This window comes from Lactuca virosa, chromosome 7, assembly GCF_052849685.1.
Source record: "Lactuca virosa cultivar CGN04683 chromosome 7, Lactuca_virosa_CGN04683_v6, whole genome shotgun sequence".
Taxonomy (NCBI): Eukaryota; Viridiplantae; Streptophyta; class Magnoliopsida; order Asterales; family Asteraceae; genus Lactuca; species Lactuca virosa.
The window spans coordinates 289,840,463-289,912,551 of record NC_136432.1 but is presented as its reverse complement, the minus strand read 5'-3'; the positions used below and the strand labels follow the sequence as shown (position 1 = coordinate 289,912,551).

Genomic DNA, 72,089 nt, shown 5'->3' with positions numbered 1-72,089 from the left:
AGTCCAAAGCATGTTATCTTTTGAAGAATTAATTTGTACTTTTGAATTCATTTTAACAAATTACTAAGGTATCTGAAAGAAAATTAATTGAATTGTTACTATTTTTAAATGATTAACTTCAATTTTTAATCTTCCAATTTTAACTAATTGATATGCAGTATGATTTTTGTTTTTATAAATTAGTTCGTGTACTTCAGATTTTTTTTTTTTTAAATGTTTTGTGGATTTTTCTAAATCTTTCCATAATTTTTTAAGTAGATCAACTTTATATTTATTATCGTAACTACAATATATTTGAGTTTTATTACTCATAATTTTTATTTTACCATGTGAAAGGTCGTTTAATAGTAAGTGGTTTTTCTTTAAGTAGCTGTTTTTCATTAAGTGGTTCTTCTTTAATAGTTTTTATTTTTAAATATTTTTCAAGTAGAATTTTCTGTTGATTTAAATTTTGTAATAATTCAGGAATTTGTTTTAATACAATTAAACTTTCTACTTCTATAATATTATTTAATTTTTGACTAATTATGTTTAATTTTTCTCCTATTGATTTATCTTCTTCAGGATTAAGACCGATGTTATATATTGTTCCTTGTGGTAAATTTTGCGGTATTTCTATAATCATTTCTTTATCTGGTATACATGGTTTTGTATTTTGATATGATCCTTCAAGTGTTTTATAATATTTTAGAGAATTACTAGATGATTCTGTCATATTCTTAAACTTAATGATCTAATCATTTCTTTAATATCTTCTAGCTTTTCATCGTTATTTTCATTAGATGTTGAAGGCTGACATTCTGAAATAGAAGATCTACCTATTATAGTTGAAAATGGAGGTTCTATAATTGGACTTCTTTTTATTAACGGAGTAGTTATTATTGGTTGAAAATTAGTTTCATTGAATATTCTATTATTAGTCATATTTGGTGATTCAAGGGATAATAAAGGGGTAAATAATTTATCTATATAAATTCTATCTTCTGTTTTAAATGTAATACTATGATGAGAATTTGTTAATGCATAATTTATCTGATATGTAATAGTAAATGGATGATTACCTTTTATCATAAAATTTTGTCTTAATAATTTATATCGTACAGTAATACTATTGCTTAAATTTTTATCTTTAAGACTTAATCCTAATTGAATATTAATATCAAATTTTATTTTTCCTTCAATTAAATTATCTTCTCCTTTTGCAATAATACTTTCTTGGTTATTAACTATACGATCATCTCTGATTTCTAATTCTATTGGTGTATTTAAATTACATACGGTACTTTTTAAAATTATTTGAATAGTTGATATATGAATATAAGCAATTTTTATTCTATCTGTTTCTTTAATATGAGATAATCTATTTCTAATTTGTTGTTTATTTATTATGGGTATAGTAATATTTCCTTGAGTTGATTCTATAGGTATTGCTTGTTCTCCTATAATTTTTCCATAATATATAATATTTTTTCTAGAAAAGAAATTTTTAAATGTGTTATGTCTAAAATTGTGTCTTTCGGATAGTGTGAAATTTGAGTTGATCTTAATCTTCTTCTGTTGAAATAGTTTTCTATTTCTGAATAGCAGAACCCTATCCAAACATATCCAATATAATCATATCATACTCAAACAATCCATCATCAGATCATCCCGACGCATCATTCAGGTATAATTCTCTTAACATATTTTTAATTCCGCCATGTTGTTCAATTTGGTATCAGAGCTAAGTAACGTTCTTATTATTCAATATATCGTTAATAAGAAAATATACATATGCAGCATCATAAACATGATAATGAATAACCATTGTTTTTAAATATTCATATTTAAAAAAAAAGTTATCAACAATTAAAATATTTATCGTAAGAAGATTTAATACTATAAATATGTATCAAGAACAAATTGAAAAACATGGCAGAATTAAAAATATGTTAAGAGAATTATACCTGAATGATGCGTCGTAATGATCTGATGATGGATTATTTGAGTATGATATGATTATATTGGATATGTTTGGATAGGGTTCTGCTATTCAGAAATAGAAAACTATTTCAACAGAAGAAGATTGAGAACAACTCAAATCTATATCACAAATCACTCTGCTTTATTTACTAAGGGCAAGGCCCTTTATATAGGCTTCAAAGAGCCAACTATACACGGAATCTTTACATTATTGCAATCGTATGATTGCAAGATGACAAACTACTTTACATAGGTCTTTATGTCATAATATTATACACTCAATAATTCTTACCGACACTTCTACATAATTAAATAAAGACAAGCTATAATAATTATTCAACAATGTGTCTTCTTTAATAATTCTTTCTTATGTCATGTCTTACATCATTCCTCCCGCCTCCAAAAAGACATGCTTGTATGACGTTAATCTTCCATAAATGGTGTTTCTTCTGTATTTTCTGAACAATTACTGCAATTGTGTCTTGGCGCATGCATAATATGTTTACAAAGTTGTTTTTTTATATTAGCAGGTAATTCGGCCAATTGATGAGAAAACTTTTCGAAAGGTTGTTCGAAGGTTTCAATTGCTTTAATTGCTTCCGGAGTGATATCACTGTCTGTTAAAGAATATATAATGAAGGTTTTACTGGCATAATTTACTCTGATTCTTGACTTTTGATCTTTACCGTTGCCTATGCGTGATGATGCTAAATAAACACCGGCGAGTGCAAAAATTAAATGATTTTGTGTTGGTGATTCACGGGGTAGATCATCTTTTGTTGGTTTTGAGCCGTTGCTTATTCTCATGTTTGCAAAAGTAATACTTGGGACAATTAGTTGAGATTCTTCGTCAAAAATTGGGTAGCTAGAATGCATTTTGATGAATAATCCTCTTTCCTGTTTTGCAAAGCGTATTTTATAATTTCTGATGATAGTTTGCACAGCAGAAGGGAATTCGCTGATGCAGTGTAGATTGGTGCCTTCTAGATAGATGGTGTCGATGAACCCATGAATAAAATAATCCCATAAAGTCATAGGATCTGATAAGTCGGCTAAGAAGACTGCTTTAGGACCTGGTCGTCTGGCTACTGGGTAAAATCCCATCAGAGAATGGACTTCGGTGTATGAGATTAGGTTGTCCCATAATTCGGCAAATTTTTTGGCAGATGGTTTTTTCATTGCTTCTTTTTCTTTGGTTGATAGAATGGATTCAAGGGCAATTTTTGCATTTAATTGGTTAAGAGATCTTGGGATGGATACAGGTTTTTGTGATGTTAGGAGAACTGTTTTTGAACATTCGACGTTATCTTTTATTACTGCTTTGTATGCTTCGTTGTATGCGGCTTCTGCTTCATTTTTTGTTTTGTAACTTTTGTGAATAATATTTTTTCCAAGAATATATGAACTGGCGATTCCCCAATCGTTATATACTCCTTTGTTTTCTCCGTTGAAAATCACGTACCATTTCTTTATATTTTTATGATCTGCTTGAAATGGTGGATATTCTTCTGGATTTTGTGTTATAGTTTGTTTTTCTGACTTGAGCATTGTTTGTGGCTGACTATCATCGGATGAAATTTCTTGAATGTCTTCTTTTGGTTGCTTCGTTGTTGAACTGCTAGCTGCTTCTTCTTTAGGTACTGATTGAGATGATAGAATTTGTATTGTTTGTCGTAGTTGTTCTTTTTCTCGTCTGACTGCTTCGAGTTGTCTGACTAATGATGCTTCTTGATCTTCTTTCTGTTTGAACTGGTGTTTGATTTGTTTCATGATTGCTTCCATTTCGATATATTTGTGGACTGAATGTTTGCGTTTCTTGAGTACCTGAATGATTGCTGAATTTTGTTTGTTTCAAATGATGATATGAGAATTTTCATATCAATATATGCTTTTGGTGATATATTCATATCACTGTATGCTTTTGGTGATATATTCATATCACTGTATGCTTTTGGTGATATATTCATATCACTGTATACTTTATCATTGTTTACTTCAACAATGTATATTCCAGATAGGTTAGATATGAGGTTTCCCTCAAGTTCTAATTCTAATAATACTTTTTTCCATAGGATTATGTACCTGCATCTGAATCAGAATCAGTTGTATATGCATAAATATCTATATCTGAATTTATATCTGAATCTTCTATGGGTTCGTATCCAAGGTCGTATGCAATTTTTAATATATTTGTTTCTTTTTCTTTTTAGTCTTTTTCGGGCATTCATAAGCTTTGTGTCCTTCTTCTTGACATATCCAACATTTACAGTCTTTTTTATTCGATGGGCAATAATTTGTTTTGGATTGATATTTTTGTTTATATTGTTTTCTATTTCGGAAATATTTTCTCTCCCCTTGTTTATAATATTCTTTATATTTGGGTTTATAAGTTTGTTTTTTCCAAATTTTCTTTTTACTTTGTTGTTTTTCTTTACAACCATACTGATTTACTTTATTAGAAAGGATGTCACAACATAAATCTATTTTTGCATCTTGTGTTGTTTTTTGTTCTAAACATTTTTTCTGCATCCATGCTTTTAATATACTTATTCGTGCTCCTAGAGTGTCTGCAATTTTATTTTGTTGTAATGCTTCTTGGAAATCTTTTATTACACTTTGACTTACTGATGATGGTAGTTTTTGATAGAACATATCTAACGCTGCTTTTTTTCTAGTGGGATCTGAATTATAATAATGTTCGGAATATTCGCATATAAATGGTTCTAGATAACACATATTACAAATTCGTAAATTAGTTAGATGCCATAATGATTCTAATTGAAAAGCTTCTTTTGATATTTTATCTTCAATTTGTTTTCCTATGAATTCCTGAATAAGACGGCTTAATACATTTTTAAATGTTTCCATAGCATCAGTGGTGGCTATCATCATTGTTTCGGTTTCATCAAGAGATGAAAGAAAACGATATGCGTTACCTTGTGTTTTATGAATGATATAATTAAGAAAATGTTTTGGGTGTAAATTTCTTAATTCTTCGGTTAACTGAATTTGTACTCCCATTTTAGTACTCCATTCTTGAATTTTTGCTTCAGGATTTTGGTCACAATCAATAAAAAGAATATCTGAATTTGTTGGAAATGTAAATAACTTAGGTATGTATTGAGGAGGTATTTTTTCCCATTTATTTTGTTTATTTTTAACCATTCCTTGTCTATATAAAAAATTTTCTTCTAATGAAGGTGGTCCATAAATATATTGACTTTGATAATCATCTTCAACATATGATTGTTTTCGTTTTAATCCAAAATTGTTTTGTGAATCTCTATATGGATTTGAATAAGGGTTTTCATCATCTGAAGAAAAATCATATATTACTTCTGCATCATTATTATCTGAATTATTTTCTATTTCTATATTATTTTCTTGAGTTTCAAATGGTATTTCTAATGCTGCAAATAATTTAGTCAGTGTTTCTACTTTTTCTTGTAAAGTTTCCATATATAAAATTTTTTTGTTTCTTTTCCTTAGTGAGTAGTTATTATTAATGTTTTTTCTATTTTTTAAACATATTTAACAAATTAATTTTGTTATCTTGTTTTCAAGGTTTTTTATTTGTTCTTGTTTCCAATTGATACTATTATTTATTATATGTATTGCTTCAATATTGGATATACAATTTATTATTGATATGTTAGAATCTATTTTTAAATCTAAAAGAAATTTTTTAGATTGTTTCAATGTTTTACGAAAAAATTTTAATTCTTGTTTATTTGTATTTAGGTTTGAAAAACTCATGATTATAATTTTATAATAATAATAGTTTAGTTTCGTTTTAGATTTAAAGTTATGATTAAAATTTATTTAAAAATAGTAGTGGTAATTATAATAATGTTTAAAAGACATATGTTTTAAAATACAAATAGTTTTGTTTTTAGACGACGTATTTGCTTGTAACGTATTTTAATACTAGTTCTTATGAAATATCTAACATCATGAATATGGTTATTGTTTAAAATTGTGCCTTGATTATTAGGTTTGTAAGAATCCTTGAGATTTTTCTTAGAATTATTTATAGATTCTTGGATTTGCTGTATTCTTAAAATAATATTTCTATTAGGAATACAATTCATCAAAATTTTGTTGGACATAAATATATATTTCAAGCATGAATTTGATTAATTTGATTATTAAGAACGAGTATTATTTTAATAAAAATTTTAAATTTTGTAGAATTAATAGTTAAAACAACTCGAAATGATACTATTATGAAGAAATAAAAGTAATCTAACAATTGAAAATATCTTGAGACATATTTATGGTATTAAATCTTCTTACGATAAATATTTTAATTGTTGATAACTTTTTTAAATATGAATATTTAAAAACAATGGTTATTTATTATCATGTTTATGATGTTTATCATGTTTATGATGCTGCATATGCATATATTCTTATTAACGATAGATTGAATATGCAAACTAATAATAAGAATAATAAGAACGTTACTTAGCTCTGATACCAAATTGAAAAACATGACGGAATTAAAAATATGTTAAGAGAATTATACCTGAATGATGCGTCGTAATGATCTGATGATGGATTATTTGAGTATGATATTATTATATTGGATATGTTTGGATAGGGTTCTGCTATTCAGAAATAGAAAACTATTTCAACAGAAGAAGATTGAGAACAACTCAAATCTATATCACAAATTACTCTGCTTTATTTACTAAGGGCAAGGCCCTTTATATAGGCTTCAAAGAGCCAACTATACACGGAATCTTTACATTATTGCAATCGTATGATTGCAAGATGACAAACTACTTTACATAGGTCTTTATGTCATAATATTATACACTCAATAACTCTTACCGACACTTCTACATAATTAAATAAAGACAAGCTATAATAATTATTCAACAATGTGTCTTCTTTAATAATTCTTTTTTATGTCATGCCTTATGTCATTCCTCCCGCCTCCAACAATCATATAGCGGATACATTAACAAGAGAATGGAAGCCACATCAGCCATGACGAAAGCAAATATTATTTACAAACAGGTCCTTTTGGAGGCGGGAGGAATATTGAAGATATTAAGATATTATTGAGAAGATATTATCAAAGACATACATTATTGAAAATAACGATTATATGAGATTTGTCATTATGTAAAAGTGTCGGTAAGTGTGAAGTATTATTATATATGTGACATAAAGTCTTATGTAAAGTAGTTTGTCTTCTTGCAATCAAACGATTGCAATAATGTAAAGATTCCGTGTGTAAATCATACCAAAAGCATGTCTTTATATAAAAGACATGCTTGTATGACGTTAATCTTCCATCGGATTAATCGTCCTCGACAATAATCTTCTTGTAACTTATATCGCCAAAAACCAAGTAAATACTTGGAATCTGTGCGTAATTCGAATCTGGTTTGGAGTAGCTCAACCTTCCATTTTTTCAATGTTCTGAGACATGCTAGTGTTTCTCGTTCATGGGTGCTGTAATTTTGCTCCGTTTGGGAAAATGTTCCCGATATATACTTGCATAGTTTTTGCTCGTATTTATCTGTTTTTAATACTTCAGATGATACATCTGTATCAATGTATGCTTTTGGTGATATTTTCATATCACTGTATACTTTATCATTGTTTACTTCAGATGATATTTTCATACCAGTGTGTGCTTTATGAATGACGTAAGGCATGACATAAGAAAGAATTATTAAAGAAGACACATTGTTGAATAATTATTATAGCTTGTCTTTATTTAATTATGTAGAAGTGTCGGTAAGAATTATTGAGTGTATAATATTATGATATAAAGACCTATGTAAAGTAGTTTGTCATCTTGCAATCATACGATTGATATAATGTAAAGATTCCGTGTATAGTTGGCTCTTTGAAGCCTATATAAAGGGCCTTGCCCTTAGTAAATAAAGCAGAGTGATTTGTGATATAGATTTGAGTTGTTCTCAATCTTCTTCTGTTGAAATAGTTTTCTATTTCTGAATAGCAGAACCCTATCCAAACATATCCAATATAATCATATCATACTCAAATAATCCATCATCAGATCATTACGACGCATCATTCAGGTATAATTCTCTTAACATATTTTTAATTCCGTCATGTTTTTCAATTTGGTATCAGAGCTAAGTAACGTTCTTATTATTCTTATTATTAGTTTGCATATTCAATCTATCGTTAATAAGAATATATGCATATGCAGCATCATAAACATGATAAACATCATAAACATGATAATAAAAAACCATTGTTTTTAAATATTCATATTTAAAAAAGTTATCAACAATTAAAATATTTATCGTAAGAAGATTTAATACCATAAATATGTCTCAAGATATTTTCAATTGTTAGATTACTTTTATTTCTTCATGATAGTATCATTTCGAGTTGTTTTAACTATTAATTCTACAAAATTTGAAATTTTTATTAAAATAATACTTGTTCTTAATAATCAAATTAATCAAATTCATGCTTGAAATATATATTTATGTCTAACAAAATTTTGATGAATTGTATTCCTAATAGAAATATTATTTTAAGAATACAGCAAATCCAAGAATCTATAAATAATTCTAAGAAAAATCTCAAGGATTCTTACAAACCTAATAATCAAGGCACGATTTTAAACAATAACCATATTCATGATGTTAGATATTTCATAAGAACTAGTATTAAAATCCGTTACAAGCAAATACGTCGTCTAAAAAAAAACTATTTGTATTTTAAAACATATGTCTTTTAAACATTATTATAATTACCACTACTATTTTTAAATAAATTTTAATCATAACTTTAAATCTAAAACGAAACTAAACTATTATTATTATAAAATTATAATCATGAGTTTTTCAAGCCTAAATACAAATAAACAAGAATTAAAATTTTTTCGTAAAACATTGAAACAATCTAAAAAATTTCTTTTAGATTTAAAAATAGATTCTAACATATCAATAATAAATTGTATATCCAATATTGAAGCAATACATATAATAAATAATAGTATCAATTGGAAACAAGAACAAATAAAAAACCTTGAAAACAAGATAACAAAATTAATTTGTTAAATATGTTTAAAAAATAGAAAAAGCATTAATAATAACTACTTCACTAAGGAAAAGAAACAAAAAAAATTTATATATGAAAACTTTACAAGAAAAAGTAGAAACACTGACTAAATTATTTGCAGCATTAGAAATACCATCTGAAACTCAATAATATAGAAATAGAAAATAATTCAGATAATAATAACGCAGAAGTAATATATGATTTTTCTTCAGATGATGAAAACCCTTATTCAAATCCATATAGAGATTCACAAAACAATTTTGGATTAAAACGAAAACAATCATATGTTGAAGATGATTATCAAAGTCAATATATTTATGGACCACCTTCATTAGAAGAAAATTTTTTATATAGACAAGGAATGGTTAAAAATAAACAAAATAAATGGGAAAAAATACCTCCTCAATACATACCTAAGTTATTTACATTTCCAACAAATTCAGATATTCTTTTTATTGATCGTGACCAAAATCCTGAAGCAAAAATTCAAGAATGGAGTAATAAAATGGGAGTACAAATTCAGTTAACCGAAGAATTAAGAAATTTACACCCAAAACATTTTCTTAATTATATCATTCATAAAACACAAGGTAACGCATATCGATTTCTTTCATCTCTTGATGAAACCGAAACAATGATGATAGCCACCACTGATGCTATGGAAACATTTAAAAATGTATTAAGCCGTCTTATTCAGGAATTCATAGGAAAACAAATTGAAGATAAAATATCAAAAGAAGCTTTTCAATTAGAATCATTATGGCATCTAACTAATTTACGAATTTGTAATATGTGTTATCTAGAACCATTTATATGCGAATATTCCGAACATTATTATAATTCAGATCCCACTAGAAAAAAAGCAGCGTTAGATATGTTCTATCAAAAACTACCATCATCAGTAAGCCAAAGTGTAATAAAAGATTTCCAAGAAGCATTACAACAAAATAAAATTGCAGACACTCTAGGAGCACGAATAAGTATATTAAAAGCATGGATGCAGAAAAAATGTTTAGAACAAAAAACAACACAATATGCAAAAATAGATTTATGTTGTGACATCCTTTCTAATAAAGTAAATCAGTATGGTTGTAAAGAAAAACAACAAAGTAAAAAGAAAATTTGGAAAAAACAAACTTATAAACCCAAATATAAAGAATATTATAAACAAGGGGAAAGAAAATATTTCCGAAATAGAAAACAATATAAACAAAAATATCAATCCAAAACAAATTATTGCCCATCGAATAAAAAAGACTGTAAATGTTGGATATGTCAAGAAGAAGGACACAAAGCTTATGAATGCCCGAAAAAGACTAAAAAAGAAAAAGAAACAAATATATTAAAAATTGCATACGACCTTGGATACGAACCCATAGAAGATTCAGATATAAATTCAGATATAGATATTTATGCATATACAACTGATTCTGATTCAGATGCAGGTACATAATCCTATGGAAAAAAGTATTATTAGAATTAGAACTTGAGGGAAACCTCATATCTAACCTATCTGGAATATACATTGTTGAAGTAAACAATGATAAAGTATACAGTGATATGAATATATCACCAAAAGCATACAGTGATATGAATATATCACCAAAAGCATATATTGATATGAAAATTCTCATATCATCGTTTGAAACAAACAAAATTCAGCAATCATTCAGGTACTCAAGAAACGCAAACATTCAGTCCACAAATATATCGAAATGGAAGCAATCATGAAACAAATCAAACACCAGTTCAAACAGAAAGAAGATCAAGAAGCATCATTAGTCAGACAACTCGAAGCAGTCAGACGAGAAAAAGAACAACTACGACAAACAATACAAATTCTATCATCTCAATCAGTACCTAAAGAAGAAGCAGCTAGCAGTTCAACAACGAAGCAACCAAAAGCAGACATTCAAGAAATTTCATCCGATGATAGTCAGCCACAAACAATGCTCAAGTCAGAAAAACAACCTATAACACAAAATCCAGAAGAATATCCACCACTTCAAGCAGATCATAAAAATATAAAGAAATGGTACGTGATTTTCAACGGAGAAAACAAAGGAGTATATAACGATTGGGGAATCGCCAGTTCATATATTCTTGGAAAAAATATTATTCACAAAAGTTACAAAACAAAAAATGAAGCAGAAGCCGCATACAACGAAGCATACAAAGCAGTAATAAAAGATAACGTCGAATGTTCAAAAACAGTTCTCCTAACATCACAAAAACCTATATCCAGTTTTACACCACAAAAACCTGTATCCATCCCAAGATCTCTTAACCAATTAAATGCAAAAATTGCCCTTGAATCCATTCTATCAACCAAAGAAAAAGAAGCCATGAAAAAACCATCTGCCAAAAAATTTGCCGAATTATGGGACAGCCTAATCTCATACACCGAAGTCCATTCTCTGATGGGCTTTTACCCAGTAGCCAGCCGACCAGGTCCTAAAGCAGTCTTCTTAACCGACTTATCAGATCCTATGACTTTATGGGATTATTTTATTCATGGGTTCATCGACACCATCTATCTAGAAGGCACCAATCTACTCTGCATCAGTGAATTCCCTTCTACTGTGCAAACTATCATCAGAAATTATAAAATACGCTTTGCAAAACAGGAAAGAGGATTATTCATCAAAATGCATTCTAGCTACCCAATTTTTGACGAAGAATCTCAACTAATTGTCCCAAGTATTACTTTTGCAAACATGGGAATAAGCAACGGCTCAAAACCAACAAAAGATTATCTACCCCGTGAATCACCAACACAAGATCATTTAATTTTTGCACTCGCCGGTGTTTATTTAGCATCATCACGCATAGGCAACGGTAAAGATCAAAAGTCAAGAATCAGAGTAAATTATGCCAGTAAAACCTTCATTATATATTCTTTAACAGACAGTGATATCACTCCGGAAGCAATTAAAGCAATTGAAACCTTCGAACAACCTTTCGAAAAGTTTTCTCATCAATTGGCCGAATTACCTGCTAATATAAAAAAACAACTTTGTAAACATATTATGCATGCGCCAAGACACAATTGCACTCATTGTTCAGAAAATACAGAAGAAACACCATTTATGGAAGATTAACGTCATACAAGCATGTCTTTTTGGAGGCGGGAGGAATGACGTAAGGCATGACATAAGAAATAATTATTAAAGAAGACACATTGTTGAATAATTATTATAGCTTGTCTTTATTTAATTATGTAGAAGTGTCGGTAAGAATTATTGAGTGTAGAAAACTATTTCAACAGAAATAGAAAACTATTTCAACAGAAGAAGATTGAGAACAAGTCAAATCTATATCACAAATTACTCTGCTTTATTTACTAAGGGCAAGGCCCTTTATATAGGCTTCAAAGAGCCAACTATACACGGAATCTTTACATTATTGCAATCGTATGATTGCAAGATGACAAACTACTTTACATAGGTCTTTATGTCATAATATTATACACTCAATAATTCTTACCGACACTTCTACATAATTAAATAAAGACAAGCTATAATAATTATTCAAGAATGTGTCTTCTTTAATCATTCTTTCTTATGTCATGCCTTACGTCATTCCTCCCGCCTCCAAAAAGACATGCTTGTATGACGTTAATCTTCCATAAATGGTGTTTCTTCTGTATTTTCTGAACAATTACTGCAATTGTGTCTTGGCGCATGCATAATATGTTTACAAAGTTGTTTTTTTATATTAGCAGGTAATTCGGCCAATTGATGAGAAAACTTTTCGAAAGGTTGTTCGAAGGTTTCAATTGCTTTAATTGCTTCCGGAGTGATATCACTGTCTGTTAAAGAATATATAATGAAGGTTTTACTGGCATAATTTACTCTGATTCTTGACTTTTGATCTTTACCGTTGCCTATGCGTGATGATGCTAAATAAACACCGGCGAGTGCAAAAATTAAATGATCTTGTGTTGGTGATTCACGGGGTAGATAATCTTTTGTTGGTTTTGAGCCGTTGCTTATTCCCATGTTTGCAAAAGTAATACTTGGGACAATTAGTTGAGATTCTTCGTCAAAAATTGGGTAGCTAGAATGCATTTTGATGAATAATCCTCTTTCCTGTTTTGCAAAACGTATTTTATAATTTCTGATGATAGTTTGCACAGCAGAAGGGAATTCGCTGAGGCAGTGTAGATTGGTGCCTTCTAGATAGATGGTGTCGATGAACCCATGAATAAAATAATCCCATAAAGTCATAGGATCTGATAAGTCGGCTAAGAAGACTGCTTTAGGACCTGGTCGTCTGGCTACTGGGTAAAAGCCCATCAGAGAATGGACTTCGGTGTATGAGATTAGGCTGTCCCATAATTCGGAAAATTTTTTGGCAGATGGTTTTTTCATGGCTTCTTTTTCTTTGGTTGATAGAATGGATTCAAGGGCAATTTTTGCATTTAATTGGTTAAGAGATCTTGGGATGGATACAGGTTTTTGTGGTGTAAAACTGGATATAGGTTTTTGTGATGTTAGGAGAACTGTTTTTGAACATTCGACGTTATCTTTTATTACTGCTTTGTATGCTTCGTTGTATGCGGCTTCTACTTTATTTTTTGTTTTGTAACTTTTGTGAATAATATTTTTTCCAAGAATATATGAACTGGCGATTCCCCAATCGTTATATACTCCTTTGTTTTCTCCGTTGAAAATCACGTACCATTTCTTTATATTTTTATGATCTGCTTGAAGTGGTGGATATTCTTCTGTATTTTTTGTTATAGGTTGTTTTTCTGACTTGAACATTGTTTGTGGCTGACTATCATCGGATGAAATTTCTTGAATGTCTTCTTTTGGTTGCTTCGTTGTTGAACTGCTAGCTGCTTCTTCTTTAGGTACTGATTGAGATGATAGAATTTGTATTGTTTGTCGTAGTTGTTCTTTTTCTCGTCTGACTGCTTCGAGTTGTCTGACTAATGATGCTTCTTGATCTTCTTTCTGTTTGAACTGGTGTTTGATTTGTTTCATGATTGCTTCCATTTCGATATATTTGTGGACTGAATGTTTGCGTTTCTTGAGTACCTGAATGATTGCTGAATTTTGTTTGTTTCAAATGATGATATGAGAATTTTCATATCAATATATGCTTTTGGTGATATATTCATATCACTGTATGCTTTTGGTGATATATTCATATCACTGTATGCTTTTGGTGATATATTCATATCACTATATACTTTATCATTGTTTACTTCAGCAATGTATATTCTAGATAAGTTAGATATGAGGTTTCCCTCAAGTTCTAATTCTAATAATACTTTTTTCCATAGGATTATGTACCTGCATCTGAATCAGAATCAGTTGTATATGCATAAATATCTATATCTGAATTTATATCTGAATCTTCTATGGGTTCGTATCCAAGGTCGTATGCAATTTTTAATATATTTGTTTCTTTTTCTTTTTTAGTCTTTTTCGGGCATTCATAAGCTTTGTGTCCTTCTTCTTGACATATCCAACATTTACAGTCTTTTTTATTCGATGGGCAATAATTTGTTTTGGATTGATATTTTTGTTTATATTGTTTTCTATTTCGGAAATATTTTCTTTCCCCTTGTTTATAATATTCTTTATATTTGGGTTTATAAGTTTGTTTTTTCCAAATTTTCTTTTTACTTTGTTGTTTTTCTTTACAACCATACTGATTTACTTTATTAGAAAGGATGTCACAACATAAATCTATTTTTGCATATTGTGTTGTTTTTTGTTCTAAACATTTTTTCTGCATCCATGCTTTTAATATACTTATTCGTGCTCCTAGAGTGTCTGCAATTTTATTTTGTTGTAATGCTTCTTGGAAATCTTTTATTACACTTTGACTTACTGATGATGGTAGTTTTTGATAGAACATATCTAACGCTGCTTTTTTTTCTAGTGGGATCTGAATTATAATAATGTTCGGAATATTCGCATATAAATGGTTCTAGATAACACATATTACAAATTCGTAAATTAGTTAGATGCCATAATGATTCTAATTGAAAAGCTTCTTTTGATATTTTATCTTCAATTTGTTTTCCTATGAATTCCTGAATAAGACGGCTTAATACATTTTTAAATGTTTCCATAGCATCAGTGGTGGCTATCATCATTGTTTCGGTTTCATCAAGAGATGAAAGAAAACGATATGCGTTACCTTGTGTTTTATGAATGATATAATTAAGAAAATGTTTTGGGTGTAAATTTCTTAATTCTTCGGTTAACTGAATTTGTACTCCCATTTTATTACTCAATTCTTGAATTTTTGCTTCAGGATTTTGGTCACGATCAATAAAAAGAATATCTGAATTTGTTGGAAATGTAAATAACTTAGGTATGTATTGAGGAGGTATTTTTTCCCATTTATTTTGTTTATTTTTAACCATTCCTTGTCTATATAAAAAATTTTCTTCTAATGAAGGTGGTCCATAAATATATTGACTTTGATAATCATCTTCAACATATGATTGTTTTCGTTTTAATCCAAAATTGTTTTGTGAATCTCTATATGGATTTGAATAAGGGTTTTCATCATCTGAAGAAAAATCATATATTACTTCTGCGTTATTATTATCTGAATTATTTTCTATTTCTATATTATTGAGTTTCAGATGGTATTTCTAATGCTGCAAATAATTTAGTCAGTGTTTCTACTTTTTCTTGTAAAGTTTCCATATATAAATTTTTTTTGTTTCTTTTCCTTAGTGAAGTAGTTATTATTAATGCTTTTTCTATTTTTTAAACATATTTAACAAATTAATTTTGTTATCTTGTTTTCAAGGTTTTTTATTTGTTCTTGTTTCCAATTGATACTATTATTTATTATATGTATTGCTTCAATATTGGATATACAATTTATTATTGATATGTTAGAATCTATTTTTAAATCTAAAAGAAATTTTTTAGATTGTTTCAATGTTTTACGAAAAAATTTTAATTCTTGTTTATTTGTATTTAGGCTTGAAAAACTCATGATTATAATTTTATAATAATAATAGTTTAGTTTCGTTTTAGATTTAAAGTTATGATTAAAATTTATTTAAAAATAGTAGTGGTAATTATAATAATGTTTAAAAGACATATGTTTTAAAATACAAATAGTTTTTTTTAGACGACGTATTTGCTTGTAACGGATTTTAATACTAGTTCTTATGAAATATCTAACATCATGAATATGGTTATTGTTTAAAATCGTGCCTTGATTATTAGGTTTGTAAGAATCCTTGAGATTTTTCTTAGAATTATTTATAGATTCTTGGATTTGCTGTATTCTTAAAATAATATTTCTATTAGGAATACAATTCATCAAAATTTTGTTAGACATAAATATATATTTCAAGCATGAATTTGATTAATTTGATTATTAAGAACGAGTATTATTTTAATAAAAATTTCAAATTTTGTAGAATTAATAGTTAAAACAACTCGAAATGATACTATCATGAAGCAATAAAAGTAATCTAACAATTGAAAATATCTTAGACATATTTATGGTATTAAATCTTCTTACGATAAATATTTTAATTGTTGATAACTTTTTTAAATATGAATATTTAAAAACAATGGTTATTTATTATCATGTTTATGATGTTTATCATGTTTATGATGCTGCATATGCATATATTCTTATTAACGATAGATTGAATATGCAAACTAATAATAAGAATAATAAGAACGTTACTTAGCTCTGATACCAAATTGAAAAACATGACGGAATTAAAAATATGTTAAGAGAATTATACCTGAATGATGCGTCGTAATGATCTGATGATGGATTATTTGAGTATGATATGATTATATTGGATATGTTTGGATAGGGTTCTGCTATTCAGAAATAGAAAACTATTTCAACAAACGATTGCAATAATGGATATGTTTGGATTTCTGAATAGCAAACTATTTCAACAAACTATTTGAGTATGATATGATTATAGTTTTCTATTTCTGAATAGCAGAACCCTATCCAAACATATCCAATATAATCATATCATACTCAAATAATCCATCATCAGATCATTACGACGCATCATTCAGGTATAATTCTCTTAACATATTTTTAATTCCGTCATGTTTTTCAATTTGTGGGTCAAAGTCGGTCAAAATCAGGCCTAATCACAGCTTGGCGGAGCTGGGCGCCCTGATCGGTCAAATACAATCAATAGAATTCAAAAAATTTCAGGGACAAAATCGCCAAACCATTGTTAGGGTTCGTTTCCTCTTACTCATTCCATCTCAGTCGCAATATCAATTTCACTGCTCTCTTTCTCACATCAAAAACGGCGATTTCTTCTTCTTCCAAGCATTCCGTCAACAAGTTTCTCTGGTAAGTCGTTGCCTACCAAAATCGTCGTTGCCTTCCAAGATCGTTGTCGCATTCCTGTCGTCTACAAGATTGCGTTGTTGCTCATTCTCCTTTGACATCCTCCGTTGTCGTTCCTTCCCCTCCGACATCATCTGCTCCTCCGAAATCCCTCCGACATCAGACTTTGTCTTTTGCGAAGGTTAGTTCTTCTTCATTCACAAAAATTATGTACTATTTTACAGTTTAGCGTATTGAAAGGAATCAGATTGATTAACTGGTACCTAATTTATCTAGGAGAATGTGATTTTTACAAGTTATCAGAACTAGTGGATAATGCTGAATGCCGACGCCTTCAACTCGTCTGTTCCTGATGATACCGCCGGCCTATACAAAGTTCCTGATGATACCGAAACCGCAAAGGTAATCATCCAAAATTTAAAATTCCCTGATTAGATCTTGAATTAAGCTTAGCTTTTCACTTGGGTTCTGCTAATTTTTCTTCTTATAGTCAACATCTGTTCATATATAAGTTTCTTTTTTTATTGTTCTTGGTTATAGAAATGAATAAAGTGTGAAAGCTTCTTTGAATTTTTCCATTGTTGATGATTCTTGTTATTAAAGTGTGAAAGCTTCTTTGAATTTTTCCATTTTTGATTGTTCCTTGTTCTGCTAATTTCAGTTAAAGTGATATGAAGTATATACAGAGCCTGCTGATTTGTGATGATATTAGGTGAAGTGATGATAAACTGATATGAATATGGTGTTAATGTGATGATACTCAAATTTTCTATTAAAATGATACGTGAGTGAGTATTTTTAATGTGTTAATGTGATTTTTTAATGTTTTAAACTTATATGAATATGGTGTTAATGTGATGATAGACTCAATATTAGATGAAGTAGACCCCAAAACGGTTGATGAAGCTCTTGCAACTGATGTTAGTCAAGCACCCCGAGAAAGTCCAAAAACGAGGGAACTTTTCGATGAAGATTTCGAGTCCGAGAGTGAGTAGCAAGTGTTAGAAGAAGACGGATATGAGTCGGATGGGGTTCAAATAATAGAAGTATGTGGAGAAGATTAGAAGAAAATTGTTGTGCTTGTTAAACTTATTATTAAACTTTTATGGACTTGTTGGATGATGATTTTGTGTGCTTGTTAAGCTTATTATTAAACATTTATGCTTATTTTGGATGATAAATGGTTGTGCTTGTTAAACTTATTAAGTTGTTATTAAACTTTTATGCTTATTTACTTATATTCTTAGTATTAAAGTTAGATTTATAAAATTTTGAATTATTTTTTCAATAATTAATGGTCCCCGATTAATCATTGGACCCCAGTCCACTGCCTAGCTAACGTCTAGCGTTTTCTGCAACCTTTATATATATATATATATATATATATATATATATATATATATATATATATATATATATATATATATATATATATATATATACTTGTTTCCTTTTTACTTAATGCTAAGAGATGATCTCTAAAAAGATTAAGTGACGCGTAGACAGGGATGTTTACATTAAGTGGCAATTTCATGCATAATGTATCTAAAATTAGGGGTGGTCGCGGTATGGTTTGGTGCGGTTATTGGTCAAAACCTCACCACTAACCGTATATGTGGTTAACCATTTTCAAAACTGCTTGGTACGATTATTTTTGTGGTGCGGTTAGGCGGTTATTTTTGCGGTGCAGTTTTGTTTTTTTTTTTGTGTTTCGGTTATTAAGCGCATGGATTTGATGCGATCATTTTGTGTGGTTTTTAACCACAATTTAGAGTTCAAACGGTTTTAAAAGTTTTAAGCATATTGCTTGTAATAATAATAATAAAAAAAGAATAACGTATTAGACAATTAACTTAAATCACAAACAAGTAATATCTTAAAAATGTGAAATCACTAGTAATCAACAATAAATATTTTAAAACTGTGAAACTTCATCATTTTCCAAAGTTAAATATAACAAAAAACCAAAACTTTTGTCTTCTAGAATTTTATCATTCTTTCATCCATGAAACCTCTTATTTTTAATATTTAATATATTAAGAATTAATAAAAAAAAATTGTATATAATATATGCGGTGCAGTGAGGTTTTTGAAAACTAATAACCGCACCGCACCGCAAATTTGCGGTTTTTGAAAAACAGAAAACCTCACCATCGGTTTTTATTGCGGTTGCGGTTTATGCGGTTAATTTTAGTTGCGGTGCGGTTTTGGCTCACCCTTACCTAAAATGCATTCATCTGACCATGTTTCCCACAAAATAAGGAGAGTTCTCTCTTTATTTATTTTTCATGCTAATGAAAATAATATTAATGGTGACTTGCATGCTATTATTGGTAGTTTTAACCACTTTTCAGAATCAAAATGAGACAATCTCATAGCAAAATAGTCTTTTCTCAATGTAACCATAATTTATTTTATTTAATCTCTAAATCAAATGACTTAAAAAAATTTCATTCCCCGTTTAGTTTGAAAATGTCATTTGTAAAAGTATGATATTATACATTTATATATTACAATAATTATTAAATAAATGATAATGTTGTTATTTTTTGAACTTTAAATATGAGGATAAAATAGTCATTTATTTAGATTTAGTCGGTATATTAGATCCAAAAAAGAAACAATATTTATGTTAACAAGACACTTTATCAGTTAATATATCATTATCAATTCAGTATACTTTATAAATTTAGGACTTAACTAATAAAAAAGAAACATGGATTTAGAGCATTAGAGATTGACCAATTACCAATAAACATAACATCGTGCATATAGTAATCGGGAGATATTTGGTCCATTAAGAGGGAGTTCAATACTTGCAAAGATATGTGTATAGCTTCTTGGATTGCAATGTGTAAGCATTCCATGACAAGAGTGAAGAGAAAATGAGAAAAATGGTCCCCTTACTTCACTCCCTTATGAATATCAAATTTTAGAGTTACAAATCCATTTACAAGAATATATGATCGGATTGATTTTAAACAACCCACGATCAAAGCTCGTCATTTATTTTTAAACCTCATTTGTACCAGCATGGAATCTAAAAAATTCCAAGTTTAATGAATCAAAAGCTTTTTTAAAATTAATTTATAATTTTTTTTATCTAATTGAGGTTTATGAAAAAAAAATCTTTAAAACATCTTTAAAATTAATAAAACCCTAAAAACAAGAATAACCGAAGTAACCTAATTTAAGAAGATTAAAAGCCATTCAAACATGGGCCTACCAAGTTTGATAAAATCTCAATTATGCCGTTCAAAGATATTCAATGGAATCGAAACTCCACTTCTTATTCTTTCCTTAGCTTTGTTTCTTTCTTTTATCATTCCTTGGAATATGTAATCGTATCCTATGATTACACTCACTGTAACCCAAATTAAACTCTATATCATCATAGATGATTATCATTGTCTTATTTTTATTAATTAATTAAACCCAATTAACATGCATGCACCTAAAAGGCTAAAACCTTATGAAAATATGAAATGACAAAAGAAAAAACATATACAATCGAGATGAAGAGAAAATTCTAAAAGGTGTGGTCTTGATGATGAGTGGGTTGATCAGACGACCTCCAATACCTGGCTTTCTCAAATCCGTTTTCAAAATTCTCACAATCGTGAATCGTCTGGTCAATTTGTTCTTGTGTGTTCATGACAAAAGGACCCCACTGAACAACAGGTTCTCCCAGTGGTTCTCCTCCAACCAAAATGAAGCGTAGCCTTTTGGATGATGACTTGTTCCAAACCTGAACGCCATCGCCAGGACCCAGAAGTAGAATATGGTGTGGTGTCGTGGATGATGATTTTGAGGTTCCAATCACACCTTCTCCCTCTAATACGTATACAAACGCATTCCATGATTCGGGTATAGGCTGTTGAAGTTGGGTTCCTGGTTCCATTGTAATATCAAGAAACATTGTGGGTGTTCTTGTATATATTGGCGACTTCATCCCCAAGCTCTCCCCTGCTATAATTCTTACTGTAACTCCATCTTCAGTAGCTTCTGCAATATTCCTACTCGCCATCTCTTGGTACCTTGGCTCAATCCTGCATGTATGCATGTTCAACAAATATATAATTAATTAAGTCAATTTCCACTTAATTATAAGAAATTAATCCCTTTGAATTAATGGTTGCATTGATTGTAGCATTAATCTGTGATGGAAAGTGAAGTCGGATATAATAATAATAATAATAATACATTTTGTTTCTAGAAGAGAGGTTGATCCATAATTGCAAGCCTTTTTGAGTGCCATGAGAAGCAGGCATTTCGGAATGCACAATCCCTCTTCCAGCAGTCATCCATTGTAAGTCACCAACTCCGATGGTCCCTTTGTGTCCCTCAAAGTCTTCATGTGTTACAGCTCCCTGCAATTGCAATTGACCCCCTTAGCTAATCAATTCAACCCCACTAATCACTAAACCCATTTCATGGACAAAATCATCACCATCATCATAAATTATATTATATATATTATCACATTAATTAAAACTTTCTAAAGTCAACTGAACCGCGTTTAAAATTAATCATAAATATTTACCAAGAATAAGACCCTGTAATTAGAGTGGATAACGTGTCCAAATCTTGATTATACAAACCTCAACACCCAAGGTTTAAAAACTTGTTCTTCTGGTTTTAGTTTTTCTTGAGTTCAACTATAATATATAGTGAAAATTTAATAATAGAGATATTTGTGACAAAGCAGGCTTGAATTGGAAGAAGCATCAAGCCCCCGTTAATTAGTTAGTGACGAGAGCACTGAAGAGAAAAGAAAGTGCAGTTTTCAATCCAGCACTAATATTGTAACACAAACACAAATAGCTTGTTTAATTATATAAGAATCTTTTTAACTTGTGTTTGGTGGGTGTAAATGCTAAATAGCATGCATAAAGACATGGTAACTTATACTACATATATATATATATATATATATATATATATATATATATATATATATATATATATATATATATATATATATTCAAAAATTAATGTGTAGAAATATACCTGTAACATGTATGTGACAGTCTCAAAACCTGTTTAGAAGATGGAACACACAGAGGGACAAAGGATGATAAGAATTAATTAATCAACAAAGTTTGGTTATACTTTTATCTATTATAATATTACGTAGATGTGTTTTTGCATGGTTAAGTAATTAATGAGCAAGAAAGAAACAAATAATTAATATTACCTCGATGTGGATGATCAGGAAATCCAGCAGGAGCAGATACTTCAAAATCCAAATAAATTAGAAACATGTTTTATTTTACTCCATATATAAAAAAAGCTGTTATTTCCTTAATATATATATATATATATATATATATATATATATATATATATATATATATATATATATATATATATATATATATATATATATATATATATATATATAGCTTAACCAAACAAAAAGAAGGGGTAAAAAAACAGAGAGCTACCTGAGAATTCATCCAAAACAAGGAAAGGATCGAAGTATTTAAGCTCGAACCTGAAAAGCGAGGGAAATGAAAAAACCCAATAATTAAGAGACAATGAATTAAAGAAATTAAAGAGAAATGAAGGGTTAGAGTAGTGACTGATTAACCTCCCGATGCTCCTTCTGACAACAGCTCCAGCTCCTTCATGTTGAGGCCTCGCAAGAAACTTTCTTACCACGCTGCGGGGATCACTCGACATTATTACTTTATCTTAATTCTCAATTCTCAAATCTTATTTCTTATGTATATTTGGGTGTTTGTGTTTGTGTTTGGGTTTGATAGATATATGTATTTATATACATGCCGCAGGCCACAGCGGAAGGGAGGAGAGAAGGTCTAAGGAATACCGTTGACCGCAGTTTATTAACTTTTTCAAATCTGCTGCGTCTTATTATCATCTTTGAACTACGTCACCTTATCGTCATCACGACGTCGTTTGCAAATTGCATTTAATACTTAAAACCAACCTCCCCTGGACTCCCTTTCATCATAAATACATATCAATATCATATGCAGCAACAATCCTTGATGCGATGCGACTATGAAATGGTTTAAACTTTATAAAAATAAAAATCCTTAAATCTCTAGTATATATCAAAAAAGAAAAACTTGATTTCATCATCTTAAACAATAAATACCCTTGATTGTGTTTCACGTATAGCTTTTCCACGTTTAGATCAATTTGTTGATATCATCTTGATTCAAACACCATTTCTTTCGAACAATACTTACGTGCTCCATAAGCTCTACATAGTTTCCAAACTCTGATTGCATTCGTAACCTAAAATCACATAAACCTTCCACCAAGAATCCTAATCGTCTGTTTAGCATAGCCGCATCACTATATTATCTCTATTAACAACAAAGAATGAAAGATCAAGGCTGAATTTTGGTAAATAGAAGCACAAATGAAAGAGTGAGGTTAGATCTCGAAAAGTCGAAAGAAAAAATCTTTTGTATATAGTCGCACCCTTATGACCTATCTATGAACATCCACCGTCAACACTACCGGCATACACCATCAGCCATCTACAACCCCTCACCATCTCCTTCATCTTGCAACACTCACACTTTCATCAACTCTCGCAATCTGCTAAAACTATTCGGGTTTGAAGATTCTGCCACTCATCTTCACCGTTTTTCTTTATTCTTTTTGATGACCCATTCAAATTTTCACATATTTTGTATTCGGCTTGGTTGCAGGTTTTTAGGTGGCGGAAAGGGTTTCTTAAAGAAGAAAACAAAGAAGATGGTTGATTGTTTCAGTTAGTTTTCCCCTTCCTATTTCATATGTTCGTCATCTCACTATCTTAGGTATTCCCAATTTATATTTTTCAACTCTAAATCAACTTATGGTCTCTATTTCATTTTGATGTTTAGCTTTTGAAACCCTTAAGGTTCAAGCCCTAAATTGATTTATGGTTCTCATGTAAACATTGCAATCTTATGCTAAGAAAAGTCTGCCTGCTACCAAACTTTCTTAGCTTGTTGTTGTTGATACAAAGAGGGCAAACACGACTCTAGAATTGATTAGCGAGAACAAGCCATTCCCCACTGTGGGGATGTGTTTAGTTAATGACTAAGGTGCTGTTTGTTTTTTCGAAGCGAAAATTCGTGAAGTCTGCGGACCACCTCTGCAATCCTCTGTGGCAGAAGAGGTGGAACAAACGGCTGCAGCCCATAATAAGAAGCATGTTTGTTTTTTAACATCTGCAGACTGCTGCAGTAAACTGAAATTTAAATAAACTAATTTTATAAACTGAAAATAGTTTTCAACACCGAAATTTAAATAATTCTAGTCTTAAAATATTGAAAGAATACTAAAAAGAACATGTAAAAAAACAAAAATATAAAACTTTTTAAAAAAAACTTACAAAAATATAAAAGAAGCTAACAACTTTATTCTAGAAAAAAACTAATTGTAAAAAACATAAAAAAGAAAATAATAATAAAAATTAAGAAAGATTTGCAAACGATGTCTACAAAGTTCGTAAAAAATTACACACGTTAAAAAAGATGAAATTGAAACTGAAAATATTATTAACATAAACGGTAAAAAAAATTATAAAAATTAAAGATTTTTTTTAAAAAAAATCAAGTTAAAAACAATTTGTGGAAACTATAATAAGAAATTGTATCAAATCCGTAAATAAAAGTTTAAAAAAATCTAAGTTTTTTAAAAAAAATAAAAGTTAAAAAAAAATAAGTTATACCAAAATTCTAAAAAAAAAACACTTTAAAAAAATGAAAGCTGAAGAGGTTTGAAGAGGCAAGTCAAGTTCTGCGCCACACAGCACACGCGCATATGTTTTGGAGTCTGAAGTCTTCCAAAAAACAAACTGCTGCGAGAGGGAAAGTGTTGCGTGTGTGCTGCGCCGCGCAACAGAAAGTGGTTTGAAGAGTTTTTTTTTTTAAAAACAAACATCACCTAAATAATATGTAAAGTGTTCGCATGGATTTTGTTATTTGATTTCATTTTTCGGTCATTTAGAACTTGGTATGTCATTTTAACATGTACTATCTTTTATATAGTTCCTTTATGAGAAATAGTAACGTACTTTCTTTAATTTTCTTAATATATCATCATACCTCCATTTGTTTAAAGCTTACATGTGTATTTTAGAAAGAACACACTGTATAACTCTGCAGGTACCAAAGTAAAAAGGTGAAGGTAGAGATACCAATAATCTGCTTAATTTTAAGTTAACTTTCAACATTATTTTAGTTCCTATGATCCGTTATTTGTGATCTATTTGCTTCATCTATCCAATGTGTGGTTGTGTTTCTTTAGTTTGTAGATGAACATTAAGTGTTCGATAAAATTCCTCAATGAGAAATTGAGAATATTATAAATCAAACAAGACAATCTTATCAAATTCTTATTTCTTTATGGACGTGTATTGCACCTTCCTCATATGTTAGCATTGTAATCACTCGGTAAAAAGTTTGTTTTTATAAGTTTTTTAGTTCATTATATATCTAATATAAAAATGAGAAAATTTGTTTTTCAAGTTAACATTTATGCACTTCACATCTACCATTTTCTCTGGTATTCATCTCACTATAAGTATTTATTTTATTTGCCTAGGTATTAAAAGACCAAAATACCATTGTTATATATATTGAAATAAGTACAAATATAAAGTCAATTATGTATATTTACGCTAAATTTTATTGAATTATGTTTCATTTCTTTCCAACCAAATGCCTAACATATAATTATTCATTCATATTCCAATTCCTTTGACTTATTCCACTCCTTCCAAAACAATTCTACAAACCAAACCCTCATTTAGTCTTTTTACCATAATTTTTAATTTGTGAAAAAATTATTTCATTTTTAATTTCAGGCCATTGGTACATTTCTAACTTTACTTTATAGTTACTTGAATATCTCCATTAGCAAAAATATAGTTCCTAATGAAATTAAGGGAATAGAAATTCACCATTTATTCCCAAACACTCTTTTCCAAGTGAGTTCTTGGTTTTCCTTATTAATTTCATTACATTTAGAATCATATGCTTCTTTTTGCATAAAATTGCACTTATAACATAAAAAAGACTAATAAACTTTTGGCTTTTGTTGCAAAAAAAATCTTTCTTCAAAAAGACCAAAATACCAACATGATTTAGAAGGACGAGTTATTTATTGATTTATTTTGTAAATAATGTAAATTGTACTTGATATCCTTTTTTTCCAAGACAGTTCATTTAAAAAATTGTAGGTTTTTTTTTGCTATTTTGTCAGAAAGATGGTGCAGTAAAATACGAATTAATATAACAAGTCGATAGTTATTGAAGCAATTTATTACAATCTTGAAGCTAAGGATTTTACTATTTTGACCTCAAAATGATTTTCTTTTATGTTTTTACTACAATTCAGTATCTTACCACAAAATAGATCTTAGTTAACTTATTTTCGTTCGACTTAAAGGACTTAATAGGGATATGGCTTCTCCAATAAGCTATACATTAGAATTTCTCTTCGACTTAAGTAAGAAAGATAGCCTTAACAGATATAGTCAACGAAAAGGAGACTTTCCTCATTAATTTCTAACTTTTTACAAATTTGTCATCATATATTTTTTTTCTTTCCATTTCCATTTTCCAAATGTCCCATCATTTTCTTAAATATCTTGCAAACATCATTTATCTAGAAACAACTTAATAACAAAAAAGGATTTTTTTTTTTCCTTTTACTTCCAAATTTCCCGTTATAACTGTGATTAAATTTTTCTATAACTTACTAACATCTTTGTATGCTAGCTTGCTACAAGTCTAGGTATTTATGTTTTTAGATATTTAAGATAGCTATGAAGAGTTGTATGAAAATTATTGTCAAAATCTAGAATTGAATTATGATGTGTTCCTCATTTAGGTTCAAGGTATGAATTATGATATGTGTCATGGCTTAAAATATTTGGTATCATGGATATTATGGATGATTGTCTTATATTATGTTATTGTTGTAATTGCAGAGTGTCTAAGCCTCTCCAGAATCCCCTCAACATATGAAAAAATGCATCTACACAATTAGTAAGAATGAGTTTGCTTCGAACTATACTCCATTGAATCCAGGTATAAATAGTTTTAAATATAACAAGGGTTAATATAGTAATTTGGTGTCATTATAAAATTTTCAATCATATATGTGTATTTTAATGGTATATGCTGTTTTCAAAGAGTTTTGTGGGCCATTAGAATATGTCATGTTAATATTTGTCATTTTCATATTTTTCATTTACAGATGTCTTTTATTGTTGTAGCTAAAATTGCAAATAAATGAATTTTTTTGTTTATTTATCTGTTACAGGTGGTTTCCATGCTATAAATGCAAAAAAAAATAGCAAGGTACATTAATACGCCCCAGACTTTCTTTAAAGTATTTTTAATTTTAGCATTTCATTTTGCTTTTATTTTAAGTTGTTAACTAATTGAAACATTGTACTTTGAAAGTACATTGTCATCATTCGGTAGCATTTTCAAAGTGTATACAATCAACTAAATATGAAAAACCGAAAAAGCCATTTTTATCGGAAAAAAATAGAAATTAGAGGTCAAAATTATACCTTTAAGAGGTATGTTTCATGTAATCAAATATGAGATATACATGCAAAGGATCAAAAAAAAATGTTGATGGTAAATTTTTTTGATAAGTAACTTTAGTCTACACACATTCATAAAATTGATTAAATTTTCAAAAAAAATTATAATATCAAATATCTTATCTAAAAATTGCATAATTTGTTCACCGTATCTCTTTTCTCTTAATGTTTTAGCTATTACTAATATTGATACAAGTGGGATCAATGCCTTGGAAAAATTGTACGGAAGGCTTAAAAAATGATATTTAGGTAACTAAACTAACCACCATCAACCCTATTGTACTTTTGATCGGTTGATTACCTATTATGACATGAATAAGATGTTGTTTCTTTTTTCGCATTATGATAAATAATGTTTAAAAAATAGAAAGAAATAGATAAAGACAAGTTCACAAAAAAATTACAATTAAATAGATAAAACCTTGAATGTTTGATTCACTCTACAGCAAATTTCAATTTTTTTTATTTAAGATGAACTTTTATTTAACAAATTTTCGGTTTTCGTTTATATGTTAATCATTAGCTACTTCTACAAAAGTTCATCACCATGTCAATTGCCACCATCAACTTTACCGGTTACCTATGATTTTAAAAAAATAGTTTTCCAAATTAATTAATCAAGATTTGTAGATTTTTATTGTTTTTGAAAATGATTATTCTAAATCAACATTTTTTAAAGTACAATGTCCTAACAAGGGGTTCAAGTTAATAACGTAACACATAACAACAATGTAATCAATTAACACATTTTATATAAAAAGAAACGTGTACTTTATAGTTTTGTCAACATCTACGTTATACGCGTGTTAGGTGCATTTTATGTGTCTTTTTTTTTCACATTTATTCCACACCATTGCATTGCATTTAGGCTTAACTCTATATATTATATATGTTTTCGGGAAATTTCATGATATTATTTCACTCGCACAATATATGATGTTGCAGAGACTTTTGGAGGTGAGATCTTACTTAGGGAGGTAACTAGAAGGTGCGGACAATATTTCATGGCTTTTGGATCATGGAGGATGAAGTTGCAGAAAATTGAGGAAATCTCTTAGTCAGAGATTTCCATGGCCGCGGAAATTTTAGCCTTGAATTTCTACGGGCTGTGGACTTGTACCTACTGCATCCAACTTTTTTTGTTTCCATGGGCCGTGTAAACGACAATGTAAATTTCCTCGGGTCGTGGAAACGTGGACGTAGGTTTAATGACAGTTTCTCATCTTTTATAAAAAGTGGCAGCCGACTTTATTTCTTGGGGGATCGATTTTGGGAGCACATGAGCGATTTTTTGGAGAATTTTGGAGTTGATTAACACTTGAGAACATTTGATTTCATTTTGTAAGAACTTAAATTTCATTTTCTAGATTTGTGATCTTGTTCTAGTCATGTGTGGTTAGAACCCTAGTTTCTCCAACTTCATGTCTTAACTTTTTGTTGTGATTTTAATCATATGACTTGATGTTTGCTTTCAATTTTTATCTAGTGAAATTTGTTTTGTTTCAATCAAATGTTTGATTCTAATTGTGATTCTTATTGCCCATTTGAATTAGGGTTAGATCAATCAAGTTATCTAAATTTCAAAATCCGTAATTGTTTTGTAAATTGGACTAAGTAACAAGCACTAAACTGATTTCCATTGAATGAATTTAGTGTAAATCTTATTCGCATACTCTTACGCTCCTGAGCTTGTGAGGAGTATTGGGTGTTGTTGGGAACATTTACATAAATCTTATTGAAACCTTTTGATTTCTATCTAAGATCTTGTTTAGACTTAAATTAAAAGGTTAGGTTATTTTCAAAGAGCTTGTTTTGAATTTGTCAACTTGGTGAATGGGAAGTGTTAGAGCTTGTTAACACTTTCAAGTACCAACTTAGGTGGAATTGAGTAGATATCATATCATCCTTGGAATCACATTCCTAAATTATCTTGCATAATGCTGGAGTTCTCAAAAATCCCAAATTTGTTTAATTTAATCGATCATTTACTTATTGCTTTATTCTCTTGTTTAAATCATTATATATTAACCCCTACTTCCGTGACCATTACTGTACCTTGCACAAAAATGTATAAGCATTTGTCCTGTGTCACTGTGGATCGACCCTGCTTACCTTGTATTACATTTTTAGTGCAAAGTAGAGTGTTTTTGGAGTCATTTTGTACCCCTTTATTTGTTGGGTTTGACACACCTAACAAATTGGTGCCATTGTCGGGGACATGGTGTTACTAATTGTTTATGCCTAAATCTTTTCATACAGGTACACCATTGCCAATTGACATGGAAATAGAGAAGATTGCAAAGAGGTTATGAAAGCAAGCCAAGCTTTGTAAAAGGTAACTGGGTTCCGAGACCTCTTGATCATATACCCCTCCGGTCATCAATATTTAGGAGGACATACCCCTTTCAAGTGTGTCAGAAACTGAAACAGAAACCCTTTCACTCTCACCTCAACCATCCTCATCCATAAATACCACTCTACCCTCTTCAGCTACTCATAACATCCCAAACTCCACACCCACAGAAACCTCAATTCCTACTTCCACCATGGGAGACCAAAGAGGAAATGGAGGTGATAACGACAACAATCATGGTCAACAAAACCCACCTGAGCAAACCCTTATCCAATGGGCGAGGAAAGATGGTACTCAACAACCTCTTTGCATCACATATCCTGCTGCAACCAATCTTGAACTAAAATTTGGCCTCGTCCAATTACTCCCAACCTTTAGAGGACTAGAAAATGAAGATGCCTACAAAGTCCTCACAAAATTCCATTTTGTTTGTGTGGGCATGAAACCACACAATGTCACGGAGGATCAAATCAAGTTTAGGGCATTCCCCTTTGTAGTGCAATACTCAGCGAAATACTAGCTTCATGACCTTCCACCGTGGACAGTCACTACATGGGTAGATCTTGCACGATTTTTCCTAGAGAAAAAATTCCTAGAAATGAAGGCTTCAACTTTGTGTAGGGAAATTATTGGCATCAAGCAGAAAAAATGAAGCCTTGCACATCTATTGGGGAAGATTGAAAAGGTGGTGTACCCAATGTTCGAAACATGGGATCTTTAAATACAACCTCCTTCAATATTTCTGTGAGGGAATGCTACCACGGGAAAGGAGGCTCCTAAATTCTTTGAGTGGAGGGTCCATTGTTGACAAGACCCCAATAGAAATTCAAGAATTAATAAAAAAATATGGCTGAAGATTTGAAGCATACTTATCAAGAAGATGGTTGGTATACCGATGCACCCCGGGGGGTGAAGGAAGTGAGAGCTCCACAAATTGAAGGTCAATTATCGTGGCTTACAAATGTTGTTATGATGTTAGCTAAAGACAAAGGTCTGCAACCCATACCCCGCCCTTACGGAATTTGCACTCAAATAGGACACCCAACCGATATGTGCCCACTACTTCAACAAGATTATGAAGAAGAAAATGCTCTGGGAGGTTTTTTAGGTCAAATCAAAGAGGATATGAGCAGCCCTGAGTTGATCAAAGGTGGAACAACAATCAAGGTTGGGAAGGAAACCAAAATATGGGCTATCAACCAAGTCAACCACATCAATACCAACAAAGACCACCTTTTCCGCTACAAAAAATTTTGCCAAGGCAGCCATAACACCCTCCTCAACAAGTGGGTTCATCAAGTATGTCCTTAGATGACATAGTGAATAGTTTAGCTACGAGCACTCAATCATTACAATAAGAGACCAAAGCAAGCATAAAAAACTTAGAGCAACTGTAACATCCCAAAATCGAGACCCAAATTTTTTTGTTTAATTACATTACTTATAAAAATAGTTTACGAAAAACATCGTTGCTATCATTTCAAAATATCAAGTCACAAATCACAAGTATTGAAAACCATACATCAAGTAGTAAAATGTCAGAGTATAATCCCAGGGTTCTCAAAGCGGAAATCATATGTGTGCGATGCGCTGCTACCCTGCCGGCTCCTTCCCCTTAGCTGAAGAGGTACCTGAAAACAAAACTAAAAACGGTAAGTACGAAGCTTAGTGAGTTCCCCCCATCATACCGCATACCATACAACCATACATACTGCCGGGCAGTTCTGGGGTGCTCGACCTAGCCATGTCAAGCCATTCTGGGGTGCTGACCTGCCCATGTCATTCTGGGGTGCTGACCTACCCGTGTCAGGCCATTCTGGGGTGCCCGCCTACCCTCCGGTCTATCTCACCCGACCACGGAGACTATTTCACCCCCTACTACTATCACATAACAATATATATCATAATCATGCTGTCAGACATATATGGGGTGTCCGACCTACCCTTCGGTCCTAACGACAAAATCGGGGACTATTCCCCTTCCTACTACCACTAGCACATAGAACATATCATACTGGCACATAGAACACATCTAATAATAGCAACCAGACAATTATCACATAGACAATCATCTATATTGTAGTCAACTACAAGTGGGTCGGCCTTGGTGCCTTAGACCCACTTCTACCAGAAGGTAACTCACCTCAAGGTTGTGTAGTGTCTGCACTGTCCTTGGTACGGAAACCAACTCTTCTCGACTCCTCGATCCCTATACGACAACTTTTCTAATTTATCAATTCATACTCATAACCCTTACAAGGGTCACTCAATTCCTAGTCAAAGTCAAGGTCAAAATCTTGGTCAAAGTCAACATCTGGTTGACTCGACACGCCGAGTTGGTCCTCCAACTCACTGAGTCCCCATGACCACAAAATGCCATAATCTCGTCCCTACTCGTTGAGTCTAGCAAGAGCTCGATGAGTTCGCCTTCAACAACACATCGGACTATCTTCAACCGACTCGCCAAGTTCGTCCTTGAACTCGTCGAGTTCATCTTCATCCATATGAAGGTGTTCAGTCTACGACTCGCCGAGTTCATCCTTGAACTCGTCGAGTCCGTCTTCATGTGGTTGGGACATTGCCTTGAACTCGCCAAGTTCCTCCTTGAACTCGTCGAGTCCCTTGATCTTCAAGTCCATAACAAACTCCTAACAGGCTAAGTGTTCCTTCCACTCAATCACATACCATTTCCAGAAGGCATTTGGGGAAAATGTGACCCAACTCGCCGAGTCACCCAAGTGACTCGCCGAGTCCCTCTTTGTCCAAAAATATTCAGTCGGTTATAATGGGTCTCAATGCATCAAAACCATAGATCTGGCCTCCTAGAGTCCATTTTGCATGTAAAGCTAGAAACTTGATGTCCATGCAAGGGGCCTTTGGCTCAAAAAGCCATAAAAAGGGGTTTATATGTTACATGGGTCTCCCAAGGCCATAAAGTTGGCACCTTTATGCCATGGGAACCCTCAATGGTTCCAGATCTGAAGTGCAACTCCACATATACATACAAATCCGAGTATAGCCTCTCAAAAGCTTAGAAAAGGTAGAAAATAGCCCCAAAACAAGATCTAGGAGATAGATGGTCAAGGTTCAAGCTTTTTACCTTGAATGAACTGAGAATGAAGCAAAACCACTGGATCTACTAGCTTCCACTTGAACTCCTAAGCTTTCTTCTTCTCTTCCAAATTCAAATGCACATAAAGTCACCAAAAAGCTCAAGAACACTCGAAAGGGGCTTAGGGTTTCGAGTTAGGGTTTTTCTGGATTGGGAGGGGAGATGGGGGCTGGGTTGAGGCAGAATAAGACGTTTAAATAGGGTGCAAACCCTAACATTAGGGCTTCCTCCAGACATCTCCTACTTGTCGATTCGGTCCCCCGACTCGTCGAGTAGGTCAATAAACCTCCGGGTCCAAAGTCGAGTCTACTCGACGAGTTGGGCCTCCAACTCGCCGATTCCCAGGGCAAAACATGAAAATAACTTGAATTAAATATGTACCATGGACCGGGTGTTACAAATCTCCCCTACTTATTTTAGACTTCGTCCTCGAAGTCTGCTGCTGAATCTGGAAAAAGCTCGGGGTAGTGCTCCCTCATCTCGTCCTCCGGCTCCCAGGTCCATTCTGAGCCTTTGCGGTGCTGCCATTGCACCTTCACCAGCTCTACCCTCTTGTTCCTCAGATCCTTCGACTTCCTGTCGAGGATCGTCATTGGCCGCTTGATGTAGTTCAGGCTGTCATCCACCTGAATGTCCTCCAAAGGCACCACTGCCGAGTCGTCCACCAGGCACTACCGCAAGTGGGAGACGTGAAAAGTACTGTGAATCTGACTGAGTTCGGCTGGCAGGTCCAACCTATATGCCACCTTGCCCACCCGGGCTACAACCTTGAAAGGTCCAATGTACCTGGGGCCCAACATGCCCCACTTCCTGAACCGAATGACACCTTTCCAAGGTGACACCTTCAGAAGCACCATATCCCCGACCTGGAACTCCAGGTCCGAACGTCACCTGTCAGCATAACTAGTCTGCCGACTCTGAGCAGTCTGAAGCCTGCTCCGCACCTACTAGTTCCTCTCCGTAGTCTTGAGTACTACTTCGGTACTTCCCATGACCCTCTGGCCAACCTCACCCCAGCATATCGGGGTCCTACACTTCCTCCTGTACAACATCTCGAAGCGGGTACGGTCGATACTCGCGTGATAGCTGTTATTATAGGAAAACTCTGCCAAAGGAAGGTAAGTATCCCAACTACCTCTAAAGTCTAGAACACACGCCCGCAGCATATCCTCCAGAGTCTGGATGGTTCGCTTACTCTGACCATCCTTCTGCGGGTGAAAAACGGTGCTAAAGTGCAGACGAGTATCCAACTCGTCGTGAAACTTCTTCCAGAATTTGGAAGTGAACCGCACATCTCTGTCGGAAATCACCGAAACTAGCACCCCATGCCGAGCCACTACCTCTCTGATATAGATGTCGACCAACTTCTCGGCCGAAATGCTCTACTGAATCGGAATGAAATGAGCGCTCTTGGTCAACCGATCCACGATGACCCAAATCGAATCCACTCCCCGCGCGGTCCTGGCAAGCTTCGTGACGAAATCCATAGTGATATCTTCCCATTTCCACAGCGGAATATCTAACGGCTGGGTCTTGCCGTGAGGCCTCTGGTGCTCGGCCTTGACCTTCCTACAGGTCAGGCATCTCTCAACGAACCAAGCTACATCCCTCTTCATGCAGGGCCACCAATAATCAAGACGAAGATCCCTGTACATCTTCGTCGCCCCGGGATGGATAGAAAACCTGGATTTGTGCGCCTCCTCCATCAATACCAGGCGCACACCCCCATGATATGGGACCCACACTCTACGGTGTAGAGTCAACAATCCACGACTGTCATAATCGAAGGAGGAAACCTGACCCACAATACGCTCACTCTTGCGATGTTCCTCCTTCATAGCCACCTGTTGGGCCTCTCGAATCCTCTCCATCAGCGGGGTCACCACTGTCATCCTCAAACAAATATCTCTGGTCGGCACTGCCTTGCGGATAAGCGCATCGGCCACGACATTGGCCTTCCCCGGGTGGTAGAGGATCTCACCATCATAATCCTTCACCACATCAAGCCATCGACGCTGTCTCATTTTCAGATTCGGCTTATCCATAAGGTACCTCAAACTCTTATGGTCCGTGTAAATAGTACAACGGACCCCATAAAGGTAATGACGCCAAATATTGAGGGCAAAAACAACTGCCCCCAACTCCAAGTCATGTGTTGGATAGTTCGCCTCATGAGGCTTCAGCTGCCTCGAAGCGTAGGCGATAACATGCCTCCTATACATGTAAGTCCCAATTTCAATGATCCAAACCAGTGATCAATCAGATAGCAATCAATCAGAATAAGAATGGAGTAGAGGAAAGATTAAGCCAAGCATGCACACGTTAATATCATAAAAAAGTCAGGTACACCTTGGATACACACACATACGTTACTCTATGACTGACACTGACAAGCTCTATTTATAGTACCACCAGCCGAACACCCGTGTACGGACGTACACACGACCACGGCCGTACACAACTACAAAAGTTACATATACCAAAATAATGCCCAAACCCCTACAAAGACTTATACAAGATAAATGCTTAGCCCAAACCACATAATTATGACCTATCAATCTCCCCCTTGGTTTGTGGCTAGCATAGACTCAGTCTTTCTCAATGATTAGAACATCAGATCCTTCCATGGCACCACACCATTCTGCTCCTTAATGATCTTCGCAACCATTCCAGTGTACTCCTTAGCGGCAGATTCAGAGATCTCTTCGGCAAACCGGATTTGATGAAGAGCCAATTGATGAATATCCCACTTTCCAAATTGAAAAAGATCCTTCTTGTCAAACAAACGGAAACAGCCATCTGGGAATTTGATGACAACAGAAGTTGTGGCTTCATCAAATACCCAGTAGAGCATGTTTTTTAAAGAACCATCATGGAATTTCTGCAAGATAGGGATCTGTCTCACTTGATTAGTGGTTGGCCACATCACTGTCTGGATAGGCTTGCCAGTCAATGGATTAAGAACGTCAGGGTGGCTCTTGAGAAGAGATTCAGCAGTCTTCATACTAGGAAATCCCCTTTTTACTTGATCTTCCAGGAAAAGCTTGAATATAGTCGCTTGAGGAACATTTCCTGGATTGAGAAAGGGAGCATCAGCAAGTTCAGACAAGTCAACACTCGTAAAAGAGTTGAAATCATCTATGCTCTTGTAATATTCCACATTGGCACTTTTCCTCTTCACAAGCCATAATTTTAATTCATCATGAAATCCACATGACACAATTCCAGATCTATCTCCATACGTGCCACCAAAACATCTCGGTTCAAGATCTGTAACAGTGATCGGGGTTGGCCTCCGTGAGCATTTTGATCTGAGTTCCTCTTGAATAGATACTTTTGCTTATTAGAAGATGACGCAGCTTTGGAAAGTTTCAAAGTAACAATATGAGGAGCTTGAGCTCGTTCCTTTTCAAATCGATCAACCACCCTTGTGGTTCTGAGAGAGGGTTGATCTGTTGGGTTGTCTTGAGGAGGAGACTGAGCTTGAGCACTGGAGGCATTCGCATTAGATGGAGGCTGTTGAAACAAAGAATTAAACCTATCACCAAATTCTTCAAAAAGTTTGTTCTTTAAGATTAAGTAGAATGCAGTCAAGGATCCAAGATTAGTCTGCAAGTCAGAGATTTGCTTGACTTTAGAGCATTATCAGCTTCAAGTTCAGCGATCCTTATATCATGTTTTCCAATCAGAATGTCCTTATCAATATTTTTCTGATTTAGAATGCCGATTTCTTCTCTGTGCTTGGACATAGCAGGATCATCATCCCCTGAATGACCTTCCTGATCAATAGATATTCCTTTTCCATGTGAGGAACGTACTGGACTGTGTTGTTGTGACAAGTGCTTTGCTAGCCTGATAGAGGCTTCATCTAGCGAAGGCCTTGTAGGGGAATATCCTTGAATAGCTAAAGATCCTCCAGTTTCATATATAGTACTTGGGCCTTGTTGGGTTGGTACAGGTGGTGCCGTAACAGATGTAGTTGTGATTGTGGATTGAGCTGGTGGTGCTTGTCCTTGGATAAATGCTCCCTTCCTCGGATCAAGTCGTCTTCTTTTCACAGGAGGCTGGGAGGTTTATGTCAGTATATGATCACTCATCGATGGCATAGATGTTGGAATAGCACCAACAAGGGGAGGAATCCATGAAGTTGCATCCACTTGACTTGAGATATCATCCATCGGTTTTGATGTAGGAGGCATTGTTTCAAGAACATCATCAGCAACCCTAGTCTCTGTTGTTTGAGCAACTTCATTGACATTGATAAAGAACCTGTCGAGGAACTCTGAACTTGGAACAAGGTCGTCATGCTCAAGATCAAGATTAAGTGGGATTTCCTCATTGTTAAGGCCAGAAAAATCCATGTCTTTCAGAAATTCATCTTCTTCATCATCATTCACAGTCACGTTATCCATTAAATTTTCTTCAAAATCATCTTCATCATCATCATCTGCATCATAATCACTTCGAACCTCCACATTTTTCAGTTGGTCATGTTCCTCTGCCACAATTGCGACAGGAGGAACACGATTTTCTTCGAGCTCATGCTCCGAGGCCGAGATGATAATATCCTCAGTTTTAGTTTCCGTAGGGTTTGAAAGATCATCAGAATCAGAATCATCACCTACTTCAGCAAAATTCCCAAACTTAACCAAGGGATACTTTCCTTCAAAAGTAAATTTTCCCGGCCGATTCTGCTTTATAAGACCAAAAGCACTAGGACCAATAGACTTGAGTTCCAAAGTCTCTCCTCTTCTCTCAATCTCTGGGTGCATGAAGTTGAAGATTATCTGAAGAAATCTTGGATACATAAGGAACTTATCCCTTATCTTTCCTTCGATGTTCCCAATCATCTCATTCAAAATAAACTTTGAGTAGTTGAAATCCACTCCTCAAGCTAGAGCTGCAATTGCACCAGTGTTGACTAGGGAAATTTCATCAGCTCCTGATTTCCGACCAGAGATACAGCTCACAAATACATGAGCTAAATATCTCCAGTACGGAGGTACCAATTTCTTAAGAGTAGGAGGGAACACCCCTTCGTATCCCATTTTATCCAATATCTCTTGAGTCTGATCCATTTCAATCTCCTTTGGAAATTCTGGTTCATCATTAATCTGCAAAGCTTCACGGAGGATCTGCTCATTCACCAAGATCTTCTTTCCTTTGACAGTTGATTCAAGGGACTTTGTTTCCTTCTCATCTTTAAGGACAACAACATTGCTCCAAAACTCTTTTATCAACCGCTGATAGATGACAGGACTGGTGGTGAGAGCAGTAGACAAACAACAATTTCTCAATCCATGGATCATAGACTTGAAATCAGAATGAGCCTCTGGAGGATCAACCAAGAAGATGGCCAAGTTGTGAACTTCAACAAACTTAAGTCCAGCCATATTGAACTGTACAAAACAAGCTAAGTAAGAAAAACACAGAATTTAATCAATGAATATCAACTGTTTTCTGTTTAACAATTAATTTAAGCTTTCAATTGTGAGTTAAATAAAATTTCATTTTAGGGCAAAGTTGAAGGTCTACGACCGTACACGGGTGTCCGGCCGTACACAGGTGTCCGGTCGTACACGGTCAACCGTGTCGAAACCCGTTTTTGCTTCAATACACCCTCGATTTTCAGTCGTTTTTGATCAAGATTAGCTTTACTGAGTTCGTCAAGGTGATACCTACACAGTGGAACAATCAATTTTTAGGAATAACCGATGATTTTGAAGGCTAATTAGAGAGAGAGAGAGTTCAAGGACTGTGTACGGCCGTACTCAAATTTTGAGAAAATAAGAGTGATCGGCTGGACACCTTGGCTTATATACTCTCTCATACCCGGTCCAACCAAAATGGGCTGCAACCCAACTAGCTTTAAATTCAAGCCCACAACACAATTAAATTTAAAAAAAAATGCATTTCGAGGACTCAAAATAATAAAATAAAAATAAAAAAATAAAATTAAAAATAAAAATAAAAATAAAATAAAATCTAAAAATTTTAAACTAAACAAGAAATTTAATTAAAATTTTAATTTTTTTTAGCAAAAGAAAATTAAAATAAAATTAAAACGAATTGATTCTAATTCCTGTTTTTTACTAGAGCATATAATGTTTTTGAGAGATTGGGATCAAAGTTGTTAGACAGCCTTCATCCATTTGTCGGTACCTTCCCTTTTATGAATAGATCTGGTCAATCGCCGGTATTGTTGTCCACTTAAACACGAAAGATTGTGATAACATTAGGACATACTACAAGTGACAAGACATTTTGATCCTAAGCTCCTAGATAAAATTCCTAAGGAACATTCAGTTGACGACGACCAAGGATATTGTTGTCCACCTAAATTAAGCAACGAGATCTACATACAACCTATTAATTATTCAATTTTAGTTGTACTAGAACGAGTTTCCCGCTTCCTGATATACCCCAATAATCAGGGACTTCCAAAATACTCCTTACTTTAGATGAGCAGACAATTATTAAGGAGGAAGTCAGATTTAGAAATAGGTGCATATGTTGTGTCCCAGGTCGGATCCCTTTCAATCACGCAGAGGGGACAAGATATGACTAATAGAGATAGAGGGATTGAGAAAGTAGAAAGGTGCATATGCTGTGTACCAGGTCGGATTGTTAATCACGCAAAGGAGACAGCATATGGATAACAGGTAGAAAGAATAGCATATAGAAGAAGATGCAGAGAGATAGAATTGTATATGTTGCAGTCCAGGTCGGATCTTTCGATCACACAGAGGAGGCAACATATGACTGACAGATAGAAAGAAAGAAAATAACCTTCTACAGACCAAATTTATCGGAATTCCCCGGTCGCCTCATCAATACCGGAATTAAGGACAAAGTCCGTACATCGAGGAAGAGTTTATCCACAGTTCAAGATACATATCATTTAGTGTATCCGCAGATTCCCATGTATATCTCCCTGCTCAACCTACCCGAGTGTCATGTTGTCAGACTAAACGGATCTACCTAGGTCAAGATTTGTCAAGTCTCTAGATTCCTTAAGTTTATCTATGCCTAGTCATGTCCAATTTAAATCTTTCGTGCCTACCAGCGCATCGAACACAGAGCCTAGATAATTCAGCTTTGGCACCTTACACGGATTCAGATTGCTTGTTATCACTTGTTGATATCACTTCCCAGTCACAACACCTACAAAAATACGCAATGAAAAGAACACTATCTAATTTTTTTTTTTTTGAGTTTTTGATTTTCTATTTTTTTGATTGGTTTTTGTTTATTTCTCCCCCTAAATTTGTGCATGGGTGAGAGTGAAAGTAAAATGCGCAAATTTAAACTAACCTAAAACAAAAAAAAAATTAGTCCTCAAAGCGTATCATTTTTAAAAATCCCACAAGCACATCGAATCGATATTTGTTAAACGGTTTTGTGAACAGATCCACCATATTATTAATAGTGGGAACCTGTTCTAACCGAATGAGCGAACGCTCATAACAATCTCTGATGAAATGCACTTTGATATCGATGTGCTTGGTTTTCGAGTATTGGACTGGATTTTTAGCAATCTGAATTGCAGCCTCATTGTCACAAAAGATAGGGGTTTCTAGATAATTCAAACTGTAATCCAAAAGCTGATGTTGGATCCAGATAACTTGATAACAATAGGCAGAAGCAGCGACATATTCCGCTTCTGCTGTTGAGGTTGAGACGGTGTGCTGTTTCTTGCACTGCCATGACACCAGCCGGTCACCAAGAAATTGACACCCACCAGAGGTTGATATCCTGTCAAGCTCACAACCTCCATAATTACTGTCAGCAAAAGCATATAAATCGAATTCAGAATTTTTCGGATACCAAAGACCCAATTTTGGATTGCCTTTGAGATACCGAAAAATTCTTTTGACAACAATAAGATGTGAAAGTTTAGGATTAGCCTGGTATCGTGCGTATTGACAAACCGCAAACGTAATATCTGGCCTGCTTGTAGTTAGATACATCAACAAACCGATCATCGATCTGTAATTAGTCTGATCTACGGATTCGCCATCAGTATTAGGAGTCAACAGGGGTCGTTCAGCCATTGGTGTCAGTGCAGGTTTTGCATCTCGAAACCCGAACTTCTCTAGCATATCTTCAACATACTTTGCTTGATGGAGCAGGATACCAGTTGAATTTTGTTGGACCTAAAGCCCCAAAAACATGGTCATTTCTCCTAGTGAACTCATATCAAACGTCTTCTTCATTACAACTTCAAACTCCTTGCATAGCTGGGGACTTGTGGACCCGAAAATGATGTCATCAACGTAGATCTGAACCAGAATTTGATTGACACCAACATGCTTGATGAAAAGAATTTGATCAATTGTGCCTCGTGAATATCCATGCTTGAGCAAGTGCTTTGTAAGAGTGGCAAACCACACTCGAGGAGCTTGATGTAGCCCATACAAAGCCTTGTCCAACTTGTATACGTGATTATGAAATTTTGAGGTAACAAACCCAGGAGGTTGATCAACGTATATTTCTTCCTTCACCTCGCCGTACAAGAAGGCAGTCTTGACATCCATCTGGTAAAGCATGAAGTTCATGTAGGAGGCATACACTAGGAAAATACGAATAGCCTCCAAGCGTGCCACCGGAGCATACACTTCAGTGTAGTCCAGACCCTCGAATTGGCGAAATCCACGGATAACTAATCGAGCTTTATTTCGTACAATGACCCCTGAATCATCTTGTTTGATGCGATAAACCCAATGCGTGTAAAGAGACTTTTTGCCCTTAGGTAATTCAACCAACTTCCAAACCCTAAGTTTTTCAACTGATTTAATTCTTCATGCATAGCATCCGCCCAGCTTGGCTCATTCAAAGCCATTTCAACATTCTTTGGCTCTATTTGAGAAATGAAGCAAGAGAAGAGACATGTATTGACATCTCCATTCTGACTCCACGTTCGAACACCGTCGCCTAGCTGGCCAATGACGTTTTCGATCGGATGATCGCGTTGGATTCAAGAAGGTATCTCATGGCTGATGTCATTGAGTGAGACAGGAAGGTTGTGAATATTGACAAATCCATCATCTGTTGAATGAACCTCTTCAGACGATCCTGACCCATCAGAAGGGTTTGCCACAAACTCATTAGCAATCGGTTCGGGAAAGAGAAGTTCCATAAAAGTTTGAGTAGCAGCGAAAGCATCTTTGGACATAAACTCTCTTTCATCGGGAGTAAGAGGAGTGGCATCAGCATCTGGATTGTTTTGTTGACGTGGAGATTCTGGACAAGTAATTGGAACAGATGCATCCACCGTAGGAATCGTAGAAGACACTACCGGTGGTCTGTATACAACCTCTTCGTCTTCATCTTCAATCACATTCTTCGAACCAGAAGTAGAACCAGAGAAACTATTTGAAAACACATTGAAAGATTTGAATAAAGATGTGTAATCAAACAGCCAATCAGGACCTACTCTAGCATCCATCTCGTTCTCTTCCAACAAGCGCACATCGAAGGACTCTACGATTTTCTTTGTCTTCTTATTATAGACCCTATACGCGGTGCGAGCAGCGTACCCTACAAAGTAACAGTCATCAGCTTTGGCATTGAATTTTGGGTTGGATTCCAGGTGAAGAAGGGTGCAAGGGCAGCCAAAAATACAGAAGTGACTGACAGATGGCTTGTGACCGTAGAGAATTTCGTATGGAGTCTTCATCTGGGCTTTGTTGATCAAAACACGATTTTGAACATAACAAGCTGTGTTGATCGCGTCAGCCCAAAAGAAAACTGGTAGCTTGGAGTCATATAACACCGTCCTTGCAGCGTCTTGCAATGTTTGATTTCTCCGTTCAGCAACATCATTTTGCTGAGGCTTGCAAACGGAACTATATTGACGCACGATCCCTTTTTCTATGCAAAAATGATCAAGAACATCATTCTTAAATTCTGTCCCATTGTTAGTTCGAAGCGCTTTCACCTGGTGATTGGTTTGGTTCTCTATCATCACAATGAACTTCTTAATCAGATCAGCAACCCCAGCTTTGTTGGACAAGAAGAAGACCCACGTAAAACACGAGAAGTCATCTATCACAACCAGACAATATGAATTATTGTTGATGCTAAGGACATTGACCGGACCAAATAAGTCCATATGCAACAATTGGAGCACCTGATTGATTGAATTGACATGTTTTGGCAAGTGTGGTTTTCTATGATGCTTTCCTTGGGCACATGACACACACTTTTCAAATGTGATGAAGTCTCTGATAGGAAATCCACGCACCATGTCATTCTTAGCAAGACGATTCAGGTTCTTTGCGTTAACATGTCCAAGTCTTCGGTGCTACAGCATAGCATTTTGTTCGGAGACTTTTGAGAAGAGGCAAGTGATTTGTTTTGGAATATTACTGTTCATGTCAATGATGTATGCATTGCCATCTCGCTTTGATTTCACAAGAATACAGTCTTTCAGGATAACAATGCCTGAATTCAGAATCAGACACTCTTTATCGGTGAAATGAGTTGAATAACCCTTGTCACAAATTTGAGAAACGCTCAACAGGCTGTGCTTTAATTCGGGAGCGTAGTTGACTTTCTCGAAACTCAACACTCCATTTGATACAGTTCCTTTTTGAGTGATCTTTCCGCCTTCACCTCCCGCAAAGGAAACATATCCCCCATTAAAAGTTTGAATGTCGTTTAGCTGGGAGATGTCTCCTGTCATATGCCGGGAACAGCCGCTGTCGACATACCAAGGTCTGGCGACATTCCTCCGCAACTGTCCCTGCACAATGAGCGGGATTATTTAGATTTGGGGACCCAGGTCATTACAACCCTGCGTTGACCCTTAACATTCACAGATTTATCCTTTGTACTTTTTGATTTTGTACCATTATTGGAAACACTTTCAGAGGGTGATGATGATTGGCCGGAAGTAGATTTGGGCACCCACTGGTATTTAGGTTTTGAAGATTTCACAGGTGATTTGGAAATGGTTTTCTTTAGCTTTGAGCGTTTAGTTTTCCGGCTAAAATTAGTCGAAGATCCAGACGCACCCTTTGACGAAATCGATCTTAACTTAGTCGCAATCGATTCCGGCAAAGCACCCGTGACTGATTTACTGAAAACCTGTTTATTTGATTTAAAAACGGCCCTTGTTTTATTATGATTAACCTTCCAATCATCATCTTGAAGGGGAGATCTCGAGGACTTTCTAGTTAAAGACCTTCCACGAGACTCGTTCTCTCTCCTTGGTGAGGAAAAATGCACAAATACCCTATTGGGACAATTTCGAGCGATGTGACCAGCAATACCACAATTGAAACAAATTTGTTTATTATCACTAGACCTGATACCGCCCTTATCAGATTTCATGCTCTTATCTACTTTTCTAACTTTCCTACATGTGCACGTACAGGAGTTAGATTGTGTGACAGATGTAGAAGGTGTGGATGTGCTAGTGTCAGATTTGGCAAGTTTCTCAAAAACAACACCACATTTTTCAGAATTATCAGTTTTAGACATCAAATCATCACAAACAAAAGTATCAGTCTTAACATTAGACACAGACTCATCACAAATAGAAACACCAAACTTAGACACCAAATTATTTGACTCAAACTTCTCATCCCCTTGCTTTCCCTGGTTTACTGACACATCTGCATTTGAAGTAGAAATGTTAGTATCCAAAACCCTATCACAAGGTCTTGTTGCCTGTTCAGCAGCTGGTTTACCATAAATCATGTATGGTTCTCTATCAATCTCTTCTTGCGTCAAAGGAGTAGAAATATAGTTGTGATTAAATGGAGGATGGACACTCTCATATCCTATACCTACCTGCTTTTGGTCTTTCCACTGCATTTGTTCTTCAATTATTTTTGCAACCTTTTCACTTGACACATCGAACTTCTTAAAGTTAAAATCAGCATTTGCAAAACGAATTTTCAACGTGTCAAGTTCTATGGTTACAACAGCAAGTTTGCTTTCAATGTGATCATAGTTGACACACTTGTTGCTGTAATCTTCTTGCAATTTCCTGAAGTCCTTAGTTTTGGCCTCTAATTTTTCTTTTAATGGTTTTTGTTCTTTCCTAATAGTATATCTCTGATATTTTAGATCCTCATTTTCTCTTTTAATCAACTCGATTTTGCAAGCTCCCGCGTGGTTTGAACCATGAATGCGAATTGAAGTTCCATCATTTCTGCTTCTGGGTCAATTTCAGCTTCTCTTTCAGCAACATCATTGATCTGGACAAGATGAGCATTTCCAGGTCCTGAAATATTTAGAGCCTGAATCTGATCCTCCCAGTCAAATGATTGAGCCACCACCACAAGATTTGCGGTCTGATTGTTGATGGTGGCTCCCCTGTTGTTATTTACTGGCACCATTGTTTTTCATTGCTCTCTCTCCTATCAGGCTTAGGACATTCTCTAGCAAAATGACCTGGTTCATGGCAATTAAAGCAGCGAAGTTTCCCTTTGTTGAACCCAACTTTCTTTTCTGCATTCATCCCCCAGTTATTTTTGCCTGTCCTTTTGGAGAACTATTTAGCTCTGAACACTGTCATGGCAATTTGCCATGTTATGTCCATTTCTTCAACATCTTCTTGATGAATTTGGTCCAAATCAGCAAATGACAATTGAGGGGGCAGTTCACCAGCTATAAAAGCATTATAACAATTAACAAGACCAACTGCAAGAGCCAAATTTTCTTCATTTTCTTTGGAAACTGGGGTTGAGGTAGGAGCTGGAGCAGAAACTGGAACATGTGTCTTTGAAGATGAAGCAACCTGGGGATAAGGTTGGGGAGCAGCAAAGGATGACTGAAGAGTGACAAATGATGACTGAGGAGTAGCAAAAGGTGGAACTTGAGGATTAGTAAAGGATGAGAAAGCATTGTTTAATTGGATTCCGAGATTAGCAGAAGAATATGAGTTAACATGGTTGATCTCTCTTTGTTTGTCAACCAAATCACAAGCTTTAATGATTGCCATTGTCTCAGCTAAACTCAAACGATTAAGATCTTTGGTTTTCTTGATAACAGCAACATTTATATCCCATGTCTTTGGGAGAGTGTTAAGCAACTTCTTGTTGATTTCCGATCTAGGCACTGAAATCCCGGTTGTACTCATTTCAGTGGTGAGTGTGATAGAACGCTGCAATTGAACTTCCAAAGTCTCTCCAATAACATGATTAAACATATTGAATTTTTGTCTCAGCATGTCTTGACGACTTTGTTTCATATCTTCATTCCCTTCATAAACTTCAATTAGAGCTTCCCACAGAGCCTTGGCTGAAGTGTACTCTCTGAAACCTTGTGCAATCTCTAGGGATAATGCCATTGTGAGGGTAGTCAGTGCTCTTTCTTGCTCTTCAATCTTCTCAAAGTCTTCATCGGTGTAATGCTCAATCGGTTTCTCAATAACTGTTTCATCTTCGAGTGTTGTGGTGATTTGGATTGGTCCTCTCAAAATACTTCTCCAGATTTTGAAATCTTTCATCTTGATATATTTTTCCATGTGGTATTTCCATTCAGGGAAACCCTCAGCAGATAGCAGACGCGGGATGCATGTAGTTGTGCCCATAACGGAGTCAAGTTCATGATGAGCTGATGATGATGTTTGTAAATCTTTTTTTTTTAGAAATTATCAAATCGAAAGTCTTAACAAGAAAAGTTCTTAAAATTAAAAGCTCAAGCAACTAAAGGAGTTCACGGCCGCACAAGGATTACGGCCGTACAGGGGATTGCGGCAGTACAAAGGACTACGGCCGTACACGTGAACCGTACACAGTCAAGGTTTTTACGGCCAATGATCTTGAATGGGTTACGGTCGTACAAAGGAGTCCGACCGTACACTCTTCAACCGTACACACCAAAAACACTTGAATTCCAAGTAAATTCTGATGAAATGGCTTTGAATGTTGATCAAAAGCAAATATCCAATTAGTAATCTCGAATTATCCTCAAAAATGATGAAATAAGTCTGGCCGTACACACGAAGATCCAAATTGACACCGGTTTGTCTCTGATACCAATTGTAAGTCCCAATTTCAATGATCCAAACTAGTGATCAATCAGATAGCAATCAATCAGAATAAGAATGGAGTATAGGAAAGATTAAGCCAAGCATGCACACGTTAATATCATAAAAACTTCAGGTACACCTTGGATACACACATACGTCACTCTATGACTGACACTGACAAGCTCTATTTATAGTACCACCAGTCGAACACCCGTGTACGGTCGTACATAGGAGTACGGCCGTACACACGACCACGACCGTACACAACTACAAAAGTTACATATAACAAAATAATGCCCAAACCCCTACAAAGACTTATACAAGATAGATGCTTAGCCCAAACCACATAATTATGACCTATCAATGCATCAATACCGTACCTAAACCCGAGATGGACGTATCGCAATACACCACAAAATCATCCACGCCCTCCGACAGGGATAAGATTGGCGCCTCGCACAATCTCTGTCTCAAAGTCTCGAATGCGGCCTGCTGCTCTGACCCCCAACGAAAGACAACGACTTTCCTTTTCAACAATTGGAGCACCTGATTGATTGAATTGACATGTTTTGGCAAGTGTGGTTTTCTATGATGCTTTCCTTGGGCACATGACACACACTTTTCAAATGTGATGAAGTCTCTGATAGGAAATCCACGCACCATGTCATTCTTAGCAAGACGATTCAGGTTCTTTGCGTTAACATGTCCAAGTCTTCGGTGCTACAGCATAGCATTTTGTTCGGAGACTTTTGAGAAGAGGCAAGTGATTTGTTTTGGAATATTACTGTTCATGTCAATGATGTATGCATTGCCATCTCGCTTTGATTTCACAAGAATACAGTCTTTCGGGATAACAATGGCTGAATTCAGAATCAGACAGTCTTTATCGGTGAAATGAGTTGAATAACCCTTGTCACAAATTTGAGAAACACTCAACAGGCTGTGCTTTAATTCGGGAGCGTAGTTGACTTTCTCGAAACTCAACACTCCATTTGATACAGTTCCTTTTTGAGTGATCTTTCCGCCTTCACCTCCCGCAAAGGAAACATATCCCCCATTAAAAGTTTGAATGTCGTTTAGCTGGGAGATGTCTCCTGTCATATGCCGGGAACAGCCGCTGTCGACATACCAAGGTCTGGCGACATTCCTCCGCAACTGTCCCTGCACAATGAGCGGGATTATTTAGATTTGGGGACCCAAGTCATTACAACCCTGCGTTGACCCTTAACATTCACAGATTTATCCTTTGTACTTTTTGATTTTGTACCATATTGGAAACACTTTCAGAGGGTGATGATGATTGGCCGGAAGTAGATTTGGGCACCCACTGGTATTTAGGTTTTGAAGATTTCACAGGTGATTTGGAAATGGTTTTCTTTAGCTTTGAGCGTTTAGTTTTCCGGCTAAAATTAGTCGAAGATCCAGACGCACCCTTTGACGAAATCGATCTGAACTTAGTCGCAATCGATTCCGGCAAAGCACCCGTGACTGATTTACTGAAAACCTGTTTATTTGATTTAAAAACGGCCCTTGTTTTATTATGATTAACCTTCCAATCATCATCTTGAAGGGGAGATCTCGAGGACTTTCTAGTTAAAGACCTTCCACGAGACTCGTTCTCTCTCCTTGGTGAGGAAAAATGCACAAATACCCTATTGGGACAATTTCGAGCGATGTGACCAGCAATACCACAATTGAAACAAATTTGTTTATTATCACTAGACCTGATACCGCCCTTATCAGATTTCATGCTCTTATCTACTTTTCTAACTTTCCTACATGTGCACGTACAGGAGTTAGATTGTGTGACAGATGTAGAAGGTGTGGATGTGCTAGTGTCAGATTTGGCAAGTTTCTCAAAAACAACACCACATTTTTCAGAATTATCAGTTTTAGACATCAAATCATCACAAACAAAAGTATCAGTCTTAACATTAGACACAGACTCATCACAAATAGAAACACCAAACTTAGACACCAAATTATTTGACTCAAACTTCTCATCCCCTTGCTTTCCCTGGTTTACTGACACATCTGCATTTGAAGTAGAAATGTTAGTATCCAAAACCCTATCACAAGGTCTTGTTGCCTGTTCAGCAGCTGGTTTACCATAAATCATGTATGGTTCTCTATCAATCTCTTCTTGCGTCAAAGGAGTAGAAATATAGTTGTGATTAAATGGAGGATGGACACTCTCATATCCTATACCTACCTGCTTTTGGTCTTTCCACTGCATTTGTTCTTCAATTATTTTTGCAACCTTTTCACTTGACACATCGAACTTCTTAAAGTTAAAATCAGCATTTGCAAAACGAATTTTCAACGTGTCAAGTTCTATGGTTACAACAGCAAGTTTGCTTTTAATGTGATCATAGTTGACACACTTGTTGCTGTAATCTTCTTGCAATTTCCTGAAGTCCTTAGTTTTGGCCTCTAATTTTTCTTTTAATGGTTTTTGTTCTTTCCTAATAGTATATCTCTGATATTTTAGATCCTCATTTTCTCTTTTAATCAACTCGATTTTGCAAGCTCCCGCGTGGTTTGAACCATGAATGCGAATTGAAGTTCCATCATTTCTGCTTCTGGGTCAATTTCAGCTTCTCTTTCAGCAACATCATTGATCTGGACAAGATGAGCATTTTCAGGTCCTGAAATATTTAGAGCCTGAATCTGATCCTCCCAGTCAAATGATTGAGCCACCATCGTAAGATTTGCGGTCTGATTGTTGATGGTGGCTCCCCTGTTGTTATTTACTGGCACCATTGTTTTTCATTGCTCTCTCTCCTATCAGGCTTAGGACATTCTCTAGCAAAATGACCTGGTTCATGGCAATTAAAGCAGCGAAGTTTCCCTTTGTTGAACCCAACTTTCTTTTCTGCATTCATCCCCCAGTTATTTTTGCCTGTCCTTTTGGAGAACTATTTAGCTCTGAACACTGTCATGGCAATTTGCCATGTTATGTCCATTTCTTCAACATCTTCTTGATGAATTTGGTCCAAATCAGCAAATGACAATTGAGGGGGCAGTTCACCAGCTATAAAAGCATTATAACAATTAACAAGACCAACTGCAAGAGCCAAATTTTCTTCATTTTCTTTGGAAACTGGGGTTGAGGTAGGAGCTGGAGCAGAAACTGGAACATGTGTCTTTGAAGATGAAGCAACCTGGGGATAAGGTTGGGGAGCAGCAAAGGATGACTGAAGAGTGACAAATAATGACTGAGGAGTAGCAAAAGGTGGAACTTGAGGATTAGTAAAGGATGAGAAAGCATAGTTTAATTGGATTCCAAGATTAGCAGAAGAATATGAGTTAACATGGTTGATCTCTCTTTGTTTGTCAACCAAATCACAAGCTTTAATGATTGCCATTGTCTCAGCTAAACTCAAACGATTAAGATCTTTGGTTTTCTTGATAACAGCAACATTTATATCCCATGTCTTTGGGAGAGTGTTAAGCAACTTCTTGTTGATTTCCGATCTAGGCACTGAAATCCCGGTTGTACTCATTTCAGTGGTGAGTGTGATAGAACGCTGCAATTGAACTTCCAAAGTCTCTCCAATAACATGATTAAACATATTGAATTTTTGTCTCAGCATGTCTTGACGACTTTGTTTCATATCTTCATTCCCTTCATAAACTTCAATTAGAGCTTCCCACAGAGCCTTGGCTGAAGTGTACTCTCTGAAACCTTGTGCAATCTCTAGGGATAATGCCATTGTGAGGGTAGTCAGTGCTCTTTCTTGCTCTTCAATCTTCTCAAAGTCTTCATCGGTGTAATGCTCAATCGGTTTCTCAATAACTGTTTCATCTTCGAGTGTTGTGGTGATTTGGATTGGTCCTCTCAAAATACTTCTCCAGATTTTGAAATCTTTCATCTTGATATATTTTTCCATGTGGTATTTCCATTCAGGGAAACCCTCAGCAGATAGCAGACGCGGGATGCATGTAGTTGTGCCCATAACGGAGTCAAGTTCATGATGAGCTGATGATGATGTTTGTAAATCTTTTTTTTTTAGAAATTATCAAATCGAAAGTCTTAACAAGAAAAGTTCTTAAAATTAAAAGCTCAAGCAACTAAAGGAGTTCACGGCCGCACAAGGATTACGGCCGTACAGGGGATTGCGGCAGTACAAAGGACTACGGCCGTACACGTGAACCGTACACAGTCAAGGTTTTTACGGCCAATGATCTTGAATGGGTTACGGTCGTACAAAGGAGTCCGACCGTACACTCTTCAACCGTACACACCAAAAACACTTGAATTCCAAGTAAATTCTGATGAAATGGCTTTGAATGTTGATCAAAAGCAAATATCCAATTAGTAATCTCGAATTATCCTCAAAAATGATGAAATAAGTCTGGCCGTACACACGAAGATCCAAATTGACACCGGTTTGTCTCTGATACCAATTGTAAGTCCCAATTTCAATGATCCAAACCAGTGATCAATCAGATAGCAATCAATCAGAATAAGAATGGAGTATAGGAAAGATTAAGCCAAGCATGCACACGTTAATATCATAAAAACTTCAGGTACACCTTGGATACACACATACGTCACTCTATGACTGACACTGACAAGCTCTATTTATAGTACCACCAGTCGAACACCCGTGTACGGTCGTACATAGGAGTACGGCCGTACACACGACCACGACCGTACACAACTACAAAAGTTACATATAACAAAATAATGCCCAAACCCCTACAAAGACTTATACAAGATAGATGCTTAGCCCAAACCACATAATTATGACCTATCAATGCATCAATACCGTACCTAAACCCGAGATGGACGTATCGCAATACACCACAAAATCATCCACGCCCTCCGACAGGGATAAGATTGGCGCCTCGCACAATCTCTGTCTCAAAGTCTCGAATGCGGCCTGCTGCTCTGACCCCCAACGAAAGACCACGACTTTCCTTTTCAACAATTGGAGCACCTGATTGATTGAATTGACATGTTTTGGCAAGTGTGGTTTTCTATGATGCTTTCCTTGGGCACATGACACACACTTTTCAAATGTGATGAAGTCTCTGATAGGAAATCCACGCACCATGTCATTCTTAGCAAGACGATTCAGGTTCTTTGCGTTAACATGTCCAAGTCTTCGGTGCTACAGCATAGCATTTTGTTCGGAGACTTTTGAGAAGAGGCAAGTGATTTGTTTTGGAATATTACTGTTCATGTCAATGATGTATGCATTGCCATCTCGCTTTGATTTCACAAGAATACAGTCTTTCGGGATAACAATGGCTGAATTCAGAATCAGACAGTCTTTATCGGTGAAATGAGTTGAATAACCCTTGTCACAAATTTGAGAAACACTCAACAGGCTGTGCTTTAATTCGGGAGCGTAGTTGACTTTCTCGAAACTCAACACTCCATTTGATACAGTTCCTTTTTGAGTGATCTTTCCGCCTTCACCTCCCGCAAAGGAAACATATCCCCCATTAAAAGTTTGAATGTCGTTTAGCTGGGAGATGTCTCCTGTCATATGCCGGGAACAGCCGCTGTCGACATACCAAGGTCTGGCGACATTCCTCCGCAACTGTCCCTGCACAATGAGCGGGATTATTTAGATTTGGGGACCCAAGTCATTACAACCCTGCGTTGACCCTTAACATTCACAGATTTATCCTTTGTACTTTTTGATTTTGTACCATTATTGGAAACACTTTCAGAGGGTGATGATGATTGGCCGGAAGTAGATTTGGGCACCCACTGGTATTTAGGTTTTGAAGATTTCACAGGTGATTTGGAAATGGTTTTCTTTAGCTTTGAGCGTTTAGTTTTCCGGCTAAAATTAGTCGAAGATCCAGACGCACCCTTTGACGAAATCGATCTGAACTTAGTCGCAATCGATTCCGGCAAAGCACCCGTGACTGATTTACTGAAAACCTGTTTATTTGATTTAAAAACGGCCCTTGTTTTATTATGATTAACCTTCCAATCATCATCTTGAAGGGGAGATCTCGAGGACTTTCTAGTTAAAGACCTTCCACGAGACTCGTTCTCTCTCCTTGGTGAGGAAAAATGCACAAATACCCTATTGGGACAATTTCGAGCGATGTGACCAGCAATACCACAATTGAAACAAATTTGTTTATTATCACTAGACCTGATACCGCCCTTATCAGATTTCATGCTCTTATCTACTTTTCTAACTTTCCTACATGTGCACGTACAGGAGTTAGATTGTGTGACAGATGTAGAAGGTGTGGATGTGCTAGTGTCAGATTTGGCAAGTTTCTCAAAAACAACACCACATTTTTCAGAATTATCAGTTTTAGACATCAAATCATCACAAACAAAAGTATCAGTCTTAACATTAGACACAGACTCATCACAAATAGAAACACCAAACTTAGACACCAAATTATTTGACTCAAACTTCTCATCCCCTTGCTTTCCCTGGTTTACTGACACATCTGCATTTGAAGTAGAAATGTTAGTATCCAAAACCCTATCACAAGGTCTTGTTGCCTGTTCAACAGCTGGTTTACCATAAATCATGTATGGTTCTCTATCAATCTCTTCTTGCGTCAAAGGAGTAGAAATATAGTTGTGATTAAATGGAGGATGGACACTCTCATATCCTATACCTACCTGCTTTTGGTCTTTCCACTGCATTTGTTCTTCAATTATTTTTGCAACCTTTTCACTTGACACATCGAACTTCTTAAAGTTAAAATCAGCATTTGCAAAACGAATTTTCAACGTGTCAAGTTCTATGGTTACAACAGCAAGTTTGCTTTTAATGTGATCATAGTTGACACACTTGTTGCTGTAATCTTCTTGCAATTTCCTGAAGTCCTTAGTTTTGGCCTCTAATTTTTCTTTTAATGGTTTTTGTTCTTTCCTAATAGTATATCTCTGATATTTTAGATCCTCATTTTCTCTTTTAATCAACTCGATTTTGCAAGCTCCCGTGTGGTTTGAACCATGAATGCGAATTGAAGTTCCATCATTTCTGCTTCTGGGTCAATTTCAGCTTCTCTTTCAGCAACATCATTGATCTGGACAAGGTGAGCATTTTCAGGTCCTGAAATATTTAGAGCCTGAATCTGATCCTCCCAGTCAAATGATTGAGCCACCATCGCAAGATTTGCGGTCTGATTGTTGATGGTGGCTCCCCTGTTGTTATTTACTGGCACCATTGTTTTTCATTGCTCTCTCTCCTATCAGGCTTAGGACATTCTCTAGCAAAATGACCTGGTTCATGGCAATTAAAGCAGCGAAGTTTCCCTTTGTTGAACCCAACTTTCTTTTCTGCATTCATCCCCCAGTTATTTTTGCCTGTCCTTTTGGAGAACTATTTAGCTCTGAACACTGTCATGGCAATTTGCCATGTTATGTCCATTTCTTCAACATCTTCTTGATGAATTTGGTCCAAATCAGCAAATGACAATTGAGGGGGCAGTTCACCAGCTATAAAAGCATTATAACAATTAACAAGACCAACTGCAAGAGCCAAATTTTCTTCATTTTCTTTGGAAACTGGGGTTGAGGTAGGAGCTGGAGCAGAAACTGGAACATGTGTCTTTGAAGATGAAGCAACCTGGGGATAAGGTTGGGGAGCAGCAAAGGATGACTGAAGAGTGACAAATGATGACTGAGGAGTAGCAAAAGGTGGAACTTGAGGATTATTAAAGGATGAGAAAGCATTGTTTAATTGGATTCCGAGATTAGCAGAAGAATATGAGTTAACATGGTTGATCTCTCTTTGTTTGTCAACCAAATCACAAGCTTTAATGATTGCCATTGTCTCAGCTAAACTCAAACGATTAAGATCTTTGGTTTTCTTGATAACAGCAACATTTATATCCCATGTCTTTGGGAGAGTGTTAAGCAACTTCTTGTTGATTTCCGATCTAGGCACTGAAATCCCGGTTGTACTCATTTCAGTGGTGAGTGTGATAGAACGCTGCAATTGAACTTCCAAAGTCTCTCCAATAACATGATTAAACATATTGAATTTTTGTCTCAGCATGTCTTGACGACTTTGTTTCATATCTTCATTCCCTTCATAAACTTCAATTAGAGCTTCCCACAGAGCCTTGGCTGAAGTGTACTCTCTGAAACCTTGTGCAATCTCTAGGGATAATGCCATTGTGAGGGTAGTCAGTGCTCTTTCTTGCTCTTCAATCTTCTCAAAGTCTTCATCGGTGTAATGCTCAATCGGTTTCTCAATAACTGTTTCATCTTCGAGTGTTGTGGTGATTTGGATTGGTCCTCTCAAAATACTTCTCCAGATTTTGAAATCTTTCATCTTGATATATTTTTCCATGTGGTATTTCCATTCAGGGAAACCCTCAGCAGATAGCAGACGCGGGATGCATGTAGTTGTGCCCATAACGGAGTCAAGTTCATGATGAGCTGATGATGATGTTTGTAAATCTTTTTTTTTTAGAAATTATCAAATCGAAAGTCTTAACAAGAAAAGTTCTTAAAATTAAAAGCTCAAGCAACTAAAGGAGTTCACGGCCGCACAAGGATTACGGCCGTACAGGGGATTGCGGCAGTACAAAGGACTACGGCCGTACACGTGAACCGTACACAGTCAAGGTTTTTACGGCCAATGATCTTGAATGGGTTACGGTCGTACAAAGGAGTCCGACCGTACACTCTTCAACCGTACACACCAAAAACACTTGAATTCCAAGTAAATTCTGATGAAATGGCTTTGAATGTTGATCAAAAGCAAATATCCAATTAGTAATCTCGAATTATCCTCAAAAATGATGAAATAAGTCTGGCCGTACACACGAAGATCCAAATTGACACCGGTTTGTCTCTGATACCAATTGTAAGTCCCAATTTCAATGATCCAAACCAGTGATCAATCAGATAGCAATCAATCAGAATAAGAATGGAGTATAGGAAAGATTAAGCCAAGCATGCACACGTTAATATCATAAAAACGTCAGGTACACCTTGGATACACACATACGTCACTCTATGACTGACACTGACAAGCTCTATTTATAGTACCACCAGTCGAACACCCGTGTACGGTCGTACATAGGAGTACGGCCGTACACACGACCACGGCCGTACACAACTACAAAAGTTACATATACCAAAATAATGCCCAAACCCCTACAAAGACTTATACAAGATAGATGCTTAGCCCAAACCACATAATTATGACCTATCAATGCATCAATACCGTACCTAAGCCCGAGATGGACGTATCGCAATACACCACAAAATCATCCACGCCCTCCGACAGGGATAAGATTGGTGCCTCGCACAATCTCTGTCTCAAAGTCTCGAATGCGGCCTGCTGCTCTGACCCCCAACGAAAGACCACGACTTTCCTTTTCAACAATTGGAGCACCTGATTGATTGAATTGACATGTTTTGGCAAGTGTGGTTTTCTATGATGCTTTCCTTGGGCACATGACACACACTTTTCAAATGTGATGAAGTCTCTGATAGGAAATCCACGCACCATGTCATTCTTAGCAAGACGATTCAGGTTCTTTGCGTTAACATGTCCAAGTCTTCGGTGCTACAGCATAGCATTTTGTTCGGAGACTTTTGAGAAGAGGCAAGTGATTTGTTTTGGAATATTACTGTTCATGTCAATGATGTATGCATTGCCATCTCGCTTTGATTTCACAAGAATACAGTCTTTCGGGATAACAATGCCTGAATTCAGAATCAGACACTCTTTATCGGTGAAATGAGTTGAATAACCCTTGTCACAAATTTGAGAAACGCTCAACAGGCTGTGCTTTAATTCGGGAGCGTAGTTGACTTTCTCGAAACTCAACACTCCATTTGATACAGTTCCTTTTTGAGTGATCTTTCCGCCTTCACCTCCCGCAAAGGAAACATATCCCCCATTAAAAGTTTGACTGTCGTTTAGCTGGGAGATGTCTCCTGTCATATGCCGGGAACAGCCGTTGTCGACATACCAAGGTCTGGCGACATTCCTCCGTAACTGTCCCTGCACAATGAGCGGGATTATTTAGATTTGGGGACCCAGGTCATTACAACCCTGCGTTGACCCTTAACATTCACAGATTTATCCTTTGTACTTTTTGATTTTGTACCATTATTGGAAACACTTTCAGAGGGTGATGATGATTGGCCGGAAGTAGATTTGGGCACCCACTGGTATTTAGGTTTTGAAGATTTCACAGGTGATTTGGAAATGGTTTTCTTTAGCTTTGAGCGTTTAGTTTTCCGGCTAAAATTAGTCGAAGATCCAGACGCACCCTTTGACGAAATCGATCTGAACTTAGTCGCAATCGATTCCGGCAAAGCACCCGTGACTGATTTACTGAAAACCTGTTTATTTGATTTAAAAACGGCCCTTGTTTTATTATGATTAACCTTCCAATCATCATCTTGAAGGGGAGATCTCCAGGACTTTCTAGTTAAAGACCTTCCACGAGACTCGTTCTCTCTCCTTGGTGAGGAAAAATGCACAAATACCCTATTGGGACAATTTCGAGCGATGTGACCAGCAATACCACAATTGAAACAAATTTGTTTATTATCACTAGACCTGATACCGCCCTTATCAGATTTCATGCTCTTATCTACTTTTCTAACTTGCCCACATGTGCACGTACAGGAGTTAGATTGTGTGACAGATGTAGAAGGTGTGGATGTGCTAGTGTCAGATTTGGCAAGTTTCTCAAAAACAACACCACATTTTTCAGAATTATCAGTTTTAGACATCAAATCATCACAAACAAAAGTATCAGTCTTAACATTAGACACAGACTCATCACAAATAGAAACACCAAACTTAGACACCAAATTATTTGACTCAAACTTCTCATCCCCTTGATTTCCCTGGTTTACTGACCCATCTGCATTTGAAGTAGAAATGTTAGTATCCAAAACTCTATCACAAGGTCTTGTTGCCTGTTCAGCAGCTGGTTTACCATAAATCATGTATGGTTCTCTATCAATCTCTTCTTGCGTCAAAGGAGTAGAAATATAGTTGTGATTAAATGGAGGATGGACACTCTCATATCCTATACCTACCTGCTTTTGGTCTTTCCACTGCATTTGTTCTTCAATTATTTTTGCAACCTTTTCACTTGACACATCGAACTTCTTAAAGTTAAAATCAGCATTTGCAAAACGAATTTTCAACGTGTCAAGTTCTATGGTTACAACAGCAAGTTTGCTTTTAATGTGATCATAGTTGACACACTTGTTGCTGTAATCTTCTTGCAATTTCCTGAAGTCCTTAGTTTTGGCCTCTAATTTTTCTTTTAATGGTTTTTGTTCTTTCCTAATAGTATATCTCTGATATTTTAGATCCTCATTTTCTCTTTTAATCAACTCGATTTTGCAAGCTCCCGCGTGGTTTGAACCATGAATGCGAATTGAAGTTCCATCATTTCTGCTTCTGGGTCAATTTCAGCTTCTCTTTCAGCAACATCATTGATCTGGACAAGATGAGCATTTTCAGGTCCTGAAATATTTAGAGCCTGAATCTGATCCTCCCAGTCAAATGATTGAGCCACCACCGCAAGATTTGCGGTCTGATTGTTGATGGTGGCTCCCCTGTTGTTATTTACTGGTACCATTGTTTTTCATTGCTCTCTCTCCTATCAGGCTTAGGACATTCTCTAGCAAAATGACCAGGTTCATCGCAATTAAAGCAGCGAAGTTTCCCTTTGTTGAACCCAACTTTCTTTTCTGCATTCATCCCCCAGTTATTTTTGCCTGTCCTTTTGGAGAACTATTTAGCTCTGAACACTGTCATGGCAATTTGCCATGTTATGTCCATTTCTTCAACATCTTCTAGATGAATTTGGTCCAAATCAGCAAATGACAATTGAGGGGGCAGTTCACCAGCTATAAAAGCATTATAACAATTAACAAGACCAACTGCAAGAGCCAAATTTTCTTCATTTTCTTTGGAAACTGGGGTTGAGGTAGGAGCTGGAGCAGAAACTGGAACATGTGTCTTTGAAGATGAAGCAACCTGGGGATAAGGTTGGGGAGCAGCAAAGGATGACTGAAGAGTGACAAATGATGACTGAGGAGTAGCAAAAGGTGGAACTTGAGGATTAGTAAAGGATGAGAAAGCATTGTTTAATTGGATTCCGAGATTAGCAGAAGAATATGAGTTAACATGGTTGATCTCTCTTTGTTTGTCAACCAAATCACAAGCTTTAATGATTGCCATTGTCTCAGCTAAACTCAAACGATTAAGATCTTTGGTTTTCTTGATAACAACAACATTTATATCCCATGTCTTTGGGAGAGTGTTAAGCAACTTCTTGTTGATTTCCGATCTAGGCACTGAAATCCCGGTTGTACTCATTTCAGTGGTGAGTGTGATAGAACGCTGCAATTGAACTTCCAAAGTCTCTCCAATAACATGATTAAACATATTGAATTTTTGTCTCAGCATGTCTTGACGACTTTGTTTCATATCTTCATTCCCTTCATAAACTTCAATTAGAGCTTCCCACAGAGCCTTGGCTGAAGTGTACTCTCTGAAACCTTGTGCAATCTCTAGGGATAATGCCATTGTGAGGGTAGTCAGTGCTCTTTCTTGCTCTTCAATCTTCTCAAAGTCTTCATCGGTGTAATGCTCAATCGGTTTCTCAATAACTGTTTCATCTTCGAGTGTTGTGGTGATTTGGATTGGTCCTCTCAAAATACTTCTCCAGATTTTGAAATCTTTCATCTTGATATATTTTTCCATGTGGTATTTCCATTCAGGGAAACCCTCAGCAGATAGCAGACGCGGGATGCATGTAGTTGTGCCCATAACGGAGTCAAGTTCATGATGAGCTGATGATGATGTTTGTAAATCTTTTTTTTTTAGAAATTATCAAATCGAAAGTCTTAACAAGAAAAGTTCTTAAAATTAAAAGCTCAAGCAACTAAAGGAGTTCACGGCCGCACAAGGATTACGGCCGTATAGGGGATTGCGGCAGTACAAAGGACTACGGCCGTACACGTGAACCGTACACAGTCAAGGTTTTTACGGCCAATGATCTTGAATGGGTTACGGTCGTACAAAGGAGTCCGACCGTACACTCTTCAACCGTACACACCAAAAACACTTGAATTCCAAGTAAATTCTGATGAAATGGCTTTGAATGTTAATCAAAAGCAAATATCCAATTAGTAATCTCGAATTATCCTCAAAAATGATGAAATAAGTCTGGCCGTACACACGAAGATCCAAATTGACACCGGTTTGTCTCTGATACCAATTGTAAGTCCCAATTTCAATGATCCAAACCAGTGATCAATCAGATAGCAATCAATCAGAATAAGAATGGAGTATAGGAAAGATTAAGCCAAGCATGCACACGTTAATATCATAAAAACGTCAGGTACACCTTGGATACACACATACGTCACTCTATGACTGACACTGACAAGCTCTATTTATAGTACCACCAGTCGAACACCCGTGTACGGTCGTACATAGGAGTACGGCCGTACACACGACCACGGCCGTACACAACTACAAAAGTTACATATACCAAAATAATGCCCAAACCCCTACAAAGACTTATACAAGATAGATGCTTAGCCCAAACCACATAATTATGACCTATCAATGCATCAATACCGTACCTAAGCCCGAGATGGACGTATCGCAATACACCACAAAATCATCCACGCCCTCCGACAGGGATAAGATTGGTGCCTCGCACAATCTCTGTCTCAAAGTCTCGAATGCGGCCTGCTGCTCTGACCCCCAACGAAAGACCACGACTTTCCTTTTCAACAATTGGAGCACCTGATTGATTGAATTGACATGTTTTGGCAAGTGTGGTTTTCTATGATGCTTTCCTTGGGCACATGACACACACTTTTCAAATGTGATGAAGTCTCTGATAGGAAATCCACGCACCATGTCATTCTTAGCAAGACGATTCAGGTTCTTTGCGTTAACATGTCCAAGTCTTCGGTGCTACAGCATAGCATTTTGTTCGGAGACTTTTGAGAAGAGGCAAGTGATTTGTTTTGGAATATTACTGTTCATGTCAATGATGTATGCATTGCCATCTCGCTTTGATTTCACAAGAATACAGTCTTTCGGGATAACAATGCCTGAATTCAGAATCAGACACTCTTTATCGGTGAAATGAGTTGAATAACCCTTGTCACAAATTTGAGAAACGCTCAACAGGCTGTGCTTTAATTCGGGAGCGTAGTTGACTTTCTCGAAACTCAACACTCCATTTGATACAGTTCCTTTTTGAGTGATCTTTCCGCCTTCACCTCCCGCAAAGGAAACATATCCCCCATTAAAAGTTTGAATGTCGTTTAGCTGGGAGATGTCTCCTGTCATATGCCGTGAACAGCCGTTGTCGACATACCAAGGTCTGGCGACATTCCTCCGTAACTGTCCCTGCACAATGAGCGGGATTATTTGGATTTGGGGACCCAGGTCATTACAACCCTGCGTTGACCCTTAACATTCACAGATTTATCCTTTGTACTTTTTGATTTAGTACCATTATTGGAAACACTTTCAGAGGGTGATGATGATTGGCCGGAAGTAGATTTGGGCACCCAATGGTATTTAGGTTTTGAAGATTTCAAAGGTGATTTGGAAATGGTTTTCTTTAGCTTTGAGCGTTTAGTTTTCCGGCTAAAATTAGTCGAAGATCCAGACGCACCCTTTGACGAAATCGATCTGAACTTAGTCGCAATCGATTCCGGCAAAGCACCCGTGACTGATTTACTGAAAACCTGTTTATTTGATTTAAAAACGGCCCTTGTTTTATTATGATTAACCTTCCAATCATCATCTTGAAGGGGAGATCTCTTGGACTTTCTAGTTAAAGACCTTCCACGAGACTCGTTCTCTCTCCTTGGTGAGGAAAAATGCACAAATACCCTATTAGGACAATTTCGAGCGATGTGACCAGCAATACCACAATTGAAACAAATTTGTTTATTATCACTAGACCTGATACCGCCCTTATCAGATTTCATGCTCTTATCTACTTTTCTAACTTTCCCACATGTGCACGTACAGGAGTTAGATTGTGTGACAGATGTAGAAGGTGTGGATGTGCTAGTGTCAGATTTGGCAAGTTTCTCAAAAACAACACCACATTTTTCAGAATTATCAGTTTTAGACATCAAATCATCACAAACAAAAGTATCAGTCTTAACATTAGACACAGACTCATCACAAATAGAAACACCAAACTTAGACACCAAATTATTTGACTCAAACTTCTCATCCCCTTGCTTTCCCTGGTTTACTGACACATCTGCATTTGAAGTAGAAATGTTAGTATCCAAAACCCTATCACAAGGTCTTGTTGCCTGTTCAGCAGCTGGTTTACCATAAATCATGTATGGTTCTCTATCAATCTCTTCTTGCGTCAAAGGAGTAGAAATATAGTTGTGATTAAATGGAGGATGGACACTCTCATATCCTATACCTACCTGCTTTTGGTCTTTCCACTGCATTTGTTCTTCAATTATTTTTGCAACCTTTTCACTTGACACATCGAACTTCTTAAAGTTAAAATCAGCATTTGCAAAACGAATTTTCAACGTGTCAAGTTCTATGGTTACAACAGCAAGTTTGCTTTTAATGTGATCATAGTTGACACACTTGTTGCTGTAATCTTCTTGCAATTTCCTGAAGTCCTTAGTTTTGGCCTCTAATTTTTCTTTTAATGGTTTTTGTTCTTTCCTAATAGTATATCTCTGATATTTTAGATCCTCATTTTCTCTTTTAATCAACTCGATTTTGCAAGCTCCAGCGTGGTTTGAACCATGAATGCGAATTGAAGTTCCATCATTTCTGCTTCTGGGTCAATTTCAGCTTCTCTTTCAGCAACATCATTGATCTGGACAAGATGAGCATTTCCAGGTCCTGAAATATTTAGAGCCTGAATCTGATCCTCCCAGTCAAATGATTGAGCCACCACCGCAAGATTTGCGGTCTGATTGTTGATGGTGGCTCCCCTGTTGTTATTTACTGGCACCATTGTTTTTCATTGCTCTCTCTCCTATCAGGCTTAGGACATTCTCTAGCAAAATGACCTGGTTCATGGCAATTAAAGCAGCGAAGTTTCCCTTTGTTGAACCCAACTTTCTTTTCTGCATTCATCCCCCAGTTATTTTTGCCTGTCCTTTTGGAGAACTATTTAGCTCTGAACACTGTCATGGCAATTTGCCATGTTATGTCCATTTCTTCAACATCTTCTTGATGAATTTGGTCCAAATCAGCAAATGACAATTGAGGGGGCAGTTCACCAGCTATAAAAGCATTATAACAATTAACAAGACCAACTGCAAGAGCCAAATTTTCTTCATTTTCTTTGGAAACTGGGGTTGAGGTAGGAGCTGGAGCAGAAACTGGAACATGTGTCTTTGAAGATGAAGCAACCTGGGGATAAGGTTGGGGAGCAGCAAAGGATGACTGAAGAGTGACAAATGATGACTGAGGAGTAGCAAAAGGTGGAACTTGAGGATTAGTAAAGGATGAGAAAGCATTGTTTAATTGGATTCCGAGATTAGCAGAAGAATATGAGTTAACATGGTTGATCTCTCTTTGTTTGTCAACCAAATCACAAGCTTTAATGATTGCCATTGTCTCAGCTAAACTCAAACGATTAAGATCTTTGGTTTTCTTGATAACAGCAACATTTATATCCCATGTCTTTGGGAGAGTGTTAAGCAACTTCTTGTTGATTTCCGATCTAGGCACTGAAATCCCGGTTGTACTCATTTCAGTGGTGAGTGTGATAGAACGCTGCAATTGAACTTCCAAAGTCTCTCCAATAACATGATTAAACATATTGAATTTTTGTCTCAGCATGTCTTGACGACTTTGTTTCATATCTTCATTCCCTTCATAAACTTCAATTAGAGCTTCCCACAGAGCCTTGGCTGAAGTGTACTCTCTGAAACCTTGTGCAATCTCTAGGGATAATGCCATTGTGAGGGTAGTCAGTGCTCTTTCTTGCTCTTCAATCTTCTCAAAGTCTTCATCGGTGTAATGCTCAATCGGTTTCTCAATAACTGTTTCATCTTCGAGTGTTGTGGTGATTTGGATTGGTCCTCTCAAAATACTTCTCCAGATTTTGAAATCTTTCATCTTGATATATTTTTCCATGTGGTATTTCCATTCAGGGAAACCCTCAGCAGATAGCAGACGCGGGATGCATGTAGTTGTGCCCATAACGGAGTCAAGTTCATGATGAGCTGATGATGATGTTTGTAAATCTTTTTTTTTTAGAAATTATCAAATCGAAAGTCTTAACAAGAAAAGTTCTTAAAATTAAAAGCTCAAGCAACTAAAGGAGTTCACGGCCGCACAAGGATTACGGCCGTACAGGGGATTGCGGCAGTACAAAGGACTACGGCCGTACACGTGAACCGTACACAGTCAAGGTTTTTACGGCCAATGATCTTGAATGGGTTACGGTCGTACAAAGGAGTCCGACCGTACACTCTTCAACCGTACACACCAAAAACACTTGAATTCCAAGTAAATTCTGATGAAATGGCTTTGAATGTTGATCAATAGCAAATATCCAATTAGTAATCTCGAATTATCCTCAAAAATGATGAAATAAGTCTGGCCGTACACACGAAGATCCAAATTGACACCGGTTTGTCTCTGATACCAATTGTAAGTCCCAATTTCAATGATCCAAACCAGTGATCAATCAGATAGCAATCAATCAGAATAAGAATGGAGTATAGGAAAGATTAAGCCAAGCATGCACACGTTAATATCATAAAAACGTCAGGTACACCTTGGATACACACATACGTCACTCTATGACTGACACTGACAAGCTCTATTTATAGTACCACCAGTCGAACACCCGTGTACGGTCGTACATAGGAGTACGGCCGTACACACGACCACGGCCGTACACAACTACAAAAGTTACATATAACAAAATAATGCCCAAACCCCTACAAAGACTTATACAAGATAGATGCTTAGCCCAAACCACATAATTATGACCTATCAATGCATCAATACCGTACCTAAACCCGAGATGGACGTATCGCAATACACCACAAAATCATCCACGCCCTCCGACAGGGATAAGATTGGCGCCTCGCACAATCTCTGTCTCAAAGTCTCGAATGCGGCCTGCTGCTCTGACCCCCAACGAAAGACCACGACTTTCCTTTTCAACAATTGGAGCACCTGATTGATTGAATTGACATGTTTTGGCAAGTGTGGTTTTCTATGATGCTTTCCTTGGGCACATGACACACACTTTTCAAATGTGATGAAGTCTCTGATAGGAAATCCACGCACCATGTCATTCTTAGCAAGACGATTCAGGTTCTTTGCGTTAACATGTCCAAGTCTTCGGTGCTACAGCATAGCATTTTGTTCGGAGACTTTTGAGAAGAGGCAAGTGATTTGTTTTGGAATATTACTGTTCATGTCAATGATGTATGCATTGCCATCTCGCTTTGATTTCACAAGAATACAGTCTTTCGGGATAACAATGCCTGAATTCAGAATCAGACACTCTTTATCGGTGAAATGAGTTGAATAACCCTTGTCACAAATTTGAGAAACGCTCAACAGGCTGTGCTTTAATTCGGGAGCGTAGTTGACTTTCTCGAAACTCAACACTCCATTTGATACAGTTCCTTTTTGAGTGATCTTTCCGCCTTCACCTCCCGCAAAGGAAACATATCCCCCATTAAAAGTTTGAATGTCGTTTAGCTGGGAGATGTCTCCTGTCATATGCCGGGAACAGCCGTTGTCGACATACCAAGGTCTGGCGACATTCCTCCGTAACTGTCCCTGCACAATGAGCGGGATTATTTAGATTTGGGGACCCAGGTCATTACAACCCTGCGTTGACCCTTAACATTCACAGATTTATCCTTTGTACTTTTTGATTTTGTACCATTATTGGAAACACTTTCAGAGGGTGATGATGATTGGCCGGAAGTAGATTTGGGCACCCACTGGTATTTAGGTTTTGAAGATTTCACAGGTGATTTGGAAATGGTTTTCTTTAGCTTTGAGCGTTTAGTTTTCCGGCTAAAATTAGTCGAAGATCCAGACGCACCCTTTGACGAAATCGATCTGAACTTAGTCGCAATCGATTCCGGCAAAGCACCCGTGACTGATTTACTGAAAACCTGTTTATTTGATTTAAAAACGGCCCTTGTTTTATTATGATTAACCTTCCAATCATCATCTTGAAGGGGAGATCTCCAGGACTTTCTAGTTAAAGACCTTCCACGAGACTCGTTCTCTCTCCTTGGTGAGGAAAAATGCACAAATACCCTATTGGGACAATTTCGAGCGATGTGACCAGCAATACCACAATTGAAACAAATTTGTTTATTATCACTAGACCTGATACCGCCCTTATCAGATTTCATGCTCTTATCTACTTTTCTAACTTGCCCACATGTGCACGTACAGGAGTTAGATTGTGTGACAGATGTAGAAGGTGTGGATGTGCTAGTGTCAGATTTGGCAAGTTTCTCAAAAACAACACCACATTTTTCAGAATTATCAGTTTTAGACATCAAATCATCACAAACAAAAGTATCAGTCTTAACATTAGACACAGACTCATCACAAATAGAAACACCAAACTTAGACACCAAATTATTTGACTCAAACTTCTCATCCCCTTGCTTTCCCTGGTTTACTGACACATCTGCATTTGAAGTAGATATGTTAGTATCCAAAACTCTATCACAAGGTCTTGTTGCCTGTTCAGCAGCTGGTTTACCATAAATCATGTATGGTTCTCTATCAATCTCTTCTTGCGTCAAAGGAGTAGAAATATAGTTGTGATTAAATGGAGGATGGACACTCTCATATCCTATACCTACCTGCTTTTGGTCTTTCCACTGCATTTGTTCTTCAATTATTTTTGCAACCTTTTCACTTGACACATCGAACTTCTTAAAGTTAAAATCAGCATTTGCAAAACGAATTTTCAACGTGTCAAGTTCTATGGTTACAACAGCAAGTTTGCTTTTAATGTGATCATAGTTGACACACTTGTTGCTGTAATCTTCTTGCAATTTCCTGAAGTCCTTAGTTTTGGCCTCTAATTTTTCTTTTAATGGTTTTTGTTCTTTCCTAATAGTATATCTCTGATATTTTAGATCCTCATTTTCTCTTTTAATCAACTCGATTTTGCAAGCTCCCGCGTGGTTTGAACCATGAATGCGAATTGAAGTTCCATCATTTCTGCTTCTGGGTCAATTTCAGCTTCTCTTTCAGCAACATCATTGATCTGGACAAGATGAGGATTTTCAGGTCCTGAAATATTTAGAGCCTGAATCTGATCCTCCCAGTCAAATGATTGAGCCACCACCGCAAGATTTGCGGTCTGATTGTTGATGGTGGCTCCCCTGTTGTTATTTACTGGCACCATTGTTTTTCATTGCTCTCTCTCCTATCAGGCTTAGGACATTCTCTAGCAAAATGACCTGGTTCATGGCAATTAAAGCAGCGAAGTTTCCCTTTGTTAAACCCAACTTTCTTTTCTGCATTCATCCCCCAGTTATTTTTGCCTGTCCTTTTGGAGAACTATTTAGCTCTGAACACTGTCATGGCAATTTGCCATGTTATGTCCATTTCTTCAACATCTTCTTGATGAATTTGGTCCAAATCAGCAAATGACAATTGAGGGGGCAGTTCACCAACTATAAAAGCATTATAACAATTAACAAGACCAACTGCAAGAGCCAAATTTTCTTCATTTTCTTTGGAAACTGGGGTTGAGGTAGGAGCTGGAGCAGAAACTGGAACATGTGTCTTTGAAGATGAAGCAACCTGGGGATAAGGTTGGGGAGCAGCAAAGGATGACTGAAGAGTGACAAATGATGACTGAGGAGTAGCAAAAGGTGGAACTTGAGGATTAGTAAAGGATGAGAAAGCATTGTTTAATTGGATTCCGAGATTAGCAGAATAATATGAGTTAACATGGTTGATCTCTCTTTGTTTGTCAACCAAATCACAAGCTTTAATGATTGCCATTGTCTCAGCTAAACTCAAACGATTAAGATCTTTGGTTTTCTTGATAACAGCAACATTTATATCCCATGTCTTTGGGAGAGTGTTAAGCAACTTCTTGTTGATTTCCGATCTAGGCACTGAAATCCCGGTTGTACTCATTTTAGTGGTGAGTGTGATAGAACGCTGCAATTGAACTTCCAAAGTCTCTCCAATAACATGATTAAACATATTGAATTTTTGTCTCAGCATGTCTTGACGACTTTGTTTCATATCTTCATTCCCTTCATAAACTTCAATTAGAGCTTCCCACAGAGCCTTGGCTGAAGTGTACTCTCTGAAACCTTGTGCAATCTCTAGGGATAATGCCATTGTGAGGGTAGTCAGTGCTCTTTCTTGCTCTTCAATCTTCTCAAAGTCTTCATCGGTGTAATGCTCAATCGGTTTCTCAATAACTGTTTCATCTTCGAGTGTTGTGGTGATTTGGATTGGTCCTCTCAAAATACTTCTCCAGATTTTGAAATCTTTCATCTTGATATATTTTTCCATGTGGTATTTCCATTCAGGGAAACCCTCAGCAGATAGCAGACGCGGGATGCATGTAGTTGTGCCCATAACGGAGTCAAGTTCATGATGAGCTGATGATGATGTTTGTAAATCTTTTTTTTTAGAAATTATCAAATCGAAAGTCTTAACAAGAAAAGTTCTTAAAATTAAAAGCTCAAGCAACTAAAGGAGTTCACGGCCGCACAAGGATTACGGCCGTACAGGGGATTGCGGCAGTACAAAGGACTACGGCCGTACACGTGAACCGTACACAGTCAAGGTTTTTACGGCCAATGATCTTGAATGGGTTACGGTCGTACAAAGGAGTCCGACCGTACACTCTTCAACCGTACACACCAAAAACACTTGAATTCCAAGTAAATTCTGATGAAATGGCTTTGAATGTTGATCAAAAGCAAATATCCAATTAGTAATCTCGAATTATCCTCAAAAATGATGAAATAAGTCTGGCCGTACACACGAAGATCCAAATTGACACCGGTTTGTCTCTGATACCAATTGTAAGTCCCAATTTCAATGATCCAAACCAGTGATCAATCAGATAGCAATCAATCAGAATAAGAATGGAGTATAGGAAAGATTAAGCCAAGCATGCACACGTTAATATCATAAAAACGTCAGGTACACCTTGGATACACACATACGTCACTCTATGACTGACACTGACAAGCTCTATTTATAGTACCACCAGTCGAACACCCGTGTACGGTCGTACATAGGAGTACGGCCGTACACACGACCACGGCCGTACACAACTACAAAAGTTACATATACCAAAATAATGCCCAAACCCCTACAAAGACTTATACAAGATAGATGCTTAGCCCAAACCACATAATTATGACCTATCAATGCATCAATACCGTACCTAAACCCGAGATGGACGTATCGCAATACACCACAAAATCATCCACGCCCTCCGACAGGGATAAGATTGGCGCCTCGCACAATCTCTGTCTCAAAGTCTCGAATGCGGCCTGCTGCTCTGACCCCCAACGAAAGACCACGACTTTCCTATTCAACAATTGGAGCACCTGATTGATTGAATTGACATGTTTTGGCAAGTGTGGTTTTCTATTATGCTTTCCTTGGGCACATGACACACACTTTTCAAATGTGATGAAGTCTCTGATAGGAAATCCACGCACCATGTCATTCTTAGCAAGACGATTCAGGTTCTTTGCGTTAACATGTCCAAGTCTTCGGTGCTACAGCATAGCATTTTGTTCGGAGACTTTTGAGAAGAGGCAAGTGATTTGTTTTGGAATATTACTGTTCATGTCAATGATGTATGCATTGCCATCTCGCTTTGATTTCACAAGAATACAGTCTTTCGGGATAACAATGCCTGAATTCAGAATCAGACACTCTTTATCGGTGAAATGAGTTGAATAACCCTTGTCACAAATTTGAGAAACGCTCAACAGGCTGTGCTTTAATTCGGGAGCGTAGTTGACTTTCTCGAAACTCAACACTCCATTTGATACAGTTCCTTTTTGAGTGATCTTTCCGCCTTCACCTCCCGCAAAGGAAACATATCCCCCATTAAAAGTTTGAATGTCGTTTAGCTGGGAGATGTCTCCTGTCATATGCCGGGAACAGCCGTTGTCGACATACCAAGGTCTGGCGACATTCCTCCCTAACTGTCCCTACACAATGAGCGGGATTATTTAGATTTGGGGACCCAGGTCATTACAACCCTGCGTTGACCCTTAACATTCACAGATTTATCCTTTGTACTTTTTGATTTTGTACCATTATTGGAAACACTTTCAGAGGGTGATGATGATTGGCCGGAAGTAGATTTGGGCACCCACTGGTATTTAGGTTTTGAAGATTTCACAGGTGATTTGGAAATGGTTTTCTTTAGCTTTGAGCGTTTAGTTTTCCGGCTAAAATTAGTCGAAGATCCAGACGCACCCTTTGACGAAATCGATCTGAACTTAGTCGCAATCGATTCCGGCAAAGCACCCGTGACTGATTTACTGAAAACCTGTTTATTTGATTTAAAAACGGCCCTTGTTTTATTATGATTAACCTTCCAATCATCATCTTGAAGGGGAGATCTCGAGGACTTTCTAGTTAAAGACCTTCCACGAGACTCGTTCTCTCTCCTTGGTGAGGAAAAATGCACAAATACCCTATTGGGACAATTTCGAGCGATGTGACCAGCAATACCACAATTGAAACAAATTTGTTTATTATCACTAGACCTGATACCGCCCTTATCAGATTTCATGCTCTTATCTACTTTTCTAACTTGCCCACATGTGCACGTACAGGAGTTAGATTGTGTGACAGATGTAGAAGGTGTGGATGTGCTAGTGTCAGATTTGGCAAGTTTCTCAAAAACAACACCACATTTTTCAGAATTATCAGTTTTAGACATCAAATCATCACAAACAAAAGTATCAGTCTTAACATTAGACACAGACTCATCACAAATAGAAACACCAAACTTAGACACCAAATTATTTGACTCAAACTTCTCATCCCCTTGATTTCCCTGGTTTACTGACACATCTGCATTTGAAGTAGAAATGTTAGTATCCAAAACTCTATCACAAGGTCTTGTTGCCTGTTCAGCAGCTGGTTTACCATAAATCATGTATGGTTCTCTATCAATCTCTTCTTGCGTCAAAGGAGTAGAAATATAGTTGTGATTAAATGGAGGATGGACACTCTCATATCCTATACCTACCTGCTTTTGGTCTTTCCACTGCATTTGTTCTTCAATTATTTTTGCAACCTTTTCACTTGACACATCGAACTTCTTAAAGTTAAAATCAGCATTTGCAAAACGAATTTTCAACGTGTCAAGTTCTATGGTTACAACAGCAAGTTTGCTTTTAATGTGATCATAGTTGACACACTTGTTGCTGTAATCTTCTTGCAATTTCCTGAAGTCCTTAGTTTTCGCCTCTAAATTTTCTTTTAATGGTTTTTGTTCTTTCCTAATAGTATATCTCTGATATTTTAGATCCTCATTTTCTCTTTTAATCAACTCGATTTTGCAAGCTCCCGCGTGGTTTGAACCATGAATGCGAATTGAAGTTCCATCATTTCTGCTTCTGGGTCAATTTCAGCTTCTCTTTCAGCAACATCATTGATCTGGACAAGATGAGCATTTTCAGGTCCTGAAATATTTAGAGCCTGAATCTGATCCTCCCAGTCAAATGATTGAGCCA

The 72,089-nt window shown here is 36.1% G+C and overlaps 1 protein-coding gene across 1 annotated transcript; it reads right to left on the bottom strand.

Annotated features, from left to right (window-relative positions):
* Positions 1 to 20,734: 20,734 nt before the first annotated feature.
* On the bottom strand, positions 20,735 to 23,112 carry LOC145123243 (pirin-like protein). Its single transcript, XM_079058457.1, has 6 exons — positions 22,937 to 23,112; positions 22,791 to 22,840; positions 22,541 to 22,579; positions 22,354 to 22,382; positions 21,547 to 21,713; positions 20,735 to 21,392 (listed from the first exon to the last, which is right to left on the bottom strand). Exons 1-6 carry the CDS (start codon positions 23,026 to 23,028, stop codon positions 20,873 to 20,875), a joined length of 897 nt encoding a protein of 298 aa, XP_078914583.1. The 5' UTR covers positions 23,029 to 23,112; the 3' UTR covers positions 20,735 to 20,872.
* Between the last annotated feature and the right edge of the window lie 48,977 nt (positions 23,113 to 72,089).

What these genes read in the sequence shown, in the direction of transcription:
- LOC145123243 (XM_079058457.1), bottom strand. Translation starts at nt 23,028, where the DNA reads ATGTCGAGTGATCCCCGCAGCGTGGTAAGAAAGTTTCTTGCGAGGCCT. An exon ending in GTCAGAAGGAGCATCGGGAG is followed by an intron (nt 22,841 to 22,936) that starts GTTAATCAGTCA and finishes CTCGCTTTTCAG; the next exon opens with GTTCGAGCTTAAATACTTCG. An exon ending in TGTTTTGGATGAATTCTCAG is followed by an intron (nt 22,580 to 22,790) that starts GTAGCTCTCTGT and finishes TGGATTTTGAAG; the next exon opens with TATCTGCTCCTGCTGGATTT.